This window comes from Aegilops tauschii, chromosome 2 (genome assembly GCF_002575655.3).
Source record: "Aegilops tauschii subsp. strangulata cultivar AL8/78 chromosome 2, Aet v6.0, whole genome shotgun sequence".
In the NCBI taxonomy this organism is placed as follows: domain Eukaryota; kingdom Viridiplantae; phylum Streptophyta; class Magnoliopsida; order Poales; family Poaceae; genus Aegilops; species Aegilops tauschii.
Genome location: NC_053036.3, coordinates 362,636,968 through 362,709,056, shown reverse-complemented (window position 1 = coordinate 362,709,056; position 72,089 = coordinate 362,636,968).

Below are 72,089 nucleotides of genomic sequence, written 5' to 3'. Positions count from 1 at the left end.
TTCATGCATAACTCAAACCGTGTTCGCTTCCCGGACTCTGCCGAGAAGAGACCATCACGGCTACACACACGGTTGATGTAGTTTAATTAAGTCAAGTGTCAAGTTCTCTACAACCGGACATTAACAAATTCCCATCTGCCTCATAACCGCGGGCACGGCTTTCGAAAGATAATACCCTGCAGGGGTGTCCCAACTTAGCCCATTATAAGCTCTCACGGTCAACGAAGGATAAACCTTCTCCCAGGAAGACCCGATCAGTCTCGGAATCCCGGTTTACAAGACATTTCGACAATGGTAAAACAAGACCAGCAAAGCAACCCGAATGTGCCGACAAATCCCGATAGGAGCTGCACATATCTCGTTCTCAGGGCACACCGGATGGGCAAGACTCGGTCCATTCCGAGAACGTTCAACACCCGCTCACGAAAAGAAAAAAGTGGGGTTTTTTCGGTGCACGTGGGAGTGCCGGATTGCAAAACGGACAACGGGGAAAATGCTCGGATGCATGAGACGAACACGTATGCAAATGAGATGCACATGATGACATGATATGAGATGCATGACATGAACAAAATGCAAAACGAAAAAAAACAAAACCCGACCATGAAGGGAATATCATGACACATAGCCGAAAATGGCAAGAGTTGGAGTTACAAATATGGAAAGTTACATCCGGGGTGTTACAACACTCCACCACTGCGAGAGGATCTCGTCCCGAGATCTAGGATTGAAAGAACTCCGGATATTCGGAACGGAGGTGGTCCTCGCGTTCCCAGGTGGCTTCTCGGTCGGAATGGTGCGACCACTTCACTTTCAGGAATTTGATTGACTTGTTGCGAGTCTTGCGCTCAGTTTCTTCAAGATTAGCAACGGGGTGCTCATGATAAGACAGATCTTCTTGGAGGTCAATCTCTTCGAAGTAGATGGTGCGCTCAGAAGTCTTGAAGCACTTGTGAAGCTGTGACATGTGGAACACATCGTGCACGTTCGCGAAGTTGGAAGGAAGCTCAAGTTGATAGGCGAGGTCGCCTCTTTTGCCAATGATCTTGAAAGGACCCACGTATCTAGGGGCAAGCTTCCCTTTGATACCGAAACGACGAGTGCCTTTCATTGGAGAGACGCGGAGATAGACATGGTCTCCGATCTCGAAAGCCAAATCACGGTGCTTGCTATCATAGTAACTCTTCTGGCGCGATTGCGCGGCTTTGAGATTTTCACGGATGACTTTACACATTTCTTCAGCTTCTGTGATTAAGTCAACACCAAGAAGTTGGCATTCACCAGTCTCTGACCAATTGAGAGGAGTACGGCACTTTCTGCCATAGAGAATCTCGAATGGGGCCTTGCCCGAACTCGCTTGGAAGCTGTTGTTGTAGGAGAATTCGGCATATGGAAGACAATCTTCCCATTTCATGCCAAAGGAAATGACACAAGCCCTGAGCATATCTTCAAGAATTTGATTCACTCGCTCGACTTGGCCACTAGTTTGAGGATGGAAAGCTGTGCTGAAGCGAATGTTGGTACCCATGGCCTTCTGGAAGGAGTCCCAGAACTTAGAAGTGAAAATGCTTCCACGATCTGAAGAAATCAATTGTGGAATGCCGTGCAAGGAGACAATCCTGGAGGTGTATAGCTCTGCCAACTGAGCTGCTGTGATAGATTCTTTGATTGGAAGGAAATGAGCCACTTTAGTAAGCTTGTCGATGACAACGAAGATAGCATCATTTCCGCGCTTGGACTTGGGAAAACCAGTCACGAAGTCCATTTCGATATGATCAAACTTCCATTCTGGGATAGCAAGAGGTTGGAGGAGACCAGCTGGTCGTTGGTGTTCTGCTTTCACTCTTCGACAGACATCACATTCATTCACGAATTGAGCGATTTCTCGCTTCATTCGAGTCCACCAATACGACTGCTTGAGGTCATGGTACATCTTCGTACTTCCAGGATGAATGGAAAGAAGAGAATTGTGCGCCTCATTCATAATGACTTTCCTTAGATCACCTTTAGGAACCACAATCCGGTCCTCGAATAATAAAGTGTCTCTCTCACCAACGCGATAGCACTTGTATTTGGAAAGACCCTTGTCAATACCATGTTTCACCTTCTTCACCATGGTATCCAGGCATTGCACCTCACGAATTTGATCTTCCAAAGTAGGAGAGACTATGAGGTTGGCAAGAAAGCCTTGAGGAACAACTTGGAGATTCAGCTTGCAGAAAGCTTCACAAAGATCCGGTTGGAATGGCTTGAGAATTAAGCTGTTGCAATAAGCCTTCCTGCTCAAAGCATCTGCAATGACATTGGCTTTGCCTGGAGTATATTCAATACTCAGATTGTACTCTTGAATCATTTCGACCCATCGAGTTTGCCTGAGGTTGAGGTTGGGCTGAGTGAAGATGTACTTGAGACTCTTGTGATCGGTGAATATGTCCAATTTCCTTCACAACAGGAGATGTCTCCATGTTATTAATGCATGGAAAACTGCCGCCAACTCAAGATCGTGAGTGGGGTACTTCTTTTCGTTGGGCTTCAACTAACGAGAGGTATAGGCCACAACTTTCTTCTCTTACATTAACACAGCACCGAGACCTTGAAGAGAAGCATCACAAAAAACTTCAAATGGCTTGGATTCGTCAGGAGGAGTCAAGACAGGAGCTGTGACGAGTTTCTCTTTGAGAGTGTTGAAAGCAACTTTACACTCAAGAGACCAGACATACTTCACATGCTTCTGGAGGAGGTTGGAAAGAGGCTTTGCAAACTTAGAGAAATTCTCAACGAATCTTCGGCAATAGCTTGCAAGACCAAGAAAACTGCGAAGCTGCTTGACATTCTGAGGAGGTTCCCAATTCACAATTGCGGACACCTTCTCGGGATTAATAGCGATGCCCTTGGCAGAGATGATATGACCAAGGTAAAGAACTTCATCGAGCCAAAACTCACATTTTGAAAACTTCGCATAGAATTGATACTCTCTGAGCTTGTCGAGCACCAATCGCAAATGTTTGGCATGATCCTTCTTATTCTTGGAGAAGACCAAGATATCATCGAGATACACCAGGACGAATTCATTGGTATAGGGGTTGAAGATGAAATTCATCATCCGAGAGAATGTTGGAGGAGCATTGACAAGGCCGAAAGACATGACAGTATATTCATAAGAACCAAAGCTTGTTCTGAATGCTGTCTTGGGAATATCTTCTTCACGAATGCGAATCTGATGATAACCCATACGAAGGTCAAGCTTGGAGAATACTTTAGCACCTTTGAGTTGCTCAAATAGCTCATTGATGTTGGGAAGTGGATACTTGTTCTTGATTGTCTTCTTGTTCAATGGACGGTAGTCGACACAAAGTCGGTCCGTGCCATCCTTCTTCTGGACAAAAAGAACACCACAACCCCATGGAGATGAACTCGGTCTGATCAAACCCAGACGCTCTTGTTCATCGAGCTGTTTCTTCAATTCCTTCAGCTCCTTGGGTCCAAGCTTGTATGGACGCTTGCAAACGGGTTCCGTGCCAGGCTCAAGATCGATAACAAACTCAACTGGCCGGTGAGGAGGCATACCCGGAAGCTCTTCTGGAAAGACATCTTGATACTCACAAACGACTGGAATTTGAGAGATAGCATTCAATTCGCCCTTCTCATTGAGAGAAAACAACCGAATGGTTTCATCATGAGCGGCAAAAATGATAACATCCTCAGACGAGTGTGTCAATTGAATTTCCCTGGCAGCACAATCAAGTTGAGCCTTGTGCTTAGAAAGCCAGTCCATCCCGAGAATTAGATCAATATCCGAGTCACCAAGAACCATTGGAGAAGATAAAAATTTATAGTTGCCCATCTTGATAGAAACACCCGGAGCCATCATTTTGGTATTCATGAATAAGCCCGGAGAGGAAACCGCTATCGGCTTAGACAGATCGACAGTATGCAAATTGTTCATGGATGCAAAAGGTCTTGATATGAAAGAAATAGATGCACCAGTATCAAATAAGAATTTTGCAGGAATATCATTAATTGAGAGATTACCCATTATCACATCAGTAGATTCCTCCGCTTGAGTTGCATTCATCATGTTCACCTTTGTAGACTTTGGATTATGCTTGACCACTACATTGCTGGAAGATCTCACAGGAGGAGGAGGCGGAAGGCACCTTTGGTTGAAGCATTTGTTAGCATAGTGACCTTTCTGCTGACACTTGTTGCAAGTCACCTCTGAGAGTGGACGATGATAAGGAGCATTCGACTTTGGAGCTTGGTTCTGAGACTTGTTCTGATAGCCAGAGTTGGATGAGTGGGAAGATCCATGGCCACCTTTGTTCTTCTGCTAGTAAGGTTGACGAAACGGAGGAGGAGGAGGCAACCAGAACTTCTGTTGCTTAGCAGCCACTAGTGAGGAAGAAGAAGACCGAACTGCGTTCCTGACTCTCTTCTTAGAAGCCTCACACTTGAGCTGAGCAGCCTCTTGCTTCAGTGCCATGTTATAGAATTGATCAAACTGAGTAGGCTCAACAAGAACGAGAGCTAACTGCAGATCCTCTCTAAGGCCACCTCTGAAGTGATAGATCATGCTCTTTTCATCTGGAACGTCTTGTTTACCGAAGCGAGCAAGTTTCTGAAACTGGATGTTGAATTGATACACAGACATGTTGCCTTGCTTGAGATTGCGGAACTCCTCGCGCTTGCTCTCAACAACACTTTGTGGAATGTGGTGCGCTTTGAAGTCCCGACAGAAGTCAGTCCAAGTGATCCACGACCTCCTCTAGAATCTTTGTATTGTTGATACCAATCAGCAGCTTGGTCCTTGAGCTGAAACGAAGCGAACATGACAAAGTCCTCAGGCCTGACATTGCTACATTCAAAATGCTTGTTGATGTCCACGAGCCAATCATCGGCATCTGTGGCCTCGGCACAGTAGCTGAAAGACTTGGGCTGATTTGCGAGAAAGTGGTTGAGGGTAGCGAAGTGAGGCTGATTGTTGCCTTGGCCTTGATTTCCTTGATTGCCTTGCCCTTGGGTGCGTTCTTGCAAGAGTTGCAGAATCATCTGAGCATTTGCGTTGGTGGCTGCCATGATAGCTTGCCATGCCTCTGGAGGCGGAGGTGGTGGCGGAGGGTTCACCTGACTCCCTTCATTGCGATCTGGATTCTGACGCGTTGGCGGAGCCATCCTGAAGAGGGTGACATCCATTAGCATCTTGATAGACAAATATACAAGTAGAATCAATGGATAGAAATTGCAACATATAGTCTTCACAATAAACATTCGAACGAGGGTGAACGAATGAATTCCATAGTAAATCATCACACTTCCATTAAGTTGAGAAGCCACTTAGAAAAAGGTATGGAATCAACATTTGATTTCGAAGCAACTCAAATACCACAATTCAAAACAAAACAAAGTATTGGCTTGCAGAATAAGCCGGAACAAACATATGATAGAGATTTCGTCCGAAGTTTTCATGGTGGGGCCCACACGGACTCGATCGTACAGCACCATCATGTACAAGGCAGTGCACATGACATACGAAGCGTCCCCGAGTCGGCATAGCCAAGGACTCTTTAAGACACTACGAGACCACTGTAAAACCAACCGTGGAAAGGCGGACCACTAGACGTCGAACCCCAATCTCATATCATGCGTCTGTCGGAAAGATATCCTAGGAGCTACTTGAATTCCCACTTATAAACTACCGAAACTTTCTGGTTATGCAATCTGGTGTTGGGGATACAGGGGACACAAAATATATCACCCAAACTAGCAATCCCTAGATCCAGCTGTATCCATCCGTCAACACATAACCAAGAAACCTTCGGAAATCGTGTACCTCAACCTTCTAAAAGCATCCGTTATACGAGTTATGGCAATACTCCCGAACTCCCGCCCCAGTACTGGGTGGCGTCGAGGTGATCTCACCAACAACTGCATAAAAGAGATTTCGATGTCGACGGAACTCAGGTATTCCAGAACTGCAACGATAAAATTGTGATGACAACACCTCGGAGCTCAACTCCCCGGGACACTGCCACAACCCCTAAATGTCAGGAGGCACCAAGAACAATGTTCTCGTCACAAAACCATCGGAACGATTCCAAGATACCCGCATGATCCTAAAAAATATTTAGTGAAATTTGAGGAGAGAAGAGTCAAAACTTCTACGTCAGGAGACCTCACCAGAGCGACGAAGGGACTGAGGAGTAAAAAGAATCCTACTCTCCGATATATATAATCCTAAGACTCAAAACATTTTTGTTCTAGACTCAATAACGCCAGCGATTCAATCAAGCAGGGGGCTCCTAAGTCGGGGATGGCTCTGATACCAACTTGTAACGCCCACGATGCGGCTATATCTCCCACGTGTCGAGGCACGACTTAGAGGCATAACCGCATTGTGGTTTTGTCGCAAGAAGGGTCATCTTCACACAATCCCATGTAATGAACAAGAATGGGATAAGGAGAGTTGGCTTACAATCGCCACTTCACACAATACATAAATATAATTCATACATCATCCAAAATCCACACATAGACCGACTACGGTCAAATCCAAATGAAAATAAGATAACCCCAAATGCTAGATCCCCGATCGTCCCAACTGGGCTCCACTACTGATCATCAGGAAAAGAAACATAGTAACGACCACGTTCCTCATCGAACTCCCACTTGAGGTCGGTTGCATCATCTGCACTGGCATCGTCGGCACCTGCAACTGTTTTGGTAGAATCTGTGAGTCACGAGGACTCAGCAATCTCACACCCGCGAGATCAAGACTATATAAGCTTATAGGAAAGGATGGTGTAATGAGGTGGAGCTGCGGCAAGCACTAAGCATATATGGTGGCTAACATACGCAAATGAGAGCGAGAAGAGAAGCAGCGGCACGGTCATCAACTATTAATGACCAAGAAGTGATCCTAAACTCCTACTTACGTTCGTGCGTAACTCAAACCGTGTTCGCTTCCCGGACTCCGCCGAGAAGAGACCATCACGGCTACACACACGGTTGATGTATTTTAATTAAGTCAAGTGTCAAGTTCTCTACAACCGGACATTAACAAATTCCCATCTGCCTCATAACCGCGGGCATGGCTTTCGAAAGATAATACCCTGCAGGGGTGTCCCAACTTAGCCCATTATAAGCTCTCACGGTCAACGAAGGATAAACCTTCTCCCAGGAAGACCCGATCAGTCTCGGAATCCCGGTTTACAAGACATTTCGACAATGGTAAAACAAGACCAGCAAAGCCACCCGAATGTGCCGACAAATCCCGATAGGAGCTGCACATATCTCGTTCTCAGGGCACACCGGATGGGCAAGACGTCGGGCATACATCAAAACACATGTAGAGCTCATGCCCATAAGATGCACACATCAAATGCAACAAAAATGACAAATCCTCAAGTTCTGATAAGTAACAGCAGTTAACAGCAATTAGCACTCTTGCACCAGAGATTTGGGCATCAAGATGGATTCAAATGAACATGGCATAATGGAACAAAATGAAGAGCATCTCGAGACGAGCATTTCGATATATTACACGCACGAAATGGAGCTATATGCAGAGAGTTATCATGCAATGAATAGGAGCACGTGTTGGAAAAATCTTAGGACTTAGAAGATTTCGGGGGAGGACGAAGGAGTCAACCGTGGTGGATCTAGCTCGGGATCGGGCCGTCTCGGGCTTGCTGCTCGCCGGAGACGGGGCAGAGGAAGGAGACGGCGAAGGAGGAGCGGCGGAGGCGGGGCGCGGTCGCCGGCGGACGGCGGCGCGGGCTCTGGCGGACGCGGGCGTCGAGGGCGGCGGGACCGAGGCGGCGGCGGTGGACGGCGTCGCGGGCTCTGGCGGACGGGCGTCGAGGGCGGCGGCGCGGGTCGGAGGGAGGAGGCGCTCCGGCGGACGGGCGTACGGGCGGCGGGGTTGCTGACATGGCGGCGCGGGATTGGTTGTGGGCGGCGGCGCGATTTCATCCGGCGCCGGGCGGACACGTCCGGCGGCGGGGAGGAGGGGGTTAGGGTTTCGAAGACCCGGAATTTCGGGGAGGCTCACATATTTATAGGTAGAGGGAGCTAGAGGCTCCAAATGGAGTGCGGTTTACGCCCACACGATCGTGATTGAACGACCTAGAGCATGGAAGTGACTTAGATTGGTTTTGGGCTGTTTGGAGGGGGTTTTTGCTGCAACTCACAAAAGGACTTTGCGGTGACCCGGTTAACCGTTGGAGTACCAAACGACCTCCAAATGGAACGAAACTTGACAGGTGGTCTACCGGTGGTATACCAAGGCCACTTGGCAAGACTCGGTCCATTCCGAGAACGTTCAACACCCGCGCACGAAAAGAAACAAGAGGGGTTTTTCCGGTGCACGTGGGAGTGCCGGATTGCAAAACGGACAACGGGGAAAATGCTCGGATGCATGAGACGAACACGTATGCAAATGAGATGCACATGATGACATGATATGAGATGCATGACATGAACAAAATGCAAAAAAAAAAACAAAACCCGACCACGAAGGGAATATCATGACACATAGCCGAAAATGGCAAGAGTTGGAGTTACAAATATGGAAAGTTGCATTCGGGGTGTTACAGGAGATTGGCTGACGGCTTGAACCAGATGGGTGCCTGACGGGGGTAACTCCAGCCAGCAGGTCGAAGTCTAATAGTTGCGACCCTCTCTTCTACTTTGGGTTGTAGAGTGTGGCGGCACATATTAGGGTATGGTGCATGCAGAGACGCATGGTACACTGTGTACACACAGTTTTGCCTGATGAACGAAACCGCGCTGCCATCATGAACCTTGCCGTCGGTTATCTCCTGGTTAATCAGATAATTCAGTCCAAGAAACAGAGAGCGTGTACCAAGGCTACTTACCAGCCTCCAGTCAAAAATTCCTGAAGGCCCAGAGAAGCTGGGATCCTGCTCAAAGACCTTAAAGTGACTGTGATTGTATTCCGTGAAACAACATGTCCGGTACGTGCGAACGATCATCAATCGTTCGCCGTTGTCTGATCGAGCCAGGAACCACATGCAACTGCCATGCCGCTTTTCTTTGAAAGGTTCTGGGATTAGGAAGGGTAGGGACGCCAGGTGGCCTACAACATCGTATCAAGTTGGAGTCAAATAAAAAAGGGCTCTTCATGTAGTCAATCTTAAGAACAACATGTTATGAGCATGAATATGTTTTTAGTAAATGTTGACAGTAATATAAGCAAGCCATCATGATATCATAGGAAAGTAACATACTGCTGTAACAGCCATTTGTAGCGATGACTGGAGTAGGCCAGCAATACGTCCAGCCATAGAAGGAGCTGACAACGTAAATGAAGCCATTGTGTTCAATGGCATAAGATAACCATGGAGGGTGTATGATCCTACGATGGACGTGCAGATTTATCCACTTACCGCAGTGACCTGTCAGATAGGCGAGACTGCAGTTGAAGAACGCAACTAGCCTGAAGTCTTTATAATTCGCAGGTCTTGTGGGCACTTGGCAGATTACAACCTTGAGCAAATCAAACTTGGTATCATGTTGGCTACTGTAAGACTCCGAGTATTCTGGGCCGCGGTGCCAAAGCAGTGCAGTGTTAATCGAAGGAAGGGGGATCAATCGCCGGGTGTAGACCTCCACGAGCATCCAGCTACCGCGACCGTCGACGACACTACTAGGAAAAGGCCTGCTAGTGGCCCACCTGTTTTGCCGACTAATGGCGCACTACAGGTGCGCCACTAGCATCACGCCATTAGAATTTTTTTACTAATGGCGCAACACAGGTGCGCCATTAGTATCTGGTATACTAATGGCGCACCAGGCAGTGCGCCATTAGTACATCACACGGTGCGCCATTACTATCTGACTTAGTAATGGCGCACCACATAGAGGTGCGCCATTACTAACATTTTTTTTCAAAAAAAAATCAGAAATTTTTTTCAGAAATTTTTTTTTCAAATTTTTTTCCGTTTTTTTCTTAATCTCGAGTCACTATGGCTTAATCTCGGTTCAATATGTTTAATCTCAAGTCAAATCGCACTGCGTGGTTAAACTTCCCGAAAGGTCACCCATCCTCACACTACTCCAGCCCAAGCACGCTTAACTTCAGAGTTCTATCCAACCCCAGCACCAGCTCACTTGAAGGGCACTTGTTGATATATCTAGCATATCAATCCTATTAAACCTTGTTGATGTCTAGGACTTTGTTCATGTTCATGAGTGTGATGAAATTTTGAAAAAATATTTCAAACTTCTGTTCATATTACGTATCATATTTTGAACATTTTTCCCAAAAAAAATTTGAAACTATTTTTTTTCTGTTACTAGTGGCGCACCTAGCAAATGGTGCGCCACTAGTAAGTTTGAATTTTTTTCCATTTTTCCCCCTCGAGATCTTAAAAGTCCCGTATCTTTTTTTCTGTTAGGTTTTTGGGGATTCTAAAAATGTTCAACGGGGTTCCCCCGGTTGAATTCGGATGTATCTTTTCGAGTAGATGATTTTTCATATAAAAAACTTTTTAATCCGAGTTCGTATGCAAAAGTTATGCCCATTTTACAAATTCCAGAGAGATTTTGCAAATAAAGTCGAAATTCATATTTGTAAATTTTCCCAACAACTAGACCACATATCACATGGGAAACTTATTTTATTTTATTTTTTTGACATTTCCATCATTTTCTTTTATTTTTTCTAAAACTGAAAAGGCGGTCCACGGGGGGGGGGGGGGGGTGCATTCGGTGGAATTTTTGGGCACACTAATGGCGCACCATAGATGTGGTGCGCCACTACTATATACTAATGGCGCACCATGTGTTCGTACGCCATTAGTGTCCAAATACTAATGGCGCACCACATCGACGGTGCGCCACTACTAACAATTTTTTTTTATTTTTTTTAACTAGTAATGGCGCACCAGGGGATAGTGCGCCATTACTAGTTTAACTAGTAATGGCGCACCACACCCACGGTGCGCCATTACTAACTTTGAAAAAAAAATTGTTAGTAGTGGCGCACCGAGGGTGTGGTGCGCCATTACTAGTTAAAACTAGTAATGGCGCACTGTCCCCTGGTGCGCCATTACTAGTTTTGAAAAAAAATAAAAAAAATTGTTAGTAGTGGCGCACCGAGGGTGTGGTGCGCCATTACTAGTTAAACTAGTAATGGCGCACTATCCCCTGGTGCGCCATTACTAGTTAAAAAAATAAAAAAATTGTTAGTAGTGGCGCACCGTCGATGTGGTGCGCCATTAGTATTTGGACACTAATGGCGTACGAACACATGGTGCGCCATTAGTATATAGTAGTGGCGCACCACATCTGTGGTGCGCCATTAGTGTCCATATTATCTATAGCCCTTTTCCTAGTAGTGCGAGCACCATCCAAGACGTGTTCATGCCGACCCGGTACATACCATTAATGTAGTTGAGGGTGATGAGGATCAGATTGCAGTTAAGGGGGTTGATGCTCGCCACCCTACGATCGTTATGTTGCGTGACAACCCGTTTCGGAAGATCAGACGGCATCAGCAAGCAAGGAGCTGGCTTAAAAAGCTCTGGCCTGAGGGATTTGAGTAAACGGTACATCCCCAACGAGCACGCGGCGAGCGGCATGGTACTGAGATTGTCCACACGCGAAGCAATGAGCTTGATTACCTCTGTGGGGAGCAAATTCCAGCCACTCTTTCGGCGGACGCTGCTCGGTTCTGCCATTATTAGTGCTTGGGTTTCGGAAGAGGGGGGAGGCACCTTAGCGGGGATGGAAGATTGGACGATTATGTGCGGACAAACATGGAGAAGCGAATATGCGTTGTAGGAAGTGGATAAGTGATGATGACTACAGCACGCCGCTTGACTTACGAGACACATACCAGCAGCGTAGGGTCATATCGATGCCAGGCAACTTGCTTGAGTGATCACAGTACTGGTACTCACTACAGTACCTACTACTATGCCCTAACTTTCTTGAGTAGAGTAGTAGTGGAGTAGGACTCTGCTCTACTACTAGCACCGGAGGAGTAGTATATTCTAATCTAAAATAGTTACAAACTTCAATGCCCGAGCGTGGAATGACTACGAACCGCCATTGGTGCTAACTCCAATCCCCAATAAACGTTCGCTGGGAGACATGGCAGTTGCAAACGCCCGCGACGCAGTTACAGTACGTGTGTAAGGGTGGCGGTTTTGTCAAATACTATGGCTTAAAAACAGGCCACCGTCGGATGGAAATCTGACGGTTATGTGGGATTCGCCAGGATTGAGCTCGTGGTGAACAATCACCAGATATCATTACTAAAAAAAGGTTAAAACACCCGAGGCTATAACTTGCACCGACTGACCACTAACAATGATACTAACATAGTTGTAAAATGGTCAAAGACCGTGTCTACGTGGTGTTTGGAATTCTATGCAAAAAAACTAGCAAGATGCCCGTGCATTGCACGGAACATCAAGATGCATTTTTTTTACAAAACACCTGTTGTGATTGACCCATGCAAGAGTAATCCCATGTGTAAAAACTAATGATATCTTGAAAATTTTATCGGAAAAATGGTATCTTGACCATTTCATCAAAAAAATGACATCTCGAGAAAGATGATAGATAAGGTGAGGAGGAGTGGGCGTGGTGGTGACTGGTGGTCGGACTGGGCGGAGGCATGGGGATGGACGGCGCCGGCAGCGGCCACCATGTCAGATTGTTCCAGAGACTTCCTTTTTTATTTGCTCAGCAATGAGGTTGTGGGAGATAAGGATGAACGAGGCAAGGCCTTATCTGTAAATGTGGAGAGAGGTGCGGGTGTCTTTTTTAAAATTGCCATAGGTTGCTTTCTATCCATCAGATATAGGTCGGACGATCTATATTATAAGATGGCAGGCACACCATCATCACCAACTCAGTTTTTTCTCTACTCCTACTCCTATAAAAGACTCAGTTGGTGATGATGGTGTGTCTGCCATCCGCCATTTCTGACCATTAGATCTGCATCTAACGGCTGTGATGTAAGTTGTGGCCTTTTGCAACAATTCCCACTTCTCTGCTCCAGTTTACACAAAACCCCTTAGTATCTTGAAACCAACCACATTCCTCCCTTACTTCATCAAAACAGCCCAAAGAATATATTTGGAGTGAAACATAAGATATTTTTAGTGATATGTATATCAAAACTAAACTGTTTTCTTTCAAATTTGTGAATATGTATTATTCTACTTTGCATCTCTTGCATCGTCCGCAACAGACACTTGGTGTACTGGTCCGGGCCGGACGCTCACAACGTGATGACCTGAGTTTGAATTCTTTCCTAAATTTTAGATTTTTATATTTTTTAATATATACTGCTTTCGCTACTGTACCGGGAGTGGAAGCCACATAGTACTTAGATTACAAGATTAAGGACGGATTTTTTTCCTTTTAACTTTCTGTACGAATCTATAGCCAGCCTGTAAGTCATGTACACTGTACTGACAGTGGAACCCACAGAGTACTTAGAATACAAGATTAAGGATGCAATTAACTTTTTATAGAGGGAGAATCATACATGCAATTAACTCAAATGGATTGGACGTGACTCTATTATTCTCCAACGGCAACCGGCAAATTTCCTCCCGCGGGCCGGAGTAGGTTTCTCGGCTTGCATGCGAGTTTATTAACGGAAGCATTTGATGGAGGCGAGGAGGCGTGTTTATCGGATTCAGGGTTCTGCAGACCCTTGAGAGGTTTGAACTCTGGGGTGCGTGCGAAGAACTCTCCCTTCCTAGTCTACCTGCTCAATGATTCCACAGCCTAGATCGTCGAACCCAAGGGACAAGAGACACAGCGGTTTATCCTGGTTCGGGCCACCTTGAAGTGTAATACCCTACTCCAGCTTTGTGGTGGATTGCCTCGAGGGGCTGAGGATGAACTAGTATAGTGGGTGAACAGCCTCGGGAGGTGAGGTGTTCTTGAGCTCGATGAGCTGGTGAGATGGTCAGGGTGGCATCAATCTGTCCCCTCTATGGTGGTGGCTAGGTCCTATTTATAGTGGCCTTGGTCCTCTTCCCAAATGTAGGCGGGAAGGGATCCCGCAACGACCAAATTTGAAGGGAGACAACTAGTACAAGCTATCCTGACAAAAGTAGTCTTCGCCTGCAAAAGGCTCTGGTGGTGACACTGCAGTGGGCTCCACGATGACCTCCGTCCTGGCAGTCTTGGTCTTGTTGCACCGATAGGGAAACCTTTGCTTGATTCCTCGGGACCCCGCGCCTGCACTTGCCTCCTTAGCACCAAAGAGGAAACTGGTAGACTGCTCCCGCTGGCGCTCGCCTGGCCTTGGTCGTCATGGCTCACGTTATATGAACCTCGTGAGGTGCACCTTGCATAGATATCTTTGCTCCTCGGGAGCCAGCCTAGTGAGGCCGCCCCCCAGGGAGGCCTCGGTGTCTTCTGCCTTGCGAGGCTTGGCCCCTCGCTAGGGTCTTGGGTTGTTGTTCCTGAAGCTGGGCTGTGCCGGGCCATTGACGGAGCCATGCCGTGGGCCGCAGGCAGGCAAGTCCGGGTGCCCCCATTCCCAGGACGCCGACAGTAGCCCCCGGGGCCAAGGTGTGCTCGAACTTGGCTTCGAGGCGAAGCCAAAGGGCAAAGGTGGAGCGCCGCGGACCCCAACCGCCCGCGGCCTCGGTCGACGCGTGGTGATTGATGGGATGTGGGCGCCTTCGCTTCCCCATGCTACCTCGGTAACCATTCGACTTGACGAGATTCTGCTGCATGCAGAGAAAACCATCATTACGTGCGATCGTGGAGGCCGGCGGTTGGCCTCCTCTTGGCTATAAATGAGGAGAGGGGCGGAGCCCCCTTTGCTCATCTCCTTCTTCTTGTCGCGACCCCCTCTTCTTTCTCTTTGCCTCGCCGTCTTGCCATGGTACTTATGGGGCCGACAAAGAGGTTCTCCGCCGCCAAGAAGGGAAAGGCTCGCCGGGAGGGACCCAGCTCGCCGCCACCCAAGAGAGGGCGGGGCCGTCCCCGTAAGGACGCCGCGACCCCTATGGCGGCTCCTCGGGGTGTGGGCGCACTCCTTCGGGGACCGGCGTCGTCCTTGGTTGCCGTGGTGGGAGCTGCCCAGGGCGAGGCAGCCCCTGTGACGAGGGAAGGCGCGCCGTGGTTGCCCGGCCTCCTGATACGTCTCCAACGTATCTATAATTTTTGATTGTTCCATGCTATTATATTATCCATCTAGGATGTTTTATATGCATTTATATGCTATTTTATATGATTTTTGGGACTAACATATTAACCTAGAGCCCAGTGCCAGGATCTGTTTTTTCCTTGTTTTTGAGTATCGCAGAAAAGGAAAACCAAACGGAGTCCAATTTACCTGAAATTTCACGGAGATTATTTTTGACCAGAAGAAGCCCACGGAGCATCGGTGATGGGACAGAAGAGTCCCGAGGCACCCACGAGGGCGGGGGGCGTGCCCTACCCCCTGGGCGCGCCCCCCTACCTCGTGGCCGCCTCTGAGACCCTCCTGACTTGTTCCCAACGCCAACACCACTTATATATACCCAAACTTCCAGAACATAACCTAGATGGGAAGTTCCGCCACCGCAAGCCTCTGTAGCCACCAAAAACCAATCGGGACCTTGTTCCGGCACCCTTCCGGAGGGGGCATCCCTCACCGGTGGCCACCTTCATCATCCCGGCGCTCTCCATGACGAGGAGGGAGTAGTTCACCCTCGGGGCTGAGGGTATGTACCAGTAGCTATGTGTTTGATCTCTCTCTCTCTCTCTCGTGTTCTTGATTTGGCACGATCTTGATGTATCGCGAGCTTTGCTATTATAGTTGGATCTTATGATGTTTCTCCCCCTCTACTCTCTTGTAATGGATTGAGTTTTCCCGTTGAAGTTATCTTATCGGATTGAGTCTTTAAGGATTTGAGAACACTTGATGTATGTCTTGCGTGGGATACCCGTGGTGATAATGGGGTATTCTATTGATTCACTTGATGTATGTTTTGGTGATCAACTTGCGGGTTCTGTGACCTTGGGAATCTATGCATAGGGGTTGGCACACTTTTTCATCTTGACTCTCTGGTAGAAACTTTGGGGCACTCTTTGAAGTACTTTGTGTTGGTTTGAATAGATGAATCTGAGATTGTGTGATGCATATCGTATAATCATACCCGCGGATACTTGTGGTGACATTGGAGTATCTAGGTGACATTAGGGTTTTGGTTGATTTGTGTCTTAAGGTGTTATTCTAGTACAAACTCTAGGATAGATCGAACGGAAAGAATAGCTTCGTGTTATTTTACTATGGACTCTTGAATAGATTGATCAGAAAGAATAACTTTGAGGTGGTTTCGTACCCTACAACAATCTTTTCATTTGTTCTCTGCTATTAGTGACTCTGGAGTGACTCTTTGTTGCATGTTGAGGGATAGTTATATGATCCAATTATGTTATTATTGTTGAGAGAACTTGCACTAGTGAAAGTATGAACCCTAGGCCTTGTTTCAACGCATTCCAATATCGTTTGTGCTCACTTTTATCATTAGTTACCTTGCTGTTTTTATATTTTCAGATTACAAAAACCTATATCTACCATCCATATTGCACTTGTATCACTATCTCTTCGCCGAACTAGTGCACCTATACAATTTACCATTGTATTGGGTGTGTTGGGGACACAAGAGACTCTTTGCTATTTGGTTGCAGGGTTGTTTGAGAGAGACCATCTTCATCCTACGCCTCCCACGGATTGATAAACCTTAGGTCATCCACTTGAGGGAAATTTGCTACTGTCCTACAAACCTCTGCACTTGGAGGCCCAACAACGTCTACAAGAAGAAGGTTGTGTAGTAGACATCAAGCAATTTCTGGCGCCGTTGCCGGGGAGGTGAGGGCTTGAAGGTATATCTTTAGATCTTGCAATCGAATCTTTTTGTTTCTTGTCTTATCACTAGTTTATTCTATAAAAGAAAACTACAAAAAATGGAATTAAGGGTGCCTCATATCCTTCATCTTTTTAATATCTTTCGTGAAAATGATGGAAAGGAAAATTGTGCTCAAGTACTAGAAGAAGAATTACATAGAATGCTTGGCATAAAATATGTGAATGATGAGCATGATTGCAATGTTGTTAGTATGAATTCTTTGAATACCCATGATGCTAATGATATGCAAAGCCACAAGCTTGGGGATGCTATGTTTGATGAAGATGATATGTTTTGTCCCTGTCGGATGTGGGGTTCCGGCAAACCCTCAAGGTTCGAACTCTGGGGTGTGCGCGAAGTCTTTCCCTCCTACCGATCCATGCCCTAGCTCGCTAAGATCTCGCGGACGAACTCGACGAACTCGCAACACAGAAAGACACGAGATTTATACTGGTTCGGGCCACCGTTGTGGTGTAATACCCTACTCCAGTGTGTGTGGTGGTGGATTGCCTCTTGGGCTGATGATGAACAGTACAAGGGGAAGAACAGCCTCCTGAGGTTGAGGTGTTCTTATGGCTAGGGTAGGCTCTCGATCAGATCGGATCAAGCTGAGATCAGATCAAGCCGAGCTGCCCCTACTGTGGTGGCTGGTTCTACTTATATAGGCCCTGGTCCTCTTCCCAAATATTGAGCGGGAAGGGAGCCAACAACGGCTGGAAAATTTGAAGGGGGACAGCTAGTACAAGCTATCCTGACAAAAGTGGTCGTCGCCTGCGAAAGGCTCTGGGGGTGACGCCGTCTTGGGCTCCACGGTGACCTCCGTCCTGCCGTCCTTCTGGTCTTGGTCTCGTTGCAGCGATATGGCAACCTTTGCCTGATGCCTCGGTACTACTCGCCTGCGCTTGCCTCCTTAGCACCAAAGAGGAAACAAGGACGCTGCGCGCGCTGGCGCCCGCCTGGCCTCGATCGTCATGGCTCATGTCACGAGAGCCTCGTGAGGTTTGCCCCGCCTTGATATCTCCGCTCCTCGCGAGCCCGCCTGGCTAGACCACTCTTGAAGAGGTCTTGCGTCGTCCGCCTCGCGAGGCTTGGCCCCTCGCGAGGGTCTTGGATGCCTTGTTGATGAAGATGGGCCGGACGGCCCGCTAACTTAGCCATGCCGTGGGCCGCAGGCAGGCAAGTCTGGGGACCCCCGTTCCCAGAATACCGATAGTAGCCCCCTAGCCCAAGGTGCGCTCGGGCTTGGCTTCGCGGCGAAGCCAAGGGTCAAGTACGGAGCACCACGGGCCCTAAAAGCCTGCGGCCTCGGTTGACGCGTGGCGGTTGATTGGACGTGGGCGTCTTCGCTTCCCCACGTTGCCCTTGAATCCGCCTGGCTATGCGCCCCCCGCATCTCACACAGTTATTCTTCCTTCGCCCACGCCTGGTTCCTCCAATCTCCCTGCTTCCTCGAGACCCTGCTTTGCCCTTCCAATCTGACTTGCGCTCCGCCTGCTTCATCGCCATGGCGCCGAAACAGGCTGAAAAGGGGAAGAAACCTCTGTCATTGCCAAGTGCGCCTCCGTCCTTTGAGCCTGCACTCGGCCGACCTCGGGTGCTCAACGACGAGGCCATGGACAAGGTGCGCCCCATGCTTGCCTCCAGTTTCAACGAGTGGGGAGAGATGGTGGCTTGGCCCGCGTCTCGCACTTGCATGGCACGGGCAGCCAATGAGGCCTCGATCTTCATAGATGCCCTCTAGGCTGGCCTGATTCCTCCCTTCTCCGCCTTCTTCAACGCGGTGCTCGAGCATTATCAGATCCACATGCTTCATCTCGACACTCAATCTGTGACCCTTCTTGCCGTCTTCGCCTTCTTGTGCGAGGCCATGGTGGGCATCGCTCCTTCTGTGGCCCTCCTCCGCCATTTCTTCTCATTGCATCTAACCGGTCCCCGGCAAAGCTCGAGGTGCGTGGGCTTCCAAGCCGTGGCCGCGACAGCGGGCGCGGGGATTGACTTCGAGCTTCCTTCATCCACGAGCAAGTTCCGTACACGATGGGTGTTTGTTGACGCCGGCGTGCTCAGCCCTCTGCTCCAAGTTCCGGCGGGGCCTGCTGTTCCAAACTCCGGCTGGGGCCATCAGAAGCTTACGAGCCCCTGCCTTGGCCCCGTCTGGGCCAGGCTGAGGAGGTTGAAGGACCACGGCGTGACTGCGCCTATGGTGGTGAAGGAGTTCGTCAAGCGTCGACTCGCTCCGCTTCAGCGCCACTCCCGCCCGATGTGGGACTTGCTCAGCATCCAGGACCATATGAGGTTTCAGGAGAAGGGGCTTCCTCTTGCGACGCAGCAAACGGTGCTTACGGTCCTATCGGGTGTCCCTTTGCCGGACGACATGCCCAGGAATAGCTGCCTGCTGTACCGCTGCGAGAACAAGGCCGCATTTTTCGCGAGCATGCCTTCCTTTGATGAGTGGGGCTGCGCCCAATCGGCCTGGTGGGGTCCCGCGAGAACCCCATTGACGTGGTCCCCTTCCTCGCCGCCGGTGCCGAGCTCGCCCCGGGTGAGGGTGTAGGAGGGCGAGCTCCGACGGGGCCTGGTGGCTCGGGTGCTGAAGAGCACATGCTGCGTGGTGGTCCTGGGGCGTCGGTTGCTGAGGCGACGCTGCATGCGGCTCCCGAGGCCAAGGCCTAGTCAGCCTTGGGAGGTTGTGGTGAGACGGCGCTCGGCTGTTCGCCGCAGCCGGGCACCCCTGAAGCTGTCCTTCCAAGTTCTTCTTCGCCCCCGCCGCGCACTGGCCGTCACGTCCAGCGCTTCGGTCGTCTTTGCGTGGACTTCGAGGAGCTCCGCAAGAGGGAAGGATCCCCAAGCGGCAGCAACATCTTTGGGCCGCTGAAGCGGAGGAAGTACATCGCCATCGATGTGTAAGTACCGTATCGCTGTGGCTCCTTGTGTGCTGTTTCCATTTCTTGACGTTAGTTCTTCAGGGCTCCATCCGTTGAGGCGGCTGCGTCTTCTGAGAAACGGCCTCCTCCTTCCTCGACTCCCCCGTCGGCCTCGAGCGCTCCGGGTCCACTTGCTACCCCTGGAGCAGGGTCAGTCGAAGGAGCACTCTTGCCCTCATGGCGCGTTGAACCCGCGGCTTGGTCGCCCCTCCCCCACGGTCTGGCGTGGAGCTTGGCGGGCATGCCCAAGACCCCTCCTTTGGTCACAGTCAGTAGCTGGTTGGCTTCGATCTTCGGTTCCTCTTCAAGCAGCGAGCCCCGATCGGCTTGGGCTCCTCGCGAGGACTGGTTGACGTCAGGTGCAGCGCTAGCCCCCAGCCCCCTGCCGAGAGGTGGTGCGCCGCTTGGTGCCCCGCCCGCAGCCCTTGAGGTGGAGGACGAGGTGGACCGAGTGTTCGAGCTCGAGCGCGGGCGGAGCGTAGTTCGTCACGAGCTCTTCCAGGAGGCAATGGGTGCAATGAGCCGACTTGGTGAAGAGCTCGTGGGTGTCGACTCGCGCCTTGAGGCTGAAGGTCTCCGGTTGGCGGAGGAATGGCGCAAGCTGAGGGTGGCTATCAACCTCGGCCGCTACCAGCGCGATCTTGACAATGCGAAGGCTGAGGCGTCTCTCAAGGTTTCCCGCGAGGCTTGCTCCCGAGCCTTGGAGGAGACTCATGAGGCCGACCGCCGTCGCGAGGCCGCGGAGAAGCGCGCGTGGGAGCTCCACGCCTGGAGCGCATCCCTAGAGCAGCAAGTGGAGGCGCGCAGAGCCGCCATTGCTTCGCTGAGGGGGGTGCCTGCCGAGGAGGAAGAGGTCCGAAAGCGCGAGGAGGCGTTGGCGCTGGAGGCCGTGGAGCGCAGCCTCGAGCTTGAGCAATTGGAGACGAGGGAGCGTCAAGTTACCCAAGCAGAAGATGCCGTCGGGGTTCGCGAGGCCAGGGTCCAGGAGGAGGTGGACCGCCGGGTGGCCGAGGTCCGCGCAGACCTGGAGGGAAGGTATGACTTGAAGTTGAAGCTCACGGGTATGGAGGGTGCGGGCAGGGCTGCTGCTCTCAGGCCTAGGTTGGACGAGGCTGAGAGGCGTGCGGAGGCCAGGGCTGTCGCCCTGGTCATGGCGCAGGCGGACTTGGCCTCCGCCCGCGCCGAGCTGCTTCCTCTTCGGGAGCGGGTCGACAAAAAACAGTGAGGAAGTGCTCCGACGTCGGACGTTGGAGCGCGAGCATGGTCCTATGCTTCAGGATCTCCGGAACAGGGCCAATACCGCCCTGGGCTACATCTGCGACGAGAATGCTCCTGCCCCCCACTCGAATGACTATGCCAGCCATTTGACCTTCTTCACTGACGTGGTGACGCGCCTGGAAACCCGGTCTGACAGGGCTCGCCGGCTCGTGGAGGAGAGAAGTCGGGGCCTGCTCGGGCGCGCGTTCTCCCGTGTCTCCAGCCACCTCAGGAACACCTTCCCCGACTTCGACTTCGACGCCGCCATTGCCCCCGTACCGCAGGCCATCCGGGGCGATCTGGCGCGGTGGGTGGAGGACAACGTGGACGCGCTGGTCAGAGCCTTTGCCTCTGACGACGACGCGGTGGTGGTCGCAGTAGACGAAGGCGACGTGGTTGACGATGGCGACAGAGGCGTCGCCGAAGGTGGCGATGGTGCCGGCGAAGACGAAGATGATGCGAGCGACGCGTCCGAGGGCAATGTAGCGAGCGACATATCCGGCTGATCCCATGTTCTCCTGTCGTTGTATCCTGTAAGCAAAAACTCGGGCGTGGCCCTTGGAAAACTTGTAAGAGCATTTTGAGAGGGGGTGCCCCTCATGTAAGCAAGTCACAGCCTTTACTTTCCTATGCGGTATTGAATCTGTGCCCTCATGGACTCATGAGTCCAGGGGCGAGTTCCCCGTCGTGGTTTACCTTAGTCAGCGCCACCCTCAAGCTGGGCCACGAGGCTACGAGTTTCTCTGAATCCTGCGGAGCTGGTCGACCTGTCAGAAGGGGCTCCGCAAGAGGCAAGCAGTTGCAGCGTTAGCGCGTGCTCGGCGCGCGTGTGCTTTGTGCAGTCCCGCTCGCGAGGGGCTCGTGAGGGGAAGGCGACGGACATCAGTCCCAGACAAAACAAAATCCAGAAAGCAAGAAACTGCTCGAACGAGAAGAGGCACCCCCCGCGCGTATCGACAAAAACTCGGCTTCAACTTAAGTCCAGATCCAGAAAGCAAAGCTACAGAAAGAGAGATCCAAAGCAAATGGCCGCGACACCTAGTCTAGTCTTCTGGTCTTCAAGTCTTCTCACCAGCGCGGAGCTAAGTGCTGCCACTAGGCATGGGAGGGAGCCCTAGGGCCTGAGGCCGGCACCCCTGAGACTCCGGGGCATGTACAACCCCAACTCATTATTATGTGAGAGTGTCACGGGCGGCGAGCTTCACAGGCACTGGGCCTTCTTCACAGGTACCGGCCTTGCTTCATATCGCCAGACGAGGGCCCCGCCTTGCGCCACCCTCGACCACCTTTGAGCCGACCGGCAACCTGGACGACACAAAGGGGGGAAAGGGGACGTCAGCGGTGCCCTCGGCGACCACAGGTCCTCTGCCGGGGGAAGGGTCGTCGAAGCCTCCCCGGCAGAAGGCCTACCTCCGGGTGTCGCCTGGCTTTGCGCGACGTGGGAAGGTGCCCTGTTCCTTGCTCCCTCTGCGCAACCCCCAACGAGCTTCCCCTGGCGGGAGAGGCGTTGCTGCGCCAGGGTGATCTGCCGAGGCTGTAACCTGGTTCACTGGAAGCCCATGGTTAGCGTAAGCTTGCTCCTGAGAGATTAACGGTACCCTATAGTTGTCGTTGATGGCGCAATTGTCGTGGTTCTCTATTGGTTCCTGGAAGGCTTCGACTCCTAGCGCCCCTTCTTCCCAATCTTCTCCAACGAACGAGCCGGGGTCATCCTCCGGTGCGTACTCCTGGTCCATCAGGCGGGGCACGTAGGCTTCTGGGGCTGTTACCCTGAACACCTCATCGTAGTGCCCCACACTCCAGCGTGACATCTTGAGGATAGTAGCGTGGCATCTTGCCGGGATCATGGGGGGCGACGCTTGTGCCCGTGCTTGTCGCGAGTGGTATGGGGGCGGCGGAGCCCCCGGCGCCGCCGGCCGCGCTAGTGTTGACGAAGCCCCCATGCGCACCCGACGGCGCGTGGTTGCGGCGAGGCCTACCATGAGGCCCCGTATCGGCCTGAGAAGGGAGCCGATAGTAGAAAGACGGCGCTCCCGAGGCCGCCGCGTCCAGCAGCTCGGGAACGCGTTCCAGTAGCGCGTCCCGGCCGCTCTCCATTAGCTGGCACCGCAGCAGCTCCCTTGCCACGGTGAGTGCCGCCCGCATGTTTGCCTGCTCCCGCCGCGAGTGCGGCACCGTCGCCGCGGCGTGGCTTGCTGCCCTTGCAGCGGCTCGTACCTGTCGTCGGGTGAGGGTGGACGATGCCTGGCCGCGCCGCCCGGGCCCCGCAGCGTTGTACGGCGCCCGCGCCGCCTGGAGCGCGGGGTGGAGGTCTTCATGAGCAGGAGTCGTCGCCCGGGCCGGCCAGGCTGCCCAGCGGTCGGAGTCAGCGCTTGGGTCGCTGGACATCTTGGCCGTGGAGCGTCGACAGGTCGATTGTCGAAGAAGAAGCTCCGGCGAGCCCCTACCTGGCGCGCCAAATGTCGGATGTGGGGTTCCGGCAAACCCTCAAGGTTTGAACTCTGGGGTGCGCACGAAGTCTTTCCCTCCTACCGATCCACGCCCTAGCTCGCTAAGATCTCGCGGACGAACTCAACAAACTCGCAACACAAAAAGACACGAGATTTATACTGGTTCGGGCCACCGTTGTGGTGTAATACCCTAATCCAGTGTGTGTGGTGGTGGATTGCCTCTTGGGCTGATAATGAACAGTACAAGGGGAAGAACAGCCTCCTGAGGTTGAGATGTTCTTGTGGCTAGGGTAGGCTCTCGATCAGATCGGATCAAGCTGAGATCAGATCAAGCCGAGCTACCCCTACTGTGGTGGCTAGTTCTACTTATATAGGCCCTGGTCCTCTTCCCAAATATTGAGCGGGAAGGGAGCCAACAACGGCAGGAAAATTTGAAGGGGACAGCTAGTACAAGCTATCCTGACAAAAGTGGTGGTCGCCTACGAAAGGCTCTGGTGGTGACACCGTCTTGGGCTCCACGGTGACCTCCGTCCTTCCGTCCTTCTGGTCTTGGTCTCGTTGCAGCGATATGGCAACCTTTGCCTGATGCCTCGGTACTCCTCGCCTGCGCTTGCCTCCTTAGCACCAAAGAGGAAACAAGGACGCTACGCGCGCTGGCGCCCGCCTGGCCTCGATCGTCATGGCTCACGTCACGAGAGCCTCGTGAGGTTTGCCCCGCCTTGATATCTCCGCTCCTCGCGAGCCCGCCTGGCTAGGCCACTCCTGAGGATGTCTTGCGTCGTCCGCCTCACGAGGCTTGGCCCCTCACAAGGGTCTTGGATGCCTTGTTGATGAAGATGGGCCGGACAACCCGCTAACTTAGCCACGCCGTGGGCTGCAGGCAGGCAAGTCTGGGGACCCCCGTTCCCAGAACGCCGACAGTCCCAAAATTTTTGATGAGCAAATTTATTATGATGAAAGCATGCCTCCTATTTATGATGATTATATTTATGAAAGTGGATTTGGAGAGGTCATGACTTTATTTAGTGATGAATCCACTATTTCGGAAGAGGTTTCATTTGATTATGAGAATAAAGTTGCTATTTATGATGATTATTGTGATGATATGTATTCCATAAAGAATAATGAGAACCATGGAACTTGTCATCATGATTTTAATTTTCAATTGGATTATGCCTCACATGATAGTTATTTTGTTGAGTTTGCTCCCACTGCTATTCATGAGAAGAAATTTGCTTATGTGGAGAGTAATAAAAATTCTATGCTTGTAGATCATGAAAAGAATGCTTTATGTGATAGTTATATTGTTGAATTTATTCATGATGCTACTGAAAATTATTATGAGAGAGGATCATATGCTTCTACATATTGCAATAATATCAAGTTTCCTCTCTATGTGTTGAAAATCTTGAAGATTTGCTTGTTTTACCTTCCTATGCTAGTTGTTTCACGTTCCCATAAGTTGTTTGCTCACAAAATCCCTATGCATAGGAAGTGGGTTAGACTTAAATGTTCTAGTCATATGCTTCATGATGCTCCCGTTATGTTTCAATTCTTATCTTTTATGTGAGCATCATTGTCATCATCATGCCTAGCTTTTTTTTGCGAGGTATCATCATGCGTAGCTAGAAAGGCATTAAAGAAAAGCGCTTGTTGGGAGATAACCCAATATTTACCCTTACTGTTACTGTGTGTCCATGTGATTATGCTACAGTAGTAATCATGTTTTATGGATTTTGTTTCAATAAAGTGCCAAGTAAGACCTTTAGGATAGCTTACGGTGATAGTTGTGTTGATCCTGCTGAAAATCAGAAACTTTTGCGCCCAGTAAATTAGTTTTGATAATTCACAGAAACGTGCTTTTGATCTGATTATTTTTGCTCTGGATTGGTAGACAAATTTCTCAGGTTTTCCTAATTTGGTAGGATTTTTGGAGTTACAGAAGTATTCGGGAGTTACAGATTACTACAGACTGTTCTGTTTTTGACATATTTTGTTTTCATTGTGTTGTTTGCTTATTTTGATGAATCTATGAGTAGTATCGGAGGGTATGAACCATAGAGAACTTGGAATACATTAGATATTACACCAATATAAATTTAGAATGAGTTCACAACAGTACCTAAGTGGTGATTTATTTTCTTATACTAACGGAGCTTACGAGTTTTCGGTTGAGTTTTGTGTTGTGAAGTTTTCAAGTTTTGGGTAAAGATTCGATGGACTATGGAATAAGGAGTGACAAGAGCCTAAGCTTTGGGATGCCCAAGGCACACCAAGGTAAAATTCAAGGACAACCAAAAGCCTAAGCTTGAGGATGCCCCAGAAGGCATCCCCTCTTTCGTCTTCGTCTATCGGTAACTTTACTTGAGGCTATATTTTTATTCATCACATGATATGTGTTTTGCTTGGAGCGTCATTTTATTTTATTTAGTTTTGCTTGCTGTTTGAATAAAGTACTTAAGATCTGAAGTACTTAAATGAGAGAGAGTCCTCACATAGCTAAATAATTATCTGACTACTCATTGATCTTCACTTATATCTTTTGGAGTAGTTTGTTATTTTCTCTAGTGGTTCACTTATATCTTCTTAGAGCATGGCGGTAGTTTTATTTTGAAGAAATTGTTGATCTCTCATGCTTAACTTATATTATTTTGAGAGTCTTTTAGAACAGCATGGTATTTTGCTTTGGCTATAAAATTAGTCCTAATATGATAGGCATCCAAGATGGGCATGATAAAAACTTTCAGAGTGCATTGGATACTATGATACTTGATAGTTGTTTTGAGATATAAAGGTGGTAATGTTAGAGTCATGCTAGTTGGGCAATTGTGGAATTTATGAATACTTGTGTTGAGGATTGCAAGTCCCATAGCATGCACGTATGGTAAACGTTGTGTGACAAATTTGAAGCATGAGGTGTTCTTTTATTGCTTTCCTTATGAGTGGCGGCCGGGGACGAGAGATGGTCTTTTCCTACCAATCTATCCCTCTAGGGGCATGCATAGTAGTACTTTGCTTCGAGGGCTAATATACTTTTGCAATAAGTATATGAGTTCTTTATGACTAATGTGAGTCCATGGATTATACGCACTCTTACCTTTCCACAATTTGCTAGCCTCTACGGTACCATGCATTGCCCTTTCTCACCTCGAGAGTTGGTGCAAACTTCGTCGGTGCATCCAAACCCCGTGATACGATCCGCTCTATCACACATAAGCTTCCTTATATCTTCCTCAAAATAGCCACCATACCTACCTATTATGGCATTTCCATAGCCATTCTGAGATATATTGCCATGCAACTTTCCACCGTTCCGTTTATTATGACACGCTCTATCATTGTCATATTGCTTTGCATGATCATGTAGTTGAGATCGTATTTGTGGCAAAGCCACTTTCATAATTATTTCATACATGTCGCTCTTGATTCATCGCATATCCCGGTACACCACCGGAGGCATTCACATAGAGTCATATTTTTGTTCTAGTATCGAGTTGTAATATTGAGTTATGAGTAAATAAAAGTGTGATGATCATCATTATTAGAGCATTGTCCCATGTGAGGAAAGGATGATAGAGACTATGAAAAAAAGAGGCCAAAGAAGCCCAAATAAAAAAAGAGGCCAAAGAAGCCCAAACAAAAAAATGAGAGAAAAAGAGAGAAGGGGTAATGTTACTATCCTTTTTCCACACTTGTGCTTCAAAATAGCACCATGATCTTAATGATAGAGAGTTTCTTATTTTGTCACTTTCATACACTAGTGGGAATTTTTCATTATAGAACTTGGCTTGTATATTCCAATTATGGGCTTCCTCAAAATGCCCTAGGTCTTCGTGAGCAAGCAAGTTGGATGCACACCCACTTAGTTTCTTTTGATGAGCTTTCATACACTTATAGCTCTAGTGCATCCGTTGCATGGCAATCCCTACTCCTCGCATTGACATCAATTGATGGGCATCTCCATAGCCCGTTGATTAGCCGCGTCAATGTGAGACTTTCTCTTGTTTGTCTTCTCACATAACCCCCATCATCATAGGCTATTCCACCTATAGTGCTATATCCATGGCTTGCGCTCATGTATTGCGTGAGGGTTGAAAAGGATGAAGCACGTTAAAAAGTATGAACCAATTGCTCGGCTTGTCATTGGGGTTATGCATGATGGGAGCATTTTGTGTGACGAAAATGAAGCATGGCCAAACTATATGATTTTGTAGGGATGAGCTTTCTTTGGCTATGTTATTTTGATCAGACATAATTGCTTGGTTACCATGCTTGAAGTATTACTATTTTTATGTCAATATTAAAACTTTGTCTAGAATCTTTTGGATCTAAACATTTATGCCACAATAAAGAGAATTACATTGAAAATTATGTTAGGTAGCTTTCCACATCAAAAATTCTGTTTTATCATTTACCTACTCGAGGACAAGCAGGAATTAAGCTTGGGGATGCTTGATACGTCTCCAACGTATCTATAATTTTTGATTGTCCCATGCTATAATATTATCCATCTACGATGTTTTATATGCATTTATATGCTATTTTATATGATTTTTGGGACTAACCTATTAACCTAGAGCCCAGTGCCAGTTTCTGTTTTTTCCTTGTTTTTGAGTATCGTAGAAAAGGAAAACCAAACAGAGTCCAATTGACCTGAAATTTCATGGAGATTATTTTTGGACCAGAAGAAGCCCACGGAGCATCGGAGATGGGCCAGAAGAGTCCCGAGGCACCCACGAGGGTGGGGGCGCGCCCTACCCCCCTTGGCGTGCCCCCCTACCTCGTGCCCGCCTCGGAGACCGCCCCTGACTTGTTCCCGACGCCAACACCTCTTATATATACCCAAACTTCTAGAACATAACCTAGATGGGGAGTTCCACCGCTGCAAGCCTCTGTAGCCACCAAAAACCAATCGGGACCCTGTTCCGGCACCCTGCCGGAGGGGGATCCCTCACTGGTGGCCATCTTCATCATCCCGGCGCTCTCCATGACGAGGAGGGAGTAGTTCACCCTCGGGGCTGAGGGTATGTACCAGTAGCTATGTGTTTGATCTCTCTCTCGTGTTCTTGATTTGGCACGATCTTGATGTATCGTGAGCTTTGCTATTATAGTTGGATCTTATGATGTTTCTCCCCCTCTACTCTCTTGTAATGGATTGAGTTTTCCCTTTGAAGTTATCTTATCGGATTGAGTCTTTAAGGATTTGAGAACACTTGATGTATGTATTGCGTGGGATACCCATGGTGACAATGGGGTATTCTATTGATTCACTTTATGTATGTTTTGTTGATCAACTTGCGGGTTCTGTGACCGTGGGAATCTATGCATATGGGTTGGCACACGTTTTCGCCTTGACTCTCCGGTAGAAACTTTGGGGCACTCTTTGAAGTACTTTGTGTTGGTTTGAATAGATGAATCTGAGCTTGTGTGATGCATATCGTATAATCATACCCGCGGATACTTGTGGTGACATTGGAGTATCTACGTGACATTAGGGTTTTGGTTGATTTGTGTCTTAAGGTGTTATTCTAGTACGAACTCTAGGATAGATCGAACGGAAAGAATAGCTTCGTGTTATTTTACTACGGACTCTTGAATAGATCGATCAGAAAGAATAACTTTGAGGTGGTTTCGTACCCTACAATAATCTCTTCGTTTTTTCTCTCCTATTAGAGACTTTGGAGTGACTCTTTGTTGCATGTTGAGGGATAGTTATATGATCCAATTATGTTATTATTGTTGAGAGAACTTGCACCAGTGAAAGTATTAACCATAGGCCTTGTTTCAACGCATTGCAATACCATTTGTGCTCACTTTTATAATTAGTTACCTTGTTGTTTTTATATTCTCAGATTACAAAAACTTATATCTACCATCCATATTGCACTTGTATCACCATCTCTTCGCCGAACTAGTGCACTTATACAATTTACCATTGTATTGGGTGTGTTGGGGACACACGAGACTCTTTGCTATTTGGTTGCAGGGTTGTTTGAGGGAGACCATCTTCATCCTAAGCCTCCCACGGAGTGATAAACCTTAGGTCCTCCACTTGAGGGAAATTTGCCACTGTCCTACAAACCTCTGCACTTGGAGGCCCAACAACGTCTAAAAGAAGAAGGTTGTGTAGTAGACATCACCTCCCCGGCCGCGCTTCCACTCGGCGGAGGTGCTCCCTGAGTTCATCGTGTGGTCGTAGAGGCCGGCCGGCACCTGGCTCCAGCTTCCACGCTCCTTCGCCAGCGAGATGCCGGCCATGGGTCTTCACAGCCTCTGGTTGCAGGCCGATGGCTGCTGCAGCAAGGCCTCATGGGCCGCGGTGGAGGTCTCGGCCGCGGGCAACGTGGCCCTGGCCCGCGGCTGGCTGGCGTTCGCCCGCGCGTGGCCTGAGCAGGAGGTGCACCCTCCAATTCATGTATGACGGCGTCACGACCCTCTACGTGAGGGTGTTTGGGGAAGATGGTCACCGCGCAGGGTGCTGCCCCGAAGACAGCGGCGGCGACGATGAGCTTGGCCTCAACGACGGCCGTGATGACGCCGAGGGCGAGCTTGCCCTTGGCGACGACTGCGGCTCGTCCTGCGGCGGCAGCTCCTCGTCCAGCGAGAGTACCAGCAGCGGCGGCTACGATCAGCCGCCACGCCACCGGGCTTGCTTCGAGGATGGTGGCGTGTCGTCCCGTCGCCATGCTCTGAAGCGTGAGGAAGGCTCGGGCTGACTTGCATTCGGGAGGCCCCTGGAGCCAGGCCTCGTGAGCTGCTGCGGTTGTGCGGGTCGCTTTTGTTTAATCTTTCCTTTCTTCCTGCGTTTGAAAAAGGTAGAGGGCCCTGCAGGGATGTGTAATGAACCATGGTATTTATGCTACTATGCTATGTTTATTGTTCCGACGTTATGCTGCGGTGTTCATGCTCCAAACGGGTATGGTAGGATAAATTAGCTTGATACACTCGCGGTAGTTTCCCACCTCACGGGAGCGCGCGCTTGATTATCTGGTGAGGCCCTCCTTGCTGGCAGCTCGAGATTTATCGACCTCAGGAGGCATCATGAAGCTGCAAAGTTGTTAGAAAATTTTGCCGGGTGTCTTATTCTTCCTTTCGCGAGCCCTCAGGCATGAGCTAGTCATGGCTTAGTGCATGATGTCATAGTACCCGGGGGGCATGGACTTCAAGAGGGTGCGTAGATCAAGAGCTTACTAGAGGGTGTCTTGCGAGGATAGAAAAGGCCAAAGCTCTGGGGGAGCAGGGCTATGGCGAAGTGTGTTTGCGGCGTGGGGCGAGCCCGTCGCACGCACACACCTGCCCAGCCCCCGTGCGCAAGACGCGCGAGGAGAAGCGATAGGCAACTGCCGCTCCTCCTGGATCAAAACCAAAGTGCAAGAGAGAAGACAAGGGGAAAACCGGCTTGGCAACTGAAAACACGAGAGCTCCAAATTTCATTAAAAGGATCACAAACCAACTACAGAAAGCAAACAAATGAGCAGCCGCGTCCGGCACCTAGTCTAGTGTTCTCACCAGCGCGGAGCTAAGTGCTGCCACTAGGACGTGGGAGGGAGCCCCCGAGGCCCGAGGGCGGCTCTCCGGAGACTCCGGGGCGTGTACAGCCCCACTCATTATTACGTGAGAGTGTCACGAGCGGAGACCTTCACATGCACCGGGCCATACTTCATGGGTAGAACTTCCAGAGGTGCTGGATGTTCCAGGAGTTTTGGATGGGGATCCCGTCCTGCGTCTCCAGGCACGCGGCGCCAGGCCTGGAGACGCGGGCGACCCTAAACGGGCCCTCCCACATGGGTGAAAGCTTATGCAGCCCTTCCCTGGAGAGCAGCCGTCGTAGGACGAGATCACCAACCTCGAGCGTCCTGGAGCGGACGCTGCGGCAGTGATATCGCCGCAACACCTGCTGGTACCTTCCCGCCCGGAGCGAGGCTTGACGGCGGCGTTCCTCCCCCAGCACGAGGTCCATCCCCCGCATGGCGTCCTAGCATGCCTCATCAAACACCAAGACCCGCGCGGAGCGATGCCTGACCTCATGTGGGAGAACCACTTCAGCTCCGTAGACGAGGAAGAATGGAGTTTCGTCGGTCGGCTTGGTCGCGGTGGTGCGGATGGACCACAACACGGACTGGATCTTGTCCAGCCAGCCCCTGCCGTAGGCTTCGAGCTTCTTCTTGAAAGTCCGCGCTTTGAGGCCCCTCAGGACCTCTGCGTTTGCGCGCTTGGCTTGGGCGTTGCTCCTGGGGTGTGCCACTGAGGCGTAGCATATCTGCGTTCCAAGATTAGCACAATACGTTTTGAAGAGATTGCTAGTGAACTGCGAGCCGTTGTCAGTGATGATGCGATTAGGGACTCCGAACCGGCTCACGAGGCCCTTGATGAACTTGACTGCCAAGCCAGCCGGGATGGTACGGACTTCTTCCACCTCCGCCCACTTGGTGAACTTGTCGATGGTGACGTAGAGGTAGAGGTATCCCCCGGGTGCTCGAGGGAACAAACCCAAAGATGTCCAGCCCCCAGACCGCAAACGGCCATGAGAGCGATATAGTCTGGAGGCCCTGAGCAGGCTGGTGGGTGTGCTTGGCATGGAACTGGCAGGCTTCACAGGATCTCACCAGCTCGGTTGCGTCATTGAGTGCCGTGGGCTAGTGGAATCCGCTTTGGAATGCCTTGCCCACCAAGGTGCGCGATGAAGAGTGATGTCCGCAGTCTCTGCCATGTATGTCGGTTAACAGTTCGCACCCCTGCTCCCTGGAGATGCATCGCAAAGAAACATCGTTTGGTTGTTTTCGGTATAGCTCATCGTCCTGAATGCAGTAGGTTGTGGCCTGCCGAGCCACGCGCTCCACATCTTCCTCCTTCTCCGGCAGGGTTCCCTGCAGCAGGTAGGCCTTGAGTTCTTCGGTCCAGCACCCCTCCTGAGGCTCGAGCGCGAGGAGCAGGCGTGCTCCTGAGGTCGGGCTGCAGGCGGGGGCTCCCAAGGTTGGTGGCGGGGGGAGCTCCTCCCGAGGCAGTGTTGGCTCTGCAGCTGGGGGGGCTGCTGAAGGTTTCAAGAACCGCTCCTCGAAGATGCCGGGCTCCTATGGCTGGCGCTTGGATGCCCTCTTGGCAATGTCGTCGGCTTCCTTGTTCATGCCGCGAGGCATGTGCTGCAGCTCCATGCCCAAGAATTGTTTCTCCATTTTGCGTAATTCCGCCAGGTATGCCTCCATGTGATCATCCTTCGGCTCGTACACTTTGTTGGAGAAGTTGACGAGGAACTGGGAGTCGCCCTTGACGGTGAGACGCTTCACGACCAAAGCGGACACAACCTTGAGGCCGGCGATCAAGCCTTCATACTCCGCGATGTTATTGGAGACCTTCTCGCCACATTGGAAACAGAGCTGCACGGCGTAGTAGGGCTTGTCTTGGGTGGGCGAGATGAGCACGGCTCCAGCCCCCGCGCCCTGATGTGCGAAGGCGCCGTCAAAGTACATGACCCAGCCATCTGGTGCTTCGCTCCCTGGAGAGAGGGACCGGTCCTCGCCTGCTTTGGGCCCTCGAGCGTCGGTCCATTCCGCCATGAAGTCGACGAGCGCAGTGCCCTTGATGACCCTGGTGGTGCTGAACTCCAGCTGGAATGCCTGCAGTTCGATGTTCCATTCGGCGACCCTTCCTGTAGCATTGGCTCCGGAGCACCCTCTCCAATGGGTAAGCTGAGACAACCTTAATGGGGTGTCCTTGGAAGTAGTGGCGCAGCTTGCGCGAGGCAACAAGGTGCGCGAGCAGAAGCTTCTGCGGCATGGGGTAGCGTGCCTGTGCGTCACGCAGTACCGTGCTGACGAAGTACACCGGGTGCTCGACAAGGGCGGAAGTGTTGGTGGAGTCCGAGACCTCCTGAGGCTGGGGCACCTCCTGAGGCTGGGGGACCTCAGGAGCTCGGTCGCCTGCTGGGGCAACTTCAGCCTCAGGGCACCGTCTTGTGGAGCATGGTCATCTGCTGGTGCCGCCATGGCTTTAGGGGCACCGCCTGGGTGTTGTGTCATCCCGACCGAACGCGTGACATTGTGCGGCAGGCCCTTGGCCTGGCGCCCCTCCCGGACGGCCACCAGCGCTGTGCTGGCTGAGTGGGGCGTGGCGGCCAAGTAAAGCACCAGAGGCTCGAGAGGACAGGGCGCCACCATCACTAGTGGGCTAGTGAGGTATCTCTTGAGGTCTTGAAACGCAGCGTCGGCCTCCGAAGTCCACTCGAGCGGGCCCCTCTTTTTCATCAGCTTGAAGAACGGGAGGGCGCGCTCCCCCAGCTTGGAGATGATGTGCCCTAGTGAAGTTACGCAGCGTGCCAGCTTTTGCATTTCCTTGAGAGTCTGCGGAGGACTCATCTCTTCTATTGCCTTGACCTTCTCCGGGTTCGCCTTGATTCCCCTGTGCGACACAAGGAAACCCAGCAACTTACCGGAGGGGACGCCAAACACGCATTTCTCCAGGTTGAGCCGCAGGTCCACCTTCCGCAGGCAGGCGAATGTCTCCTCCAGATCCTAGATGAGGCTCCTTGGCCCCCGAGATTTTACCACGATGTCATCGACGTAGGCTTCGGCGTTCCTCCCAAGCTGCCAGCCTAGGGCGATGTGGATCAGCCGCTAGAAGGTTGCCCTAGCATTACAGAGCCCGAATGACATGCAAGTGTACCAGTACACCCTGCATGGGGTCAAGAAGGCAGTCTTCTCAACGTGCTGTACCGCCATCTTGATATGGTGGTAGCCCGAGAAGGCATCTAGGAAACACAGTAGATCGCACATGGAGGTGGAGTCGACGATCTGATCAATGCGCAGAAGTGGGAACGGCTCTTGAGGGTAGGCCTTGTTGAGGTTGGTGAAGTCGACACACATGCGTTCCTTCCTGCCTTTCTTGGGCACGCCGACCGAGTTCGTCAGCCACTCCGGGTACCACACCTCGTGGATGACACCAACTTCTTGTAGTTTGTGGGTCTCCTGGACGATGAAGGATTGCTTCTCCGTGGACTGCCGCCGCGCCTTCTGCTTCACTGGCGCACGTTAGGGCACACCCTTAGGTGGTGCTCGATTATCCCCCTTGGGACCCCAACCAGATGCTTGGGCTCCCAAGCAAACACCCCTTATTCGCCCGCAGGAAGTTCACCTCGTGTCTTTCTGTGTTGCGAGTTCGTCGAGTTCGTCCGTAAGATCTTAGCAAGCTAGGGCGTGGATTGGTAGGAGGGAAAGAAATTCGCGCGCACCCCAGAGTTCGAACCTTAAGGGTTTTGCCGGAACCCGAGATCCGACATTTGGCGCGCCAGGTAGGGGTGCGCCGTAGCTTCCCTTCCATTGATCCGTCGCTCCGTCGCTCCGTCGTCTCCATGGCGGATGCTCGCCACGCTCGAGCTGAGCGCCGGGCTGCCCTCACCGCCCGTGTTGCTCAGACGGCTCCCGTCGGCGGGCCACCTCGTCGTTTGATGACCCACAAGTATAGGGGATCTATCGTAGTCCTTTCGATAAGTAAGAGTGTCGAACCCAACAAGGAGGAGAAGGAAATGATAAGCGGTTTTCAGCAAGGTATTCTCTGCAAGCACTGAAATTATAGGTAACAGATAGTTTTGTGAGAAGATAATTTGTAACGAGTAACAAGTAACAAAAGTAAATAAAGTGCAGCAAGGTGGCCCAATCCTTTTTGTAGCAAAGGACAAGCCTGGACAAACTCTTATATAGAGAAAAGCGCTCCCGAGGACACATGGGAATTATCGTCAAGCTAGTTTTCATCACGTTCATATGATTCGCGTTCGGTACTTTGATAATTTGATATGTGGGTGGACCGGTGCTTGGGTGCTGTCCTTACTTGGACAAGCATCCCACTTATGATTAACCCCTATTGCAAGCATCCACAACTACAACAAAAGTATTAAGGTAAACCTAACCATAGCATGAAACATATGGATCCAAATCAGCCCCTTACGAAGCAACGCATAAACTAGGGTTTAAGCTTCTGTCACTCTAGCAACTCATCATCTACTTATTACTTCCCAATGCCTTCCCCTAGGCCCAAATAATGGTGAAGTGTTATGTAGTCGACGTTCACATAACACCACTAGAGGATAGACAACATACATCTCATCAAAATATCGAACGAATACCAAATTCACATGACTACTAATAGCGAGACTTCTCCCATGTCCTCAAGAACAAACGTAACTACTCACAAAGCATATTCATGTTCATAATCAGAGGGGTATTAATATGCATATAAGATCTGAACATATGATCTTCCACCAAATAAACCAACTAGCATCAACTACAAGGAGTAATCAAAACTACTAGCAACCTACAGGTACCAATCCCGGACTTGGAGACAAGAATTGGATACAGGAGATGAACTAGGGTTTGAGAGGAGATGGTGCTGGTGAAGATGTTGATGGAGATTGCCCTCTCCCGATGAGAGGAGCGTTGGTGATGACGATGGCGCTGATTTCCCCCTCCCGGAGGGAAGTGTCACTGGCAGAACAGCTCTGCCGGAGCCCTAGATTGGTTCCGCCAAGGTTCCGCCTCGTGGCGGCGGAGTCTCGTCCCGAAAGCTTGCTTATGTTTTTTCTTCGGACGAAAGACTTCATATAGCAGAAGATGGCTACCAGAGGGCCAACAGGGGGCCCACGAGGCATGGGGGCACGCCCTGGCGGGTAGGGCGCCCCCACCCTCGTGGCCAGGTGGGGCCCCCCTGACGTACTTCTTCCGCTCAGTATTTTTTATTATTTCCAAAAATAACTTTCGTGGAGTTTCAGGACTTTTGGAGTTGTGCAGAATAGGTCTCTAATATTTGCTCCTTTTCCAGCCCAGAATTCCAACTGCCGGCATTCTCCCTTCTTATGTAAACCTTGTAGAATAAGAGAGAATAGGCATAAGTATTGTGACATAATGTGTAATAACAGCCCATAATGCAATAAATATCGATATAAAAGCATGATGCAAAATGGACGTATCAACTCCCCCAAGCTTAGACCTCGCTTGTCCTGAAGCGAAAGCCGATAACGATAAATATGTCTACATGTTTAGAGGTAGAGGTGTCGATAAAATAAAATACGGACATGAGGGCATCACGATTACTCTCATAATAGCAACATATATGGATAATGTCATATGATTTCTTATGTCAAGTAATAATCTATTCACAATGCAAAGTATGAATCAGAAACTTTATTGAGAACTAACAAACTATAATCTCAGTCACTGAAGCAATTGCAATTTAACATAACATCAGAAAGAGTCCATGTCAGAGCTTTCTAGCAAGTCCACATACTCAACTATCATTTAGTCTTTCATAATTGCTAACACTCACACAATACTTGTGGTTACGGAGTTTTAATCGGACACAGAGAAAGATAGGGGCTTATAGTTTCGCCTCCTAACCTTTTACCTCAGGGGTACTGTCAACAATAATAACTCATGCTAACCCACATCCAATTAGATATATGTATCAGGATCTTTCCAACATCCTGTGCTTGCCAAAGGATAAAATGTAAAAAGGAAAGGTGAAGATCGCCATGACTCTTGCATAAGGTAGAAGATAATAGTAAAAGATAGGCCCTTCACAGAGGGAAGCAGAGTTTGCCATGCGCTTTCAGGGTTGGATGCACAAAATCTTAATGCAAAAGAACGTCACTTTATATTGCCCCTTGTGATATGAACCTTTATTATGTAGTCCGTCGCTTTTATTTCTTCCACAACACAAGATCGTATAAAGCTTATTTCCTCCACACCAATCAATCATACATATTTAGAGAGCAATTTTTATTGCTTGCACTGATGACAACTTACTTGAAGGATCTTACTCAATCCATAGGTAGATATGGTGGACTCTCATGGCAAAACTGGTTTACGGGTATTTGGAAGCACAAGCAGTATCTCTACTTGGTGCAAAGAATTTGGCTAGCATGAGGGGGAAAGGCAAGCTCAACATGTTGGATGATCCATGACAATATAGTTTATCTCAGATATAAGAAAACATAGCCCATTACGTTGTCTTCCTTGTCAAACATCAACTCTTTAGCATGTCATATTTTAATGAGTGCTCCCAATCATAAAAGATGTGCAAGATAGTATATTTATATGTGAAACCTCTCTTTCCTTATTACTTCTTATTAATTGCAACGATGACCAAAGCTATGTTTGTCAACCCTCAACAACTTTTAATCATCATACTCTTTCTATGTGAAGTCATTACTCTCAATAAGATCAATATGATATTTATATTCCTTTTTATTCTTTTCTCTTTTCTTTTATTCACTCAAGATCATGGCAAAATAATCAAGCCCTTGACTCAACACTAATCTTTATTATATAGCTCACAGACTCGATTACATAAAGAGATCATAAAGCAAAACTCAAAACTAGATCGTGCCAAAACTTTATTCTACTAGATCAAGACACTATTGAAAGGATCGAACTAAGAAAAACGGTAAAGATAGGAGATGTGGTTGTGATACGATACCGGGGCACCTCCCCCAAGCTTGGCAGTTGCCAAGGGGAGTGCCCATACCCATGTGATTATGTCTCCTTTGCTGGTGAAGAAGGTGGAGTTGTTGATGATGGGTAATCGCACATTGAGCGTAAGAGATCCTCCATCTGCGGATAATGCCCTTGAGTGCGACAATATGCTCCTTCACCAAAATATTTTCACTGGTGAGATACTTGTTTTGTATACGAGCTAACTCAATCATCTTGAAAGCTTCGATCTCAGTTGGGGTAAGAAGATTGTGATCAAGTTGAAGGGTGTCTCCTTCAGCCGGAACTTGGTCCTCTGTGGCCTTCTTGATCCCTTCATCCTTGTTGATCTCCACAGGTTCTTCCCTCTTCAGCTCTATCTTCATTAGCCAAGCATCTTTGTCACCATTGTTGGAGGAGGGGGGCGACATGGTGCCTGGCCTTGACAACCCTGACAGAAAACAACTCAAAACAAGAACAGAGGACAATTGCGTGATACGGGAGTCAAAACCTTCGGGAGAATATATAATGAATTTTTACCGACCAAAATACGTATCGTGCAAGAAAACGGAGTCCGGAGAGCACACGAGGTGCCCACGAGGTAGGGGGCGCGCCCAGTAGGGTAGGGCGCGCCCTCCACCCTCGTGGAGGCCTCGTGTCCTTCCCGGACTGCTTCTTATTTTTCTATTTTTCTAAATATTCCAAAACGGAGAAATATTGCCATAAAAACTGTTTTGGAGTCGGTTTTACTTACCGTACCACATACCTATTCCTTTTCAGAGTCTAAAATGTTCCGAAAAGTGTCCCTTATATATTCCTCCGGGGTTACGGTCTCAATAACATTGGTTTCAACATTTATCGGATTACCTGAGATATAATGTTTGATTCTTTGACCGTTCACCACCTTCGGATTTGTGCCCTCGAAGTTGTTGATTTTTATGGCACCGGAATGATAGACCTCCTCGATAACATAAGGGCCTTCCCATTTAGAGAGAAGTTTTCCTGCAAAAAATCTTAAACGAGAGTTGTATAGTAATACATAATCACCTACATTAAACTCACGCCTTTGTATCCTTTTGTCATGCCATCTTTTAACTTTTTCTTTAAACAACTTGGCATTTTCATAGGCTTGGGTTCTCCATTCATCAAGTGAGCTAATGTCAAATAACCTCTTCTCACCGGCAAGTTTGAAATCATAATTGAGCTCTTTAATAGCCCAATAAGCCTTATGTTCTAGTTCGAGAGGTAAGTGACATGCTTTTCCATAAACCATTTTATATGGAGACATACCCATAGGATTTTTATATGCAGTTCTATAGGCCCATAATGCATCATCAAGTTTCTTGGACCAATTCTTTCTAGATCTATTGACAGTCTTTTGCAAAATTAATTTGAGCTCTCTATTACTCAATTCTACTTGACCACTAGACTGTGGGTGATAAGGAGATGCAATTCTATGATTAACATCATATTTAGCAAGCATTTTTCGGAAAGCACCATGAATAAAGTGTGAACCACCATCAGTCATTAAATATCTAGGAACTCCAAACCTCGGAAAAATAACTTCCTTAAGAATTTTAATAGAAGTGTTATGATCAGCAGTACTAGTTGGAATAGCTTCTACCCACTTAGTAACGTAATCAACAGCAACTAAAATATGTGTGTATCCATTAGAGGCAGGAAAAGGTCCCATATAATCGAAGCCCCAAACATCAAATGGTTCAATAACAAGTGAATAATTCATAGGCATTTCTTGACGTCTACTAATATTACCAATTCTTTGACATTCATCACAAGACAAGACAAACTTACGGGCATCCTTGAAGAGAGTAGGCCAAGAGAAACCGGATTGCAATACCTTATGTGCAGTTCTATCTCCAGCGTGGTGTCCTCCATAAGCCTCGGAGTGACACTTGCGTAGGATCTGTTCCTGTTCATGCTCAGGTACACAACGTCTAATAACACCATCTACTCGTTCTTTATAAAGATGTGGGTCATCCCAAAAGGAATGTCTCAAATCATAGAAGAACTTTTTCTTTTGCTGGTATGTGAAACTAGGTGGTATGAATTTAGCAACAATATAATTAGCATAATCAGCATACCATGGAGCAGTACGAGAAGTATTTATGACATTTAGTTGTTCATCACGAAGGCTATCATCAATAGGTAGTGGGTCATCAAGAACATTTTCTAACCTAGACAAGTTGTCTGCAACGGGGTTCTCAGCTCCCTTTCTATCAACAATATGCAAATCAAATTCTTGTAGCAAGAGAACCCATCTAATAAGTCTAGGTTTAGCATCTTTCTTTTCCATAAGATATTTAATAGCAGCATGATCAGTGTGAATAGTTACTTTAGAATCAAGAATATAAGGTCTGAACTTATCACATGCAAATACAACTACTAAGAATTCTTTTTCAGTAGTAGCATAATTTCTCCGAGCATTGTCTAGAGTTTTAATAGCATATTGAATAAAATTTAATTTCTTATCAACTCTTTGCCCTAGGACAGCACCTACATCATAATCACTAGCATCACACATAATTTCAAAGGGTAAATTCCAATCAGGTGGCTGAACAATAGGTGCAGAGATCAATGCTTTCTTAAGTATTTCAAATGCTTCTACACAATCATCATCAAAGACAAATGGTATATCTTTTTGTAATAAATTAGTCAGAGGCCGAGAAATTTTTGAGAAGTCCTTAATGAACCTCCTATAAAAACCGGCGTGACCAAGGAAACTTCTTATACCTTTGATGTCCTTGGGACATTGCATCTTTTCAATAGCATCAACCTTGGCTTTATCAACTTCAATACCTCTTTCAGAAACTTTATGCCCCAAGACAATACCTTCGTTAACCATAAAGTGGCACTTTTCCCAATTCAAGACAAGATTAGTTTCTTCAGATTTCTGCCAAACTCGATCAAGGTTGCTCAAGCAATCATCAAAAGAGGATCCATAAACGGAGAAATCGTCCATGAAAACCTCACAAATCTTTTCACAAAAGTCATAGAATATAGCCATCATGCATCTTTGAAAGGTAGCAGGTGCATTACATAAACCAAAAGGCATACGTCTATAAGCAAAAGTACCAAAAGGGCAAGTAAAAGTAGTCTTTGATTGATCATTGGCTGACACATGTATTTGAGAGAAACCAGAATAACCATCTAAAAAGCAAAAATGTGTATGTTTGGATAATCTTTCTAGCATTTGATCGATAAAAGGTAAGGGGTAACGATCTTTTTTAGTAGCCTTATTTAATTGGCGGAAATCAATTACCATCCTATAACCTGTAATAATTTTTTGAGGGATCAACTCATCTTCATCATTAGGAACGACGGTAATACCTCCCTTCTTAGGGACACAATGGACAGGACTTACCCACTGACTATCAGCAACGGGATAAATTATAACTGCCTGAAGGAGCTTTAGTATTTCTTTTCTTACCACTTCCTTCATCTTAGGATTCAGCCGTCGTTGATGATCACGAACTGGTTTGACATCTTCCTCCAAATTTATTTTATGTTGACATAGAGTGGGGCTAATGCCCTTAAGATCATCAAGAGTATATCCAATAGCAGCACGGTGCTTCTTCAGAGTTTTCAATAATCTCTCTTCTTCATGCTCTGAAAGTTTAGCACTAATAATAACAGGATATATCTTTTTCTTATCAAGATAAGCATATTTAAGAGTATCAGGTAATGGTTTTAGCTCAAACACGGGATCACCCTTGGGTGGAGGAGGATCCCCTAGGATTTCAACAGGCAAATTGTGCTTCAGGATAGGTTCCTGCTTAAAGAATACTTCATCTATTTCCCTTCTTTCATTCATAAACATATCATTTTCATGGTCTAGCAAATATTGTTCTAAAGGATCACTAGGAGGTACGGCAATAGAAGCAAGACCAATTATTTCATCCTTACTAGGTGATTCCTCTTCACGGTGTTGTCTACTAAATTTAGAGAAATTAAACTCATGAGACATATCACCCAAACCAATAGTAACCACATCTTTTTCGCAGTCTATCCTAGCATTGACGGTGTTCAAGAAGGGTCTACCAAATATAATGGGACAAAAGCTATCTTGTGGGGAGCCAAGAACAAGAAAATCAGCAGGATATTTAGTTTTCCCACACAAGACTTCAACATCTCTAACAATTCCCATTGGTGAAATAGTATCTCTATTGGCAAGCTTAATTGTAACATCAATATCTTCTAACTCAGCAGGTGCAATATCATGCTTAATTTCTTTGTATAAGTCAATAGGTATTGCGCTAGTGCTAGCACCCATATCACATAAGCCATGATAACAATGATCTCCTATTTTAACAGAAATAACAGGCATGCCTACCACATGTCTATGTTTATCTTTAGCACAAGGTTTGGCAATTCTAGCAGTTTCATCACAGAAATAAATAACATGCCCATCAATATTATCAGACAAGAGATCTTTAACAATAGAAGTATTAGGTTCAACTTTAATTTGCTCAGGAGATGTATAAGTTCTAATATTGCTTTTACGAACCACAGTTGAAGCTTTAGCATGATCCTTTATTCTAACAGGGAAAGGTGGTTTCTCAACATAAGAAGTAGGGACAATAGGATCATTATAAGTGATAGTCTTTTCTTCAACTTTAATAGGTGCAGCCACTTTTACTTCTATGGGAGGATGATATTTAAACCACTTCTCCTTAGGGAGATCAACATAAGCAGCAAAAGATTCACAGAAAGAAGCTACTATCTCAGAGTCATGTCCATATTTAGTGCTAAACTTACGGAAAACATCGGTATCCATAAAAGATTTAACACAATCAAACTTAGGTTTCATACCTGACTCATTACCTTCGTCGAGGTCCCAGTCTTCAGAGTTGCGTTTAATTCTATCCAATAAATCCCATTTGAATTCAATAGTCTTCATCATAAAAGAGCCAGCACAAGAAGTATCGAGCATGGTGCGATTGTTTTCAGAAAGCCGAGCATAAAAACTTTGAATAATCATTTCTCTTGGGAGCTCATGATTGGGGCATGAATATAACATTGATTTAAGCCTCCCCCAAGCTTGAGCGATGCTTTCTCCTTCGCGAGCCCAAAAATTATATATATAATTGCGATCATGATGAACAAGATGCATAGGATAAAATTTCTGATGAAATTCCAATTTCAATCGTTTGTAGTTCCATGATCCCGTATCATCACATAGCCTATACCATGTCGATGCATCTCCCTTCAAAGATAAAGGGAAGACCTTCTTCTTAATAAAATCACCGGGTATACCTGCAAGCTTAAATAATCCACAAACTTCATCCACATATATTAGGTGCTCATGAGGATGCTTTGTTCCATCTCCTGCAAAGGATTAGCTAGCAGTTTTTCTAACATACCCGAAGGAATCTCAAAGTGGACATTTTCATTTTCATTTTCAGTAGGTTCAGTGGGTTGAGGAGCAACTCTTTGCTCTACTGGTCGGGGTGAAGATACCCCGACCAAGCCCCTCAGAGGATTACTTTCCATAGTAACAAGTGACAGTAAATTTCAGCACACTATATAATTTTTTCCTTACCAAATTCCACCTACCAAAGGCACTTCACTCCCCGGAAATGGCGCCAGAAAAGATTCTTGATGACCCACAAGTATAGGAGATCTATCGTAGTCCTTTCGATAAGTAAGAGTGTCGAACCCAACGAGGAGCAGAAGGAAATGATAAGTGGTTTTCAGCAAGGTATTCTCTGCAAGCACTGAAATAATAGGTAACAAATAGTTTTGTGATAGAATAATTTGTAACGAGCAACAAGTAACAAAAGTAAATGAAGTGCAGCATGGTGGCCCAATCCTTTTTGTAGCAAAGGACAAGACTGGACAAACTCTTATATAAAGAAAAGCGCTCCCCAGGACACATGGGAATTATTGTCAAGCTAGTTTTCATCACGTTCATATGATTCGCGTTCGGTACTTTGATAATTTGATATGTGGGTGGACTGGTGCTTGGGTGCTTCCCTTACTTGGATAAGCATCCCACTTATGATTAACTTCTATTGCAAGCATCTGCAACTACAACAAAAGTATTAAGGTAAACCTAACCATAGCATGAAACATATGGATCCAAATCAGCCCCTTACGAAGCAACGCATAAACTAGGGTTTAAGCTTCTGTCACTCTAGCAACCCATCATCTACTTATTACTTCCCAATGACTTCCCCTAGGCCCAAATAATGGTGAAGTGTTATGTAGTCGACGTTCACATAACACCACTAGAGGATAGACAACATACATCTCATCAAAATATCGAACAAATACCAAATTCACATGACTACTAATAGCTAGACTTCTCCCATGTCCTCAGGAACAAACGTAACTACTCACAAAGCATATTCATGTTCATAATCAGAGGGGTATTAATATGCATATAAGATCTGAACATATGATCTTCCACCAAATAAACCAACTAGCATCAACTACAAGGAGTAATCAACACTACTAGCAACCTACAGGTACCAATCTCAGACTTGGAGACAAGAATTGGATACAAGAGATGAACTAGGGTTTGAGAGGAGATGGTGCTGGTGAAGATGTTGATGGAGATTGGCCTCTCCCGATGATAGGAGCGTCGGTGATGACGATGGCGATGATTTCCCCCTACCGGAGGGAAGTGTCCCCGGCAGAACAGCTCTACCTGAGCCCTAGATTGGTTCCGCCAAGGTTCCGCCTCGTGGCGGCGGAGTCTCGTCCCGAAAGATTGCTTATGATTTTTCTTCAGATGAAAGACTTCATATAGCAGAAGATGGCCACCGGAGGGCCAACAAGGGGCCCACGAGGCAGGGGGCGCGCCCTGGGGGGTAGGGGCGCCCCCCACCCTCGTGGCCAGGTGGGCCCCCCTGACGTACTTCTTCCGCTCAATATTTTTTATTATTTCCAAAAATAACTTTCGTGGAGTTTCAGGACTTTTGGAGTTGTGCATAACAGGTCTCTAATATTTGCTCCTTTTCCAGCCCAGAATTCCAACTGCCGGCATTCTCCCTCCTTGTAATAACAGCCCATCATGCAATAAATATCAATATAAAAGCATGATGCAAAATGGACGTATCATCGTTCTCCGTCTCCCGCCGCCAACGCCGCCACCGGTCCGGCGGGGAACGAGCAGCAAGCGTCCTCGCTGCACCCATCGGTGCGGAAGGACGGCTGCACCGCCACTCCATTGCTGACCCCGGCCGGTTCTTCGTCCCACGCACGTCGCGCTCCCATGGACGCGCAGGTCGCGCTCCTCATGGCAAACGAGCTCCTGCGCTACCGCCGGGTCGACGACCTCTATGAGGACTGTCTCGACCGCGTCGCCGAGCTCGTCCGCACCGCAGGGGGCTCCCCGACGCTGTCCCACTCTCTGCCTCGCCCTCCGCCAGCCATAGGCGACGTGGCTCACGGCGTGCCTCCACCACCTCTGCCCCAAGATGGCATCTTGGCGCCAAGGCACGCGGCCCCACTACATGATCCACCACGCCCGGTGCCCGCGTGCGAAGAGAGAAGCTGCCAAGAAGTCCCTCGGCCGCGAGGAGCTGCACCTGCGCTCCCCGCGCCGCCTCGCCAAGACCGCGCGCTGCCTGCGGTGGCGGCACGCGGGCCTCGTCAAGACCAAGCTCCACCTCCAAGACAGGCCCCAGCAACCACGGCCGGCTGCCGCGCCTTCACTCCCGAGCTGCGTAGCGTCGCCTGGCCGGGCAAGTTCAAGCCGGATCTGCCTCCTCGCTACGACGGCACCGCCGACCCTGCGGAGTTCCTGCAGCTCTACGAGCTGAGCATCAAAGCAGCCAGCAGTGACGAGAAAGTCATGGCGAACTGGTTCCCTATGGCACTCAAAGACGGCGCCCGTTCGTGGCTCCTGAACCTGCCACACGGCTCCATTTCCTCCTGGGACGAGATGCGCGACCGCTTCATCGCCAACTTCCAGGGCACCCGTGATCGCCCGCCGGCCGCGGGCGACCTGCGCCGCATCAAGCAACAACCAGGAGAGACCCTCCAGAAGTACATCCAGCGCTTCAACAACACTCGCCTCAAGATCCCCAAGGTCACGGACGAGGCCATCATCTCCGCGTTGTCCGACGGCGTCCTTGACGTCAAGATGAAGGAAGAGCTCGCTATCCACGAGGAGCTGTGCATGTCTCAGGAGTTGTTCAACCTGGCGACCAAGTGCGCAAGAGCTGAGGAGGGGCGCCTTTCCCTCCTTGAGCTGCCAGCTGCGGGCGCAGAGGAGAAGAAGGCCAAGGCCAAGGACGTGAAGCGCAAGGAAGCAGCCGTGCTCGCAGCGGAGCCAGACACCAAGAGGGGCAGAGATCAGCCCGAGTCATCCAAGAACAGCCGGCCTTTCTGCGCCTTCCACAACCTGAACACCCACAACACCAGTGACTGTCAAGAACTCAGAGCCATTCGCGAAGGACGCTTCGGTTGATGCCCCGGTCGCTACGGCCGAGGAGGAGGACGTGGAGGCGGACGCTGGGACGACCGTGGCCTGCGCCAGGAGTGGCGCGACAGGCCTCGTGAGGACCGCTGGCAGCATCATCCTCGCGAGGGCGCCTGGAGGGACCAGCCTCGTGAGGATCGTCCTCAGGGCAACGCCGGTCTTCCCCCGCTGCCGCCACCACCAAGAAGGTATGACGATCACCATCAAGATAAGGGGGCTGGGGGCTTCCAGGAGCCGCGTGCAATCTCCTGCATCTTGGGTGGAGCCCAGGCCCCAGCCTCGCAGCGTATCTTCAAACAGTTTGCTCGTGAGCTGAATGCAGTCCTCCCCAAGCTCGAGGCCACACGCCCGCTCAAGTGGTCCTAGTGCGCCATCACCTTCAACTTGGCAGATCAGCTCAAGTGCGCAGCCACCGCTGGCGCTCTCCCAATGCTTTGTTCACCAGTCATTAGCAACGTGCAAGTTACCAAGACCCTCATCGACGGCGGCGCCAGACTCAATGTCCTGTCCGTCGACACATTCGACAACCTCTAAGTGCCATACGAGCAACTTCAGCCTACCAAGCCTTTCTTAGGGGTGACCGACGGTTCCACCACACCGATTGGGCAGGTCCGCCTCCCTGTGACCTTCGGGGAGCGCAAGAACTACCGCACCAAGCTCATCGACTTCGACGTCGCGCACATCCGTCTGCCATACAACGCCATCCTCGGGTATCCACCCCTGGCCAAGTTCATGGCGGTGACCCACCACGGCTACAACGTCCTCAAGATGCCGGGAAGCGGCGAAATCATGACGGTCCCATGTGAAGAAAGAGATGCGGTGTGCTCCCTCAAGCGCGCCTTCCAAGCTGCAGCAATCGACGACCCCGACAGCAAGGGCGAGGGCCCTCCGGAGGCCCTCCCCAAGAAGAAGAAGCAGTTGCGCCATGCAGGATCTCAGGAGGATGGTGTCGCGACTGGAACCTCGTCAGGATCAGCGCCCGCTTCAGGGGCGCCTCCCGCCATCGCATAGGAAGGTGCGCCCGGCGCCCTCCTCGTGCAGGGCCTGGGGGCTCTCTTCTGGAGGGCCTCGGACCTTGCCAACCTCACGAGGGAGGCGCTTGGGCACCACTTGGAGGCGTGCTTCACAGTACGTTTCCCTCAGGAGGACACAGGGCAAGGAGCATCCACCACTCAGGAGTTCATCACCAAGACCACTCAGGAACTGCAATACACAAGGGCCATGCGCGGCAACCGCCGCTCACAAGGCGCAGCTCCTCATCCAGGCGAGGATGCCGGGCCGCGCGTCTGCATTGACGTTCCAGGGCTCAACAGGGCCGCATCTCAGGAGCTGTTCTGGCCTTCGCGCGTGGGCCGTTGTGAGGGTCCGTTACACAGCTATGTTCGCATGCCTTTTGGCTTGCCGAGCGTGTCGTTCGTCTACCAACGCAACCTGCGGCACGTCCTGGCGGCTCAGGAGGCCAGGCACCGCGCCGTCCTGTCCGAGATGGAGACGGTCCTCAGGGAACCACCTGAGCCCCTAGAGCCTCTCGAGGCTCAGGGTCCCGGTGGCTCGTGAGGAGCTACCCCTTTGCGACGCGCCTTCAGCTGCACCAACTCTCCTTCGCCGAGAGAACCAGGTGACATTTTCCAAGTTCATTTAGCTGGGAGCGCCCCTCGGGCTGCATTATTCCCAGGCCGCGTGGGTCCGTCCCTGTGGCATGTATCCCTTTTGCTCATGTCTTCAGTTTACCCAGTTGGGGGCGCCCCTCGGGCTGCATCATCCCCAAGCCACTCGGGCCGGACCCAGTGGCATGTATCTTTCTGCATTTACCCAAGCTGATTTGCCTTCCATGCTTAATCTACCTATGATATTCACCTGCTCGATCGCCACCCGCCACGGGTCCATTCACCCCGTGCAATTCGCTTGCGCGTTAAAAGGGGGGCTCCTGAGCATCGCGACTCAGGAGCTCTTACTGGCTATCCAGCCCTCACCCCCTGGCCTTGACCACGGCATCGCGACCTGGCATACCAGCGGCGGCTGAGCTCGCTCGAGGGCCAGGACCTGAGGACGTAGAGCGCTTGCACCTAACCACCTTGCAGGAACATACAGTCATCAAGACTCAAGACCAGGCGCAACCCGCCTTGAGGTAGGGCCTCGTGAGTCCCGCGCTGCCTTACGAGTGCCCAAATACACCTCACAGCCCTGCCGTGCAAGCCATGTGTCAGGGCGGGGCTGTACACGCCCGGGGGGCTCCTCCCGGAGGGGGGCCCCCATCCCATGCACAAGTGGAAGCACCATCCTCCGTGCTGGCTGTCGACACTGCCGAGGAGCGGCTATGCCCGTGCACAAGCGGAAGCACTATGCTCCGCGCTCGTGATAAACAACTGAGGGCGGCCCAACGGTCGTACCAACCTCAGGGAGCCCAAAGCTAAGCGTCCAGCCTCACCGCAATGCCTCCCCTCGGGAGAGCCGCGCGAGGGGGCTGGGCACGGGGGCTGCGCTCGGGCCATGCCCAAGCGCACGCCACCCAACCAGGTCTCCCGAACCTGGGCGACGCGCGCCCCTCCCGAGGCCTCTGCGAGGGTAGGTATGGAAATTGTTTGCACGTCAAGGGGGACTCCTGAGCATCGTGACTCAGGAGCCTAACTGGTCACGTAGCCCCTTACTCCTTGGTCCGTCCTGGTCTCCGGTCGGCCCAACGGCGGTTGAGGTATGCGCGGGGCCGGGCTCTGCTGACGTAGAACATCAATCTATCCTCGCGTACTCGCCCTATAAGCTGTTTGCGCGTCAAGGGGGACTACTGAGCATCGCGACTCAGGAGCCTAACTGGTCACGTAGCCCCTCACTCCTTGGTCCGTCCTGGTCTCCGGTCGGCCCGACGGCGATTGAGGTATGCGCGGGGCCGGGCTCTGCCGACGTAGAACACAAAGCGGATAGGAAGAAAATCACAAAATCTCGAAGCAAATATTACAAGACATATTGTTCTCGCAATGTCAAACGCAAGTTTAACGCCTCCACGAGGCCAGATGCATGGTTGCAGTAATAAACAAGAAAACAGCCGCAGGTCACCCATGGACATCACCATCACCTGCAGAAGATGCTCCTCCCCGGGTAGCGTCATCTTCACCTGCACCGCTAGCCGTAGGATCGGCGGCATCCCTGGACAAGGGTGCGGAGACAAAGCCGCGGAAATTCTTCAGCAGAACCTCCACCTGACCTTGTACGCTGCGGCGGCGGCTACGCAGTGATTGTCAGCCACAGGCTCCAGCAGCTCGTCAAGACAAGCGTTGGGGTCGCGGAGCTGCAGATGGCTGAAGACGCGAGTCAAGGCCGCTGAAGACAGGACGCGAGCTTCTGCCTCCGCCATGGGACCGAGGCCATCCACGACTTCCTCGAGCGCCTTCACCAAGAGAGGAAGCAGCCGGGCGGGGCTGTCCTCATCGGTGGCCAGCGACCTCACCTAGCTGTGCTCGTAGAGCGTCTGCAGCGCCACGCGAGACCTCTTCTCGAGATCGGCAAAGGCCGCGCGGTCTTCGGCCAGGACCCACGCTTTGGCATCAAGATCGGCCTCCCTCGCCTTCACCTTCTGCTCCAGCTCTTCCAGTCGGCTGCGCTCGGCGGCCTGCGTCTTCCCCAGCTCCTCCAGTTCAGCATCACGGTTCTTGGCGGCGTCCTCCCGGGCCTTCATCTCCTCCTCCTTCGCCAGGCGGCCGCGTGCTTCTGCGGCATGCTGGTCGCACAGGTTCTTCAACTCGTCCTCCAGCTCTCGGCAGCGGTCGTGGGCGGCCTTGGCGTCTTTCAGCGCCGCCTCACGATCGGCTGCATCATTGGTGGCGCTCTGCTTCTCCTTCTCGGAAGACGCCGCGGCCTGGCTCTGCGTCGCGTGAACCGCCAAGTCGGAGCGAAGCCAGCCAGAGGCCAGCTCCAGGCGCCCGACCACCAGGCGCGGATCCGTGCTCAGGAGATCTGCCTGCAACTGGGTCATCTCCAAAAGAGCACGCTCCAGAACGGTGGCAGAAGAAGAAGAACCTGGGAGAGGAGGTGCACCAGTGGGAGGAGGCGATGCCATCACCAAGGCCTGGGAGACTGCGGGTTCCGGGGCAGTCGGGACCTCTTCAGCCAAGCCAGACGCCGGCACCTCAGGAGCCAGAGGGGCTGACTCCACCCGGCGATGCTCTTGCTGGGCTCGCGAGGACGCCCGGGCTTGGGAGGTGCAAGCGCTAGCCTCTCCTTTCTCAGCAGAAGGGGGCGCAGCTGTCGTACCCTCTTTCCTCCTCTTCGCCGCCGACAGTGGCCTGGACAACCAAGACGAAGGTCAGGAAGCAGCGACATGAGCAGAAACAAGACGGAGATCAAGCACTTACTGGTCCACCGTGAAATATTCCACCTTCTGCTTGGGAAGCTTGAAGCCCGAAAGTTGTGGAGCCTAAGGAGTAGGCGCGTGGACCCCGGTGGCAGAAGATGGCGCAGCAAGGGGGCTGGCGGCAGCCCCAGGAGGCGCCAAGACAGAGGCAGCATCTCGAGGAACCAGCGACGACATACCCCTTATCGGGATGAGGGGATGCTCCCTCTCCTCCTAGCGAGTCTCGGCCTCGGCGTCGTCAGGCAGGGCGCGGAGGATCTCGGCCTTGCTCAGAGGAGAAGTCTCCCCCACCTCTTCGAGAGTCTTCGCCGAGTCTACCTCCTCCTCCTCCTCCCCACGGGACTCGTTAGAGGACACCTCCACTGGCTTCGGTGCTGCAGGGGCTCCTGTGAGCGCCGGCGGCACTAGCCCGCGCGCATCAAAGGTCGGCCTGGAGGCGACAAATTCCTCCCAGTCCCTGCGGTGGAACAAAGGAACAAAGGCGCTAGGCGGGTACTCTTGGTTGTCCCCAACTATGAGGCGCAAGACGGCGGCCAATTCGTCGCCAGGCAGGGCCCCCGGCCTCAGGCGGGTCTTGTTCCCCTCTTCTTCAAGTTCCCACAGGGGGCGCGCGCGCCTGGAGCGGGGCAACTCGCAGCGTCAAGAACTCCCTCAGGAGCATAACCCCCGTCACCTTGGCTGCCTTCGCGTTGCCCGACTTCAAGTCGGTCGTCATCTGCCCCAACAAAGACGACGCCCGCTCATCGGCAAGCTCCGCCTTGGGCCACCCCTTGTTGGACGGGGGCGCCTCCGTTGGCAGCACCAGACCCAGATGGGCGCGTTTGGCGTCCATCATGACCCATTTGGATCGGATGTTGTCGGCCATCTTCCCGGTGCTCGAGATTGAGTTGGCCTTGCCAAATGCGATGAAATTGGCGCATCCGGAGATGTGTCCCTCGCTAACACGAAGGAAGAAGAAGTGGCACAGAAGCGCCACGGATGGCATCACGCCCAGGTACGCCTCGCAGTAGTAGGCGAAGATGGACAGGAGGAGGATAGAGTTGGGGTGGATATGCAACACCAGCAGCCCGTAGTGGTCGAGGACCTCATAAAAGAAATCGGAGAAGGGAGGAACCAACCCGACAGCGACGCTGCTCAAGAAGAAGGGGAAGAAGGTGCTTCCCTCAGGCTCCGGCACATCGGAGGCGAGCCGGAGCTTGGTCTGCCCCCATTCATTGCCCTCCCCCGCTGTCAGCAGGCGCACGGAGGCGAGGCTCTTCTCTGTGATGGTGGGCGCTTCAAGAGCCGCCTCATACCAAGCCGGTGCCGAGGAAGTCCTGACCTTGCGCGACGCCATGGATCACAGACGCGGAGCGAGATTGGAGCAGATCTGGAGGTAGCGGTGGTGAGGAGCGAGAAAGGGGATCTAGAGCGAGGCAAGGAAGAAGCAATGAAGGCAAGCACTGTCTGCGCCAGCCTTTTTTGTCAAGTCGAGCAGTTGCCGAGGCAGCGTGGGGAAGCGCAGACGCCCACGTCCAATCAACCGCCACACGTCGACCAAGGCCGCAGGATTTTGGGGCCCGCGGCGCTCCATACTTGACCTTTGGCTTTGCCTCGGAGCCAAGTCCGAGCGCACCTTGGGCCCGGGGGCTACTATGACGTTCTGGGAACGGGGGTCCCCAGACTTGCCTGTCTGCGGTCCATGGCGTGGCTATGCTGGCGGGCCTGTACGGCGCATCTTCATCAACAAGGCATTCAAGACCCTCGCGAGGGGCCAAGCCTCGCGAGGTGGACGACGCAAGACCTCCTCAGGGGTGGCCTAGCCAGGCAGGCTCACGAGGAGCGGAGATATCAAGGCGGGGCAAACCTCATGAGGCTCTCGTGACGTGAGCCGTGACGATTGACACCAGGCGGGCGCCAGGGCGCGCGGCGTCCTTGTTTCCTCTTCGGTGCTAAGGCGGCAAGCGCAGGCGCGGAGTACCGGGGCATCAGACAAAGGTTTCCATATCGGTGCAACAAGACCAGGACTGGAAGGACAGCAGGACGGAGGTCACCGTGGAGCCCAAGACGGCGTCACCGCCAGAGCCTTTTCGTAGGCAAAGACCACTTTTGTCAGGATAGCTTGTACTAGTTGTCCCCTTTCAAATTGCCCGCCATTGTTGGCTCCCTTCCCTCTCAGTATTTGGGAACAGGACTAGGGCCTATATAAGTAGAGCTAGGTACCACAGTAGGGACATCTGATCCAGTCTGGAGCCAACCCACGCTCCCACAAGAACACCTCAACCTCAGGAGGCTGTTCTTCCCATTGTATTGTTTCTCATCAGCCCAAGAGGCAATCCACCACCACACACTGGAGTAGGGTATTACACCACAACGGTGGCCCGAACCAGTATAAAACTCGTGTCTTTCTGTGTTGCGAGTTCGTCGAGTTCGTCCGTAAGATCTTAGCAAGCTAGGGCGTGGATCGGTAGGAGGGAAAGAACTTCGCGCGCACCCGAGAGTTCGAACCTTAAGGGTTTTGCCGGAACCCGAGATCCGATAGTTTGCAAAAGATACTTTCTTATCTATTTCACCCGGATGTTTGTGAGCTCTAGAGATGAAATAATATCTGAAGAAACCTATCGATAAATGTTACACATGAGATGACCCCCATATCCTTTGTCAAAATAAACAACTCCCCGATCAATGCATTTCACTGTTCCGTGCAACGCACGGGCACCTTACTATAGATTAGTACGACCAAAAATTTAACTAACATTATATATAGTGCGATAAATACTTATGCATGTCACCTAAAATTATATCATTGAAAACTATGTTCAAATACTAATCCAACGATATAGTTTTTATTGACATGCACTAACATTTTTTCAGTTAAATCTTCAGTCAAATTCAATGGGGGACTAATAAACCACAACCGATGTAGTACTAGTGTAGAGGGCAGCGCTGCACGGGAGTCTCACCCCGCTCGTGGTGCGGTAGTAAAGCCTTCATATCACAAAACCCAACCACTCCCAGTAATAAGTGGACGGGTAAATTTAACGCACAAGCAACCATCACATCCCTCTGTCTTTTTTGCATTTCATCTCTCCGCATTTACTTTCTCCGGTTCATCTCGCACACTCGGTCCCTACCTACTACTCCTAGTATACCTAGCTACTACTCCTAGGGCCAGTTCTTTTGGTAGCTTAAAAAATAAGCCATCTCTTCCCCAGCTTTTCCCATAAGACTAGTCACAGTGGAGAGTAACATTAAGGCGCCTCACTCATTTATTTGGGCTTCTAAACTACTAGTACCTCCGTCATGGTTTATTCGTCACCATTGTAATTTGTGCTAAATTTTGACCACAGATTTAACTGATAAAATGTTAGTGCATGTGACATGCACAAACATTTCATTAGTTAAATTTATGGTCAAAATTTGACAGATATTACAATTAGGACCAATAAACCAGGACGGAGGTAGTAGTTATGGGATTACTAATCTAGAAGCCTAAAAGAACTGGCCCCTGGTACTCCTAGTAGTAGTACTCAAGTTGGAATTCCAACATGGCACAACTTGTTAGGCAAAAAATTTGATACAGGGTGTAGGAAGAGATTTGGGAATTTGCATGCCTTCCCGACCATTGAGATACTCCGTACAAAGTACGATAGAGAAATAACCACAGAGAAGGAAGCTAAAAGTAAACAATCAAACAAGCATTTTTGCATTTGTTTTGCATTGAATCATTTCACAAGCTTGACTAGTGTTGTTTTTCTACTTTTACAAAAACCGCATCGTAATGTTAAAACGTGCATTCGCACGTACATAAGTAATAGTAGTACTCCCTCCGTCTAGGTGTATAAGTCTTCCCTTGTTCTTGGTCACGGTGCACAACCGAAGATGACTTATTCACCTGGACGGAGGGAGTAGCACAGTCTGCAAGCATATATAGAGAGAGACGTGTAGTGCGCTAGTATATAGTAAAGTTTGTGCTATATGCACGTACTTACAAAATGCGTACGGATACACAAGGTTTCCAAACTTTTCCTTTTACATACTTAATTAAGGACGCTAATAATTTCCGAACGTTTGGGATTTATCATTTGCATCCCAAAACTAATGAGATCGCCTTACGAAACTAAATTATATTCCTAATAAAAGCCACAGCGCTCGCAGGAGCGCTTGCGGTGCGCCCCGAGTGCCCTGGTGCGCGGCCGTTTCCCAGCGCGCTGACACAACGCCTCTTCCTCAGCCTCGCAACTCGTGAGGTGCTGATTGGCGGCTTGCTGGCGGGTGAGCGCAATATTATCTGTGGGGTGATCCGGCGCCAACAGGTACTCCTCCTCGCAGGAAGCGTTCACCCGGTCCATGTACCACCAAGCGTAGATGAGGCGCTTGGGCCCGACTACACTCTCGGCTTTGGCACGGGTGTCCTCCGCCACCCTCACGGCCCTCGCACGAGCCTTCTGCCAAAGAGCCAATTGCCTGACTCTCTCGGACGCGACATAGGCCTGCCAGGCAGCTTGCCCCGCGGCGCGCTTCTCTTCCTCGGCCTACTTCTCCGCCTTTATTTTGGCGCGCTCTGCCGGAGGCAAAGCCTCCCACAAGGCAACATCCATTTCTTTCCAAAGCGCCTCAAGGCTGGGGGCTCAGCGGGCGGTGTGGCGTTCCCCTCGTAGCAGGGAGCCGACGCGTCCTCTGACGCGCGTGCTGGTGAGATTGGGAATGCCGACGCGTCCACCTCGACGCGTCGCGGCGAGGAGCGGAACGCCGATGCGTCCTCCTCGACTAGTGGCGGTGAGGAACGAAATGGCGACACGTGACCGTCCACGCGGTGCAGCGAGGGGCGCCTAGGGCTTGGGAGGGGCGATGCCATGGTGGTCTACGTGAGAGGGAGGGGGAGGAGATAGCGATGAACATGCGCGTTCTTCCGAATGTCGTGGGAGGCGCAGTATTTATAGCGAGCAATGGCACACCTACGTAAGATATGGACTAAGCTTCACTGACTTAATTGCAGGTCCAGTTGCGTCACTGACATGTGGGCCAGATGCCTGTTGGGCCCACATGTCAGTGACCCAATGCACCTGCAGTTAAGTAACTGAAGCAGCGTCCCGTAAGATATGTTGTGTGATCAACGTAACAGCTACGTGGGCATATTTGTTGGAGTAAATTACGGGGGACAGAAGGGGTTGAAATATTGTTGGTCACAACGGATTGGATGAGCGTGGGGGGGAGGAGAGTCATGCATGCAAAATTTTTCCACACGGGGTGGAGTGGTGGGACTGCCGGAGGGAGAAGGAGAGTCAAGCAGGCGTTCAGATTTCAAGGTGCACTAAATTATTGCATGCGATGATTAAGGCTGGCCATAGTGGTGGTAATGTGGTATCTTACTAGCTGGTATCATGCACACGGGAATAGCAAACATGCTGATGTGACAAAGAATTAAAGAAGAGAGGGGGGTTAGAGTAACATAGGTAGATACCGTAGCGTGTTAAATACTATGCTACTTTGTGTCATACATGGCACTTGATACGTCTCCAACGTATCTATAATTTTTTATTGTTCCATGCTATTATATTATCTGTTTTGGATATTTAATGGGCTTTAATATACTCTTTTGTATTATTTTTGGGACTAACCTATTAACCGAAGGCCTAGTGCAAATTGCTGTTTTTTTGCCTATTTTAGTGTTTCGCAGAAAAGGAATATCAAACGGAATCCAAACGGAACGAAACCTTCGCAAGGATCTTTCTTGGAACAAACACAATCCAGGAGACTTGGAGTGGAAGTCAGAGATGCAACGAGGCGGCCACGAGGCAGGAGGGCGCGCCCAGGGGGTAGGCGCGCCCCCGCCCTCGTGGGCCCCTCGTAGCTCCACCGACCTACTTCTTTTTCCTATATATACTCTTATACCCTGAAAACATCAAGGGGAGCCACGAAACCACTTTTCCACTGCCGCAACCTTCTGTACCCGTGAGATCCCATCTTGGGGCCTTTTCCGGTGACCTGTCGGAGAGGGATTCGATCACGGAGGGCTTCTACATCAACACCATAGCCTCTCCGATGATGTGTGAGTAGTTTATCACAGACCTTCGGGTCCATAGTTATTAGCTAGATGGCTTCTTCTCTCTCTTTGGTTCTCAATACAAAGTTCTACTTGATGTTCTTGGAGATATATCCGATGTAATACTATTTTGTCGTGTGTTTGCCGAGATCCGATGAATTGTGGGTTTATGAATTTGATTATCTATGAATATTATTTGGTTCTTCTCTGAATTCTTATATGCATGATTTGATATCTTTGCAAGTCTCTTTGAATTATCGGTTTAGTTTGGCCTACTAGATTGATCTTTCTTGCAATGGGAGAAGTGCTTAGCTTTGGGTTCAATCTTGTGGTGCTCGGTCCCAGTGACAGAAAGGGAACCGACACGTATTGTATTGTTGCCATCGAGGATAAAAAGATGGGGTTTATATCATATTGCTAGAGTTTATCCCTCTACATCATGTCATCTTGCCTAATGCGTTACTCCGTTCTCATGAACTTAATACTCTAGATGCATGCTGGATAGCGGTCGATGTGTGGAGTAATAGTAGTAGATGCAGAATCATTTCGGTCTACTTGACATGGACGTGATGCCTATATTCATGATCATTGCCTTAGATATCATCATAACTATGCACTTCTCTATCAATTGCTTGGCAGTAATTTGTTCACCCACCGTAATACATGCTATCATGAGAGAAGCCACTAGTCAAACCTTTGGCCCCCGGGTCTACTTTACATCATATAAGTTTCCGATCTACAATTCTAGTTTACTATTTACTTTGCAATCTTTATTTTCCAATCTATACAACAAAAATACCAAAAATACTTATCTTATTATCTTTATCAGATCTCACTTTTGCAAGTATCCGTGAAGGGATTGACAACCCCTTTATCGCGTTGGTTGCAAGGTTCTTGATTGTTTGTGCAGGTACTAGGCGACTTGCATGTAGTCTCCTACTGGATAGATACCTTGGTGCATGACCCTTTCCACTTCAAGGGAAAACCAACGCATGCTCAAGAGGTAGCAACACTATAAAGGTAGTCCCGTATCATACACTAGTATCATGCACATGATACTAGTGTATGATACTTTCTACTATGAGTAGCCTAAAGAGAATATTAACTAATCTCTACTCTCTATCTCGACTCTTATCTCTATTTTCTACTCTATATATTTATTACTCCTATAAAAATCTCAGTTGGTGGTGATGGTGTGTCTGCCTCTGGACAAAGTGAGCCGTTCGATCTACTTGGAAACAACGACTGACATGTCTGTGCATAGAGACATGGCCTTGCCACCGGAGGTTGTAGATATTTACCCACCTCTGCCACTGTATAAAATACGGAACTACTCATTCCAGCCTCATTTCCTTTCTAGTTCATCACCTTGCATTCTTGCCGGCGGCGGCGAAGGTTCCTGAAGATGGAGTCTAGACTCTAGAAACCACTGCAAAAACTATTCCACCGCCTCTATCTTGGTAAGAGTAGGTGAAATTTTTGAATCGAGCCTTTTAAACTAGAAGGGAGGTTGTAGTACTCTAATAGCTAACCTTGTTGTGATGACTAGATAGGACATGGCGCGCACCCTGAACGGAGGAACTAGTCTGCTTTGTGCATTTAAGTTTATTCTGAAGTCAATGTACGTCTACTTTGACCAAACTTATAGAAAAATGTATCAACATTCACAAAGTTAAATCAATATTTTTATACTCATTATAAAACGTAGTTCTTATACTCAGTATAATCAGTATTGTAGATATTGATATTTTTAGTATAATTTTGGTCAAAATTTTTGCAAACTTTGACTTGAAACAAATCTTAGGCGGAGTAAAAAGGACTAGAGGGAGTATCATGCATGTGGAGTAGGCAAAAAAATGCTCATATATAGTCGGTCGAAGTCTCAAAGGGCACGATCGCGCGAGGGAGGCGAAGGTCATGGGAGGCGCGACGGTTGACGGAATTAAGTGAAGTTACATCCACGTGCCGTCATGGCATGCGAACATGCAGAAGCTATACCGACAAGCCTACGATTTGAGTCTAGTAGACATGACATCTAGTGGGTCCCGCATAGTACTCGAGAACTCTTTGGGGGCTTGCAGCTGTTATCCACCGGGCAAGCCAACAACCCCACGCCATTCGCACGCCCTACTCGTCCCCGTCTTCTACCTTACAATAGTTTGCTCCAAGTTGTCCCGTCCTTTCACATTACACCAGTTCAACTTCTCCTAACCCTCGTCAAAAATCCATGGCCTCCCAAATCTCCATGGTCGCCGCTGAGTACCAGGTTAGAGCCATCACCGGTGATGATTTCATCGTCATCTACACCCGTGGATCCGCGACGGTGAAAGCATGCCTTGCTTGCTTCCTACGCATGTTCAACAGTTCAAACGATGAGTGGGTCGCTGGGCTAGATGTTGAGTACACCACAGTCCTAGAAAGCGAGAAGATTATAAAGGAGGCAGAGAAGAAGAAGCCCGCCGTGATCCAGGTTTGCGTACATAACGTGTGCTTGGTCTACCACATATGCCATGCCAACGTTGAGTGCCAGGATTTTAAGAACTTCCTCAAGGACGAAAGAGTGAAATTCGTTACTGTAGACTTTAGGAACGACAGGGATGTCCTGGGTCGGATAGGCCTTGTTGTAGGCCAGCCCTTCGATCTCCAGAAGGCAAGCCTGGTGTCCTCCTCGCAACCTTCTGTACCCGTGAGATCCCATCTTGGGGCCTTTTCCCACGATCTGCCGGAGAGGGATTCGATCACGGAGGGCTTCTACATCAACACCATAGCCTCTTCGATGATGTGTGAGTAGTTTACCACAGACCTTTGGGTCCATAGTTATTAGCTAGATGGCTTCTTCTCTCTCTTTGGTTCTCAATACAAAGTTCTCCTCGATGTTCTTGGAGATATATCCGATGTAATACTCTTTTGTGGTGTGTTTGCCGAGATCCGATGAATTGTGGGTTTATGAATTTGATTATCTATGAATATTATTTGGTTCTTCTCTAAATTCTTATATGCATGATTTGATATCTTTGCAAGTCTCTTCGAATTATCGGTTTAGTTTGGCCTACTAGATTGATCTTTCTTGCAATGGGAGAAGTGCTTAGCTTTGGGTTCAATCTTGTGGTGCTCGGTCCCAGCGATAGAAAGGGAACCGACACGTATTGTATTGTTGCCATCGATGATAAAAAGATGGGGTTTATATCATATTGCTTGAGTTTATCCCTCTACATCATGTCATCTTGCCTAATGTGTTACTCCGTTCTTATGAACTTAATACTCTAGATGCATGCTGGATAGCGGTCGATGTGTGGAGTAATAGTAGTAGATGCAGAATCGTTTCGGTCTACTTGACATGGACGTGATGCCTATATTCATGATCATTGCCTTAGATATCATCATAACTATGCACTTCTCTATCAATTGCTTGGCAGTAATTTGTTCACCCACCGTAATACATGCTATCATGAGAGAAGGCACTAGTCAAACCTATGGCCCCCGGGTCTACTTTACATCATATAAGTTTCCGATCTACAATTCTAGTTTACTATTTACTTTGCAATCTTTATTTTCCAATCTATACAACAAAAATACCAAAAATATTTATCTTATTATATTTATCAGATCTCACTTTTGCAAGTATCCGTGAATGGATTGACAACCCCTTTATCACGTTGGTTGCAAGGTTCTTGATTGTTTGTGCAGGTACTAGGCGACTTGCGTGTAGTCTCCTACTGGATGGATACCTTGGTTCTCAAAAACTGAGGGAAATACTTACGCTACTTTGCTGCATCACCCTTTCCTCTTCAAGGGAAAACCAACGCATGCTCAAGATGTAGCAACACTATAAAGGTAGTCCCGTATCATACACTAGTATCATGCACATGATACTAGTATATGATACTTTCTACTATGAGTAGCCTAAAGAGAATATTAACTAATCTCTACTCTCTATCTCGACTCTTATCTCTATTTTCTACTCTATATATTTATTACTCCTATAAAAATCTAGTTGGTGGTGATGGTGTGTCTGCCTCTGGACAACGTGAGTCGTTCGATCTACTTGGAACCAACGACTGAGATGTTTGTGCATAGAGACATGGCCTTGCCACCGGAGGTTGTAGATATTCACCCACCTCTCCCACTGTATAAAATACGGAACTACTCATTCCAGCCTCATTTCCTTTCTAGTTCATCACCTTGCATTCTTGCCGCCGCCGGCGAAGGTTCCTGAAGATGGAGTCCAGACTCTAGAAACCACTGCAAAAACTATTCCACCGCATCAACTTCGTAAGAGTAGGTGAAAATTTTGAATCGAGCCCTTTAAACTAGAAAGGAGGTAGTAGTACTCTAATAGCTAACCTTGTTGTGATGACTAGATAGGACATGGCGCGCACCCTGGACGGAGGAACTAGTCTTCTTTGTGCATTTAAGTTTTGTCTTAAGTCAATGTACGTCTACTTTGACCAAACTTATAGAAAAATGTATCAACATTCACAAAGTCAAATCGATATTTTTATACTCATTATAAAACATAGTTTTTATACTCATTATAAAACGTAGTTTTTATACTCATTATAATCAGTATTGTAGATATTGATAGTTTTAGTATAATTTTGGTCAAAAACTTTGCAAACTTTGACTTGAAACAAATCTTAGGCGGAGTAAAAAGGACTAGAGGGAGTCTCATGCATGTGGAGTAGGCAAAAAAATGCTCATATATAGTCGGTCAAAGTCTCAAAGGGCACGATCGCGCGAGGGAGGCAAAGGTCGTGGGAGGCGCGACGGTTGACGGAATTAAGTGAAGTTACATCCACGCGCCGGCATGGCATGCGAACATGCAGAAGCTATACCGACAAGCCTACGATTTGAGTCTAGTAGACATGACATCTAGTGGGTCCCGCATAGTACTCGAGAACTCTTTGGGGGCTTGCAGCTGTTATCCATCGGGCAAGCCAACAACCCCACGCCGTTCGCACGCCCTACTCGTCCCCGTTTTCTACCTTACAATAGTTTGCTCCAAGTTGTCCCGTCCTTTCACATTACACCAGTTCAACTTCTCCTAACCCTTGTCAAAAATCCATGGCCTCCCAAATCTCCATGGTCGCCGCTGAGTACCAGGTTAGAGCCATCACCGGTGATGATTTCATCGTCATCTACACCCGTGGATCCGCGACGGTGAAAGCATGCCTTGCTTGCTTCCTACGCATGTTCAACAGTTCAAACGATGAGTGGGTCGCTGGGCTAGATGTTGAGTACACCACAGTCCTAGAAAGCGAGAAGATTATAAAGGAGGCAGAGAAGAAGAAGCCCGCCGTGATCCAGGTTTGCGTACATAACGTGTGCTTGGTCTACCACATATGCCATGCCGACATTGAGTGCCAGGATTTTAAGAACTTCCTCAAGGACGAAAGAGTGAAATTCGTTACTGTAGACTTTAGGAACGACAGGGATGTCCTGGGTCGGATAGGCCTTGTTGTAGGCCAGCCCTTCGATCTCCAGAAGGCAAGCCTGGTGTCCTCCTCGCAACCTTCTGTACCCATGAGATCCCATCTTGGGGACTTTTCCGACGATCTGCCAAAGAGGGATTTGATCATGGAGGGCTTCTACATCAACACCATAGCCTCTTCGATGATGTGTGAGTAGTTTACCACAGACCTTCGGGTCCATAGTTATTAGCTAGATGGCTTCTTCTCTCTCTTTGGTTCTCAATACAAAGTTCTCCTCGATGTTCTTGGAGATATATCCGATGTAATACTCTTTTGTGGTGTGTTTGCCGAGATCCGATGAATTGTGGGTTTATGAATTTGATTATCTATGAATATTATTTGGTTCTTCTCTGAATTCTTATATGCATGATTTGATATCTTTGCAAGTCTCTTCGAATTATCGGTTTAGTTTGGCCTACTAGATTGATCTTTCTTGCAATGAGAGAAGTGCTTAGCTTTGGGTTCAATCTTGTGGTGCTCGATCCCAGTGACAGAAAGGGAACCGACACGTATTGTATTGTTGCCATCGAGGATAAAAAGATGGGGTTTATATCATATTGCTTGAGTTTATCCCTCTACATCATGTCATCTTGCCTAATGTGTTACTTCGTTCTTATGAACTTAATACTCTAGATGCATGCTGGATAGCGGTCGATGTGTGGAGTAATAGTAGTAGATGCAGAATCGTTTCGGTCTACTTGACATGGACGTGATGCCTATATTCATGATCATTGCCTTAGATATCATCATAACTATGAACTTCTCTATCAATTGCTTGGCAGTAATTTGTTCACCCACCGTAATACATGCTATCATGAGAGAAGGCACTAGTCAAACCTATGGCCCCCGGGTCTACTTTACATCATATAAGTTTCCGATCTACAATTCTAGTTTAATATTTACTTTGCAATCTTTATTTTCCAATCTATACAACAAAAATACCAAAAATATTTATCTTATTATCTTTATCAGATCTCACTTTTGCAAGTATCCGTGAAGGGATTGACAACCCCTTTATCGTGTTGGTTGCAAGGTTCTTGATTGTTTGTGCAGGTACTAGGCGACTTGCGTGTAATCTCCTACTGGATGGATACCTTGGTTCTCAAAAACTGAGGGAAATACTTACGCTACTTTGCTGCATCACCCTTTCCTCTTCAAGGGAAAACCAACGCATGCTCAAGAGGTAGCAACACTATAAAGGTAGTCCCGTATCATACACTAGTATCATGCACATGATACTAGTATATGATACTTTCTACTATGAGTAGCCTAAAGAGAATATTAACTAATCTCTACTCTCTATCTCGACTCTTATCTCTATTTTCTACACTATATATTTATTACTCCTATAAAAATCTCAGTTGGTGGTGATGGTGTGTCTGCCTCTGGACAACGTGAGCCGTTCGATCTACTTGGAACCAACGACTGAGATGTTTGTGCATAGAGACATGGCCTTGCCACCGGAGGTTGTAGATATTCACCCACCTCTGCCACTGTATAAAATACGGAACTACTCATTCCAGCCTCATTTCCTTTATAGTTCATCACCTTGCATTCTTGCCGCCGCCGGCGAAGGTTCCTGAAGATGGAGTCCAGACTCTAGAAACCACTGCAAAAACTATTCCACCGCATCAACTTCGTAAGAGTAGGTGAAAATTTTGAATCGAGCCCTTTAAACTAGAAAGGAGGTAGTAGTACTCTAATAGCTAACCTTGTTGTGATGACTAGATAGGACATGGCGCGCACCCTGGACGGAGGAACTAGTCTTCTTTGTGCATTTAAGTTTTGTCTTAAGTCAATGTACGTCTACTTTGACCAAACTTATAGAAAAATGTATCAACATTCACAAAGTCAAATCAATATTTTTATACTCATTATAAAACATAGTTTTTATACTCATTATAAAACGTAGTTTTCATACTCATTATAAAACGTAGTTTTTATACTCATTATAATCAGTATTGTAGATATTGATAGTTTTAGTATAATTTTGGTCAAAAACTTTGCAAACTTTGACTTGAAAAAAATCTTAGGCGGAGTAAAAAGGACTAGAGGGAGTATCATGCATGTGGAGTAGGCAAAAAAATGCTCATATATAGTCGGTCAAAGTCTCAAAGGGCACGATCGCGTGAGGGAGGCGAAGGTCGTGGGAGGCGCGACGGTTGACGGAATTAAGTGAAGTTACATCCACGCGCCGGCATGGCATGCGAACATGCAGAAGCTATACCGACAAGCCTACGATTTGAGTCTAGTAGACATGACATCTAGTGGGTCCCGCATAGTACTCGAGAACTCTTTGGGGGCTTGCAGCTGTTATCCACCGGGCAAGCCAACAACCCCACGCCGTTCGCACGCCCTACTCGTCCCCGTCTTCTACCTTACAATAGTTTGCTCCAAGTTGTCCCGTCCTTTCACATTACACCAGTTCAACTTCTCCTAACCCTCGTCAAAAATCCATGGCCTCCCAAATCTCCATGGCCGCCGCTGAGTACCAGGTTAGAGCCATCACCGGTGATGATTTCATCGTCATCTACACCCGTGGATCCGCGACGGTGAAAGCATGCCTTGCTTGCTTCCTACGCATGTTCAACAGTTCAAACGATGAGTGGGTCGCTGGGCTAGATGTTAAGTACACCACAGTCCTAGAAAGCGAGAAGATTATAAAGGAGGCAGAGAAGAAGAAGCCCGCCGTGATCCAGGTTTGCGTACATAACGTGTGCTTGGTCTACCACATATGCCATGCCGACGTTGAGTGCCAGGATTTTAAGAACTTCCTCAAGGATGAAAGAGTGAAATTCGTTCTGTAGACTTTAGGAACGACAGGGATGTCCTGGGTCGGATAGGCCTTGTTGTAGGCCAGCCCTTCGATCTCCAGAAGGCAAGCCTGGTGTCCTCCTCGCAACCTTCTGTACCTGTGAGATCCCATCTTGGGGCCTTTTCCGACGATCTGCCGGAGAGGGATTCGATCACGGAGGGCTTCTACATCAACACCATAGCCTCTTCGATGATGTGTGAGTAGTTTACCACAGACCTTCGGGTCCATAGTTATTAGCTAGATGGCTTCTTCTCTCTCTTTGGTTCTCAATACAAAGTTCTCCTCGATGTTCTTGGAGATATATCCGATGTAATACTCTTTTGTGGTGTGTTTGCCGAGATCCGATGAATTGTGGGTTTATGAATTTGATTACCTATGAATATTATTTGGTTCTTCTCTGAATTCTTATATGCATGATTTGATATCTTTGCAAGTCTCTTCGAATTATCGGTTTAGTTTGGCCTACTAGATTGATCTTTCTTGCAATGAGAGAAGTGCTTAGCTTTGGGTTCAATCTTGTGGTGCTCGATCCCAGTGACAGAAAGGGAACCGACACGTATTGTATTGTTGCCATCGAGGATAAAAAGATGGGGTTTATATCATATTGCTTGAGTTTATACCTCTACATCATGTCATCTTGCCTAATGTGTTACTCCGTTCTTATGAACTTAATACTCTAGATGCATGCTGGATAGCGGTCGATGTGTGGAGTAATAGTAGTAGATGCAGAATCGTTTCGGTCTACTTGACATGGACGTGATGCCTATATTCATGATCATTGCCTTAGATATCATCGTAACTATGCACTTCTCTATCAATTGCTTGGCAGTAATTTGTTCACCCACCGTAATACATGCTATCATGAGAGAAGGCACTAGTCAAACCTATGGCCCCCGGGTCTACTTTACATCATATAAGTTTCCGATCTACAATTCTAGTTTACTATTTACTTTGCAATCTTTATTTTCCAATCTATACAACAAAAATACAAAAAATATTTATCTTATTATCTTTATCAGATCTCACTTTTGCAAGTATCCGTGAAGGGATTGACAACCCCTTTATCGCGTTGGTTGCAAGGTTCTTGATTGTTTGTGCAGGTACTAGGCGACTTGCGTGTAGTCTCCTACTGGATGGATACCTTGGTTCTCAAAAACTGAGGGAAATACTTATGCTACTTTGCTGCATCACCCTTTCCTCTTCAAGGGAAAACCAACGCATGCTCAAGAGGTAGCAACACTATAAAGGTAGTCCCGTATCATACACTAGAATCATGCACATGATACTAGTATATGATACTTTCTACTATGAGTAGCCTAAAGAGAATATTAACTAATCTCTACTCTCTATCTCGACTCTTATCTCTATTTTCTACTCTATATATTTATTACTCCTATAAAAATCTCAGTTGGTGGTGATGGTGTGTCTGCCTCTGGAGAACGTGAGCCGTTCGATCTACTTGGAACCAACGACTGAGATGTTTGTGCATAGAGACATGGCCTTGCCACCGGAGGTTGTAGATATTCACCCACCTCTGCCACTGTCTAAAATACGGAACTACTCATTCCAGCCTCATTTCCTTTCTAGTTCATCACCTTGCATTCTTGCCGCCGCCGGCGAAGGTTCCTGAAGATGGAGTCCAGACTCTAGAAACCACTGCAAAAACTATTCCACCGCATCAACTTTGTAAGAGTAGGTGAAAATTTTGAATCGAGCCCTTTAAACTAGAAAGGAGGTAGTAGTACTCTAATAGCTAACCTTGTTGTGATGACTAGATAGGACATGGCGCGCACCCTTGACGGAGGAACTAGTCTTCTTTGTGCATTTAAGTTTTGTCTTAAGTCAATGTACATCTACTTTGACCAAACTTATAGAAAAATGTATCAACATTCACAAAGTCAAATCAATATTTTTATACTCATTATAAAACATAGTTTTTATACTCATTATAAAACGTAGTTTTTATACTCATTATAATCAGTATTGTAGATATTGATAGTTTTAGTATAATTTTGGTCAAAAACTTTGCAAACTTTGACTTGAAACAAATCTTAGGCGGAGTAAAAAGGACTAGAGGGAGTATCATGCATGTGAAGTAGGCAAAAAAATGCTCATATATAGTCGGTCAAAGTCTCAAAGGGCATGATCGCGCGAGGGAGGCGAAGGTCGTGGGAGGCGCGACGGTTGACGGAATTAAGTGAAGTTACATCCACGCGCCGGCATGGCATGCGAACATGCAGAAGCTATACCGACAAGCCTACGATTTGAGTCTAGTAGACATGACATCTAGTGGGTCCCGCATAGTACTCGAGAACTCTTTGGGGGCTTGCAGCTGTTATCCACCGGGCAAGCCAACAACCCCACGCCGTTCGCACGCCCTACTCGTCCCCGTCTTCTACCTTACAATAGTTTGCTCCAAGTTGTCCCGTCCTTTCACATTACACCAGTTCAACTTCTCCTAACCCTCGTCAAAAATCCATGGCCTCCCAAATCTCCATGGTCGCCGCTGAGTACCAGGTTAGAGCAATCACCAGTGATGATTTCATCGTCATCTACACCCGTGGATCCGCGATGGTGAAAGCATGCTTTGCTTGCTTCCTACGCATGTTCAACAGTTCAAACGATGACTGGGTCGCTGGGCTAGATGTTAAGTACACCACAGTCCTAGAAAGCGAGAAGATTCTAAAGGAGGCAGAGAAGAAGAAGCCCGCCGTGATCCAGGTTTGCGTACATAATGTGTGCTTGGTCTACCACATATGCCATGCCGACGTTGAGTGCCAGGATTTTAAGAACTTCCTCAAGGACGAAAGAGTGAAATTCGTTACTGTAGACTTTAGGAACGACAGGGATGTCCTGGGTCGGATAGGCCTTGTTGTAGGCCAGCCCTTCGATCATCAGAAGGCAAGCCTCGTGTCCTCCTCGCAGCCTTCAATGCTGGCCCTGGCAACAGCCATGATTGATCCTTCGTACGCTCAACTGAAGAAACCTCACCACGAGTTTCATCATGCATGGGAGTCGAAGACAATAGATGAAGATCATAGCTTGTACGCAGCAATGGACGCCTACCTTTGTTTAAATATCTACAAGGGTTGGATGAAGAAGCAGAGCCCAATTTCCGGTTCAACCAAAGAAGCGTCAGCGAAAAGAAAGAGGAAGATGGACGAGGACGAAGTCGAGAACGTGGACTCGGACTCCGAGTAAGGTGGCAGTGTCGTCGCTCATGCTGGTTCTACTGCAGTGTCAAGCAGACTAGTTGCTTAGTTTTATTTCAAGGTTGTGTTGTGCTGAGCCCCCATCAGAACTATGTTTATGTTCTTTCTCGTTATTTGAACTCTTTAGTATGTACAGTAGTACTAGTATGTCTTACTATTGTTCTTCTTGTAGTTGGTACTACTGCTCGTATCTTCGTGTTCCTACTGTACTTAATACGTTCGTACTAGTAGTATAATTTGGTTCAGTCGATTTATGAAAGAAGTTCAATGGAGTGAAGGAAGAAGATGGCAGAGAAGCTACCCCAGTATCTATATTAGGGTGGCAGGGTGCCCATGATCTATCTTATGACTGTTGGGTGTGGAATGCAGTTCGCCGAAAAAATGGATCGTGCCCGGGGTTAAACGGATGGCGGGGGTGGGGGATCATGGTGATGGCAGGTGGTTCAGGGGAGGGCGGGGCGGCAGCGGCAGGCGGCAGGCGGTTAGGCGTGTGGCGGGCTGGCGGCTCCATGCTTGAGAGAGAAGATGAATAGTGCATCAATTTTGGAGGTTGAAGAAGCCCTTCTGGCCATCCATGTTGCACCCAATGGCTCACAAGAGTCGACTGACCCAAATTTCTCCTTCAGATTGCAGGATCCACGTGGCATTCAAGGTCTCAAAGGTAGATTCTGTGTCCGCACCCAGTTTGCGGGCTCGGCGCGGGCGCGACCGGCTTCCGCCGCGACAGCCACCATGCGTGCCTCCTCCGCGCAGGGAGAGATGACAATGACACGCTAGCTCCTCCTCGTCGTCATGCTGGAGCACGCGCTCATCCTCCTCTTCGTACGCTGCATGCATAGACGCGGCTGCACCAGCTGCTCGCGTGCTTGGTAGCACGGCTGCATCGCGAGGAGGGACTGCAGACGACGTGAGCGGGCGAGCCTTCGGCTTCATGGCACAGGGATGGCGGCGACACGGTGATGATTGGCGAGAATTGGTTGGCCGGAGCAGGCGGGCGCCGGCATGCGCAACGGCGGCGACGACATATTGATGCGTGCGCGTATGGGAGCTTAGTTTAGTTTTATATAGGGTTGGTCAAACTTAAAATAAAACCGTACTAGTACACATAAACATTAGACTGAGGCAGCGCTTATATTAGTTACCACAACCACGATATGGAATCTTGTGCAAGCGCGTGAACCGCGGCCGCGCGGTCGATCGAACGGTGCGTCACCTTGTCGTGCTCGAAGGACATCCACCGAACCTTTTTGTGTGTGTGAAAACAATCCCCGAATATTACTCAACTTTTTTTTCCTGGAAAAGTTCTTCACGCTACAACATTTCTATATATTTGAATTTAGCTTCAGTTCGTGTTTATTTGAATTTGGGCGTTTTAGGTGTGCCCTATTTTTATTAATACTGATTTTGTGTGTGTGACTGAGAGAGAACGTGTGTATGTGTCCATATGTGTGTTGTGACGGAAGGGCAATGTGGAGACGGTGTGCGTGTGATAGGGGCATATAGAGGTGTGAATGTGCAAATGATCATGCATGAGTGACACATAGAGAGATGCCAATACATTGTGTATACATGAGAGAACGGTCTTCTATTTATGCTTGTGTGTGTGTGTGTGTGTGTGTGAGAGAGAGGAGCATCCGTAACACAACAACCATCTCTCTCGATTCGTTCGTCCCTCGCACGATCGCATGTAACACATGCATCAACGTACACATTTTGACACCCTCACCCGGCCCCTGCCCACCTCAAGGCCTGCACATCGCTCTCTATCTCGCACGCACAATCTCTTCGTGAAAACCCTATTTAGCATGTACCTTTCCGTCACATACACACACATTTCTCTCCATGGGTTTGATTTCTCTCAATATCTCTCTCACACACACATACACACACACACACACCGCACACACACCCCCCTCCCCCAAGCACACAATTCATCCCCATCCAAGGTTATATGGAGACCACTCTCGCTTGTGCTTCTCTGCACCCCAGCATGCACACCACCTCAATCTTCAAAGAGGCCATCGAGAAGATCAAAGACGGCGACCACACTGCACTAGAGAAAGTGGGATCATTTGGAAGCAGGATGATGCGACGACGGCTGACTGACTCCCCCCTCTCCCGCACAAAATTACCAATCCCTCTCTCTCCGCACAAAATTATCAATCCTTCAACCCATGAGATCCTTCCCCTCTCGTCCATGTTTTTCCAGCTCTCTCATCAAACATGTTGTCTCTTCTCCTTCCACATGTACAGAATCCGGATGCACACTCATCTCACGTATATTACATGTCTCCATCTTTCTCACAGACCTAACTTATTCCTCTCTCTTTCTCTCTCTACCTCTCTCTCTCGCTAGGGTTTGTCTCCTACTCTCTTGTCCACATACATACAATCTTTCCCACCCTATCTGCTCCATCTTCGCAAGCTCTCTCTACACGTTTGATTCACACATTGGGATGTGTTCAAAATGTTGCTTTTATAATGGATGATTTAGAGTTATAGTTGGTTTTGTTGCATCCTACAAAGTAATAACTATGAAATGCATTTAGATTCTCATTTGACTAGGATTATGTGAGTTTGAGCATATTGTGAAGTACTATAGACCTCGTATACATCTTGGAATTCAATAATGATTGTAAGTATTGAATTGTATAGACCATTACATTCGAAGTCAGTAGCCTAATATATTTATTTCACAATTACAACAAATGATTAATTCACTGCAAACTAAGAAAACAAATGTGTACTCCCTCCGTTTTTATTTAAGTCCGCGTATTAGCGTTGGTCAAAGTCAAGTTTTGTAAACTCTTAGAAAGTTTATAACAAAAAATATTAACATATACAATAAAAAATAAATACCATTAGATTCATTATTGAATGTACTTTCACATCATACATATTTGTTATGGTAAATGTTTATATTTTTCTATAAACTTGGTCAAATTTTTGGAAGTTTGACTTCGGTCAAACCTAATATGCAGAGTTAATAAAAACGGAGGGAGTACTAGTAGTTACTAGTACTACTAACTACTAGTACTACTCGCTAGTTGCTTAGCCCAATCACCCAACACGCCACACGTGGAGTTCAGTGTCACAAAATTTTAAGGTCGGCGGGAAAATCTCCCGCGACCCTGATTCGAGCAGTGCTAAGTTACCATCATAGCCTTCGGAATAGGCCTACGGATGACGCTTGGTAGGGGGCTGTTTTGCTAACTTCAGGTTCACTCTACCAAGCCAACCCCACCCCGGCACCCAAAGTAGTACACCTAAATACTCCCCATTTTCTATCCCCACCGCAAAATAGACTTCTCCACGGCACCGCAGCCTTCGTGCTCCTCCCCTTCTACATCGGCGCACTCGTCCACCACAGCGCATCTGCCTCATCAACGACCTCGTATGCCGCACTGTAGCCGGTCCACTGTCGTCGTCGTACACGGAGCCTCTTCCCCGGCACCGTCTTCCACAGTCTCGGATCTGCTACTCGGAAGCCGACGCCAAGCGTAGAAGCACCACCGTCGTGGACAATGAACTGACTCCCGTTGCCGACCATGATGCATAGAGGCCGACGCGACCATCGTTCTCCTCCTCGATTGGTAATGTGTGTATTGAGACTCTTAGCAGTACATGTGCAGTTCCAATTTTGTTCATACCTACCCTTCCAATTTCCTGGTTGCTATTGTTCCCGTAAAAGTAAATGGTTATAGCCTCCATTGTCCAACATAATATCAGCTTGTAATTGTGCGTCGCTCCTGTATCGCGCTGTGCTTGGGTAGGTTCTTCATCTGCAACCAGT